The sequence below is a fragment of the Bombina bombina genome, chromosome 9, assembly GCF_027579735.1.
Source record: "Bombina bombina isolate aBomBom1 chromosome 9, aBomBom1.pri, whole genome shotgun sequence".
Taxonomy (NCBI): domain Eukaryota; kingdom Metazoa; phylum Chordata; class Amphibia; order Anura; family Bombinatoridae; genus Bombina; species Bombina bombina.
In genome coordinates, this window is record NC_069507.1 from 13,946,444 (window position 1) to 14,018,532 (window position 72,089).

At 40.1% G+C, this 72,089-nt stretch overlaps 1 protein-coding gene across 1 annotated transcript; it reads left to right on the top strand.

The window, feature by feature from the left end:
* The first annotated feature begins 26,764 nt into the window (after positions 1-26,764).
* On the top strand, positions 26,765-59,721 carry LOC128639459 (beta-microseminoprotein). Its single transcript, XM_053691601.1, has 4 exons — positions 26,765-26,911; positions 32,148-32,247; positions 49,702-49,807; positions 59,454-59,721. The coding sequence occupies exons 1-4, from the start codon at positions 26,909-26,911 to the stop codon at positions 59,578-59,580; spliced, it is 336 nt and encodes a 111-aa protein (XP_053547576.1). The 5' UTR covers positions 26,765-26,908; the 3' UTR covers positions 59,581-59,721.
* Positions 59,722-72,089: the final 12,368 nt, after the last annotated feature.

The window sequence follows — 72,089 nt, forward strand, 5'->3', positions numbered from 1 at the left end:
AGTAGGGGATACACCCTTGTGTAGGCCGGACCTACATTTCTGTTGTATATGCTACCTATCACATTTATATACCACATCCCCCCTCCATAATATACCTCCTAAGTTGGGAGGGTTAACTATGTGGCTTCTCTAGCCTATGCCGCACTTCCACAACTCTCAATATCATCTATAAATTGAGTTAAATATCTTAAATCCAATGCTACTAGATATCATATTCCCTCTAAAGATAATTAAAGCATATTGGGGTCCTTGGGTGGCCCAAGGTGGCATGAGAGGGACTTACATTATACCAAGTACAACTCGCATCTACCATAATATTATCTTTATTTTTCCTACCTAGCTTAGCAGGATTGTTTAACATTCTTTACAAGCTAAATCTTAACTTTTGCAGTAAACACTGCATACCTACAGTTACCATATATATTTACCCTATATACATATGTACATACCTTCATAGTTTTGATTCCCTGCTACCGGTTTTATTTTTATTCTTTGTAAATGGAAAAGATTAGAACATGTGAGGTATACTTTTTCTTTATGGTAATAACTCTGTGATATAACAGACTAAAATGTATAATGGTTCATTTTTATTTGATGACTTTGGAAGTATTATCTATTTGTATTGTACTATTTTATACCTCAATAAAAAAAAAGGCAAAGCTGCTGGCCCAGACGGCTTTCTTGGGGAATATCACAAATTATTTAAATCCATATTGATCCCTCACTTAACCAAATTCTGCAACCACATCTTGGAAGGCCACAATATTCCCCCCCGAACTACTTGCAGCTAAAATTGTTGTCATCCCCAAACCAAAAATCCTAAATTTTGTTCTAACTATCGCCCAATATCCCTCATCAATCAGGATCTTAAAATCTTTACTAAAATTCTTGCCAACCGTCTCAAAACTATATTACCCTCACTCGTGCAACCCAATCAAGTTGGCTTCCTAAAGGATAGAGAGGCATTCGACAATATTAGACGTATGATAGACATTATCTACTACCTTACTGAGACTAAGACGCCTTCTCTGCTCCTATCATTGGATGCTGAGAAGGTGTTTGACAGAATCGACTGGAGATATATGCTATCAGTACTCCACACTATGGGGTTCAATGGGCCCTTTATAACAGCCATAAAGGCACTATACTCTAATCCCACTGCACAGGTGACCGCTACAGGTTACAAGTCCAAATTTTTTCCAATTCTCAATGGTACAAGACAAGGGTGTCCTCTCTTTCCTTTATTATTTGCTCTCTGCATAGAACCATTGGCGGCTCAAATTAGACTCTCCCCAGATGTTACAGGAGTTCAAATACAATCCACTTCATATAAACTAACACTATTTACGGAAGACATCTTATTGACTATAACCAAATCACTTATCTCACTCCCCAAACTATATAAATTATTAGGCGACTTCTTCACTATTTCAGGCTACAAAATCAACCGAGATAAATGCAAAGCACTCCCAATCACATTACCACCCCAAACAAAGAAACTTATAGAAGCTAACTTTGACTTAAGATGGGCCAAACATTTCATTAAGTATCTAGAGGTCTACCTGACAATTCAATATAACCAACTATATAAATATAACTACTTACCTATATTTAAGGACATACAACAAGATATTAAAAAATGGTCAACTTCCTCGTTTTCGTGGTACGGTCTCTTAGCTACTGTTAAAATGTATATATTGCCACTTATACTATACCTCTTTAGAGCTCCCTCAATCAAACTCCCACTTTCGGAATTAGCCACTATACAATCTGAATTAGTAACGTTCATAAGGGGGGAAAAATCACCCAGAATTCCGTTGTCAATTTTTACAAGATACAAAACCTTATTATATTATAGGGAATCTAGATTGGCTCAGACAACACTACTAAGTAGGCCAACAACATACACTCTATGGACTACATGGAGACAGAGATGGGGTGATGGAATTATCCAGATGACATATTATGGGAAACACAATCTCAAAGCAAACACTTGCTACATTACAGGTCTCCCACGTTGGTCTCCCACGTTAGAATCCACAATAGTCTCTTGGAACAAAACTGCAAAATACACTAAACTGATACCACACTACTCCTGGACAATGCAGATTAGATATCTTTTACCCTTAGACACACGTGGACAAATGGAGAAACAAAGGACTTTACAGGGTGGCGGATTTAATGATCAACAATAAAATAACACCATATACTCACTTACAAGATAGAATTGCGCCCCTAAAATTAAACTGGTTTCTCTATCTACAACTATCATCTTCCCTTCAAAAATTCCAAAATAATGCCAAGACCCAACCCAATAAAATACTAGAAATGCTATGTAAAGCACAAACTAGACTAAAATACACCATCTCAAGGCTATACATAGCAATACAAACAGAACATATTTGCACCAAAACCCAAATGATTACAAACTGGGAAAGAGACATAGGTATCAAAATGGATAAGCAAGAATGGGCTAAATTGTTAAGTCTGACAGATAAAGGTCTCCTAAGTGCAGAATTAAGGGAAAATGCCATTAAAACCACATTAAGATGGTATTTAAACCCACTACAGACATCCCATATGAATCCCACAAGGAGCAGACAATGCTATAGAGGCTGTAACGAAGTAGGTACATATTGCCTTATGTGGTGGGAGTGTGATAGAGTAAGGGGGACAAGGGACTCCCTGTCTTTATTACTCAGTTCTATAGAAAATATCCAACTCACCAAGTTTCAAGCTTTGTTACACAAACACATCCGCCAATTTAATAAACCAATCAACACTTTTATTAAGATATTATGTACCATTCCAAGGACATGTATAGCCAAATACTGGAAAATAGGGGCTCCACCATGGCAGGGAATACTTAACAAAATCAATCTAACTTATTTAATGTATGAATCAGCATCTTGGGTACTAGATAATAAAGAATCAGTGTACAACATCTGGTTTTATTGGATCCTGAAAGGTAACACCACTAACCCACCTATTCCAGTAAGAACAACCTCCACCACAACATAGCATTTTAGTTACCAACACCTTAATCCCCAAATCTCAGTAATTGTCACATGACAATATTACGGAACATGTGTTAATTGATACCAAATCACTCAGTGTTAATTGATACCAAATCACTCAGTGTTAATTGATACCAAATCACTCAGTGTTAATTGATACTGAATCAATCAGTGCTTTTAATTTCTTTGTTGTTCTTTGTTGTTGTTTTTCTTTGGGGGTTTTCCCCCCAATTTCTCTTGTTAATTCAAACTGTTATTATTGATATTGTATAATATTATACTGTTCTCCTTCAAGAGTACCGCCGACACTGCCATGACTTCCTGGGCGGTGCTGAGAGCTTCACTATATACCTACTATTCAAGGACATTTGAAAGGTGTATAGCAAACTTTGGTGAATCATAATAAAGACTGGAATATTATTGCAAAATCTAGTCTCTTCCGGATGAGACTCTCATCTCAACTTCCAGCTAAATGTATGAAGGAAACATGTCATGAATAATTTGACGCAATGTTTGTTTACCATAACTTTATTGTTTTAAAATGTGGTCTTAATAAAAAGATTTAAACATGAAGGAATATTTCTGCATATTTTATAAATTCAATCTGAAAGTTATTGCATCTCTATTAAAGAATCTGACACCTGTTCAGCCAATTCAAAGAATCAGTGTAAGAGAAGATCTAATATTATTGCTTATGCGCATTTCAGTGACATTTAAAGGGACAGTCAACACTAAAATTGTTATTGTTTAAAAAGATAGATAACGCCTTTACTACCCATTCCTCAGCTTTGCACAACCAACTTGTTATATTAATATACTTTATAACATTTAAACCTCTACATTTCTGCCTGTTTCTAGGTCACTACAGACAGCCTCTTATTTATCAGCTTTTTTTAAAAAAATTTGCTTTTCACAACAGGAGACTGCTAGTTCATGTGAGCCATGTAGATAACATTGTGTTCATGCCCAGGGAGTTATTTAAGAGTCAGGACAATACAGCACTAATTGGCTAACATGCAAGCCAATAGATAATAAATAAAATGTCATGTGATCAGGGGGCTGTCAGTAGAGGCTTAGATACAAGGCAATCACAGAGGTAAAACGTATATTAATATAACTGAGATAAGGAGCAGTCTGCAGAGGCATAGATACAAGGTAATCACAGAGGTAAAAAGTATATTAATATAACTGAGATAAGGAGCAGTCTGCAGAGGCATAGATACAAGGTAATCACATAGGTAAAAAGTATATTAATATAACTGAGATAAGGGGCAGTCTGCAGATGCTTAGATACAAGGCAATCACAGAGGTAAAACGTATGTTAATATAACTGAGATAAGGGGACAGTCTGCAGAGGCTTAGATACAAGGCAATCACAGAGGTAAAACGTATGTTAATATAACTGAGATAAGGGGGCAGTCTGCAGAGGCTTAGATACAGGGTAATCACAGAGGTAAAAAGTATATTAATATAACTGAGATAAGGGGCAGTCTGCAGAGGCTTAGATACAAGGTAATCACAGAGGTAAAAAGTATATTAATATAACTGAGATAAGGGGGCAGTCTGCAGAGGCTTAGATACAGGGTAATCACAGAGGTAAAAAGTATATTAATATAACTGAGATAAGGGGCAGTCTGCAGAGGCTTAGATACAGGATAATCACAGAGGTAAAAAGTATATTAATATAACTGAGATAAGGGGGCAGTCTGCAGAGGCTTAGATACAAGGCAATCACAGAGGTAAAAAAGTATATTAATATAACTAAGATAAGGAGCAGTCTGCAGAGGCTTAGATACAAGGCAATCACAGTGGTAAAACGTATATTAATATAACTGAGATAAGGGAGCAATCTGCAGAGGCTTAGATACAGGGTAATCACAGAGGTAAAAAGTATATTAATATAACTGAGATAAGGGAGCAATCTGCAGAGGCTTAGATACAGGGTAATCACAGAGGTAAAAAGTATATTAATATAACTGAGATAAGGGAGCAATCTGCAGAGGCTTAGATACAGGGTAATCACAGAGGTAAAAAGTATATTAATATAACTGAGATAAGGGAGCAACCTGCAGAGGCTTAGATACAGGGTAATCACAGAGGTAAAAAGTATATTAATATAACTGCTGGTTGGGAAAAACTGGGGAATGGATAATAAAAGGATTATCTCTTTTAAAACAATAAAAATTCTACTGTAGACTGTCCCTTTAAGGATTCTTTATAGAACTGAATATATCTCTTTCCACTAAAGAAAACAAAAACTTGGGTGTAAGAGAGGCGCTGTGTAAACAGCTGAGAGAACCAACAATAGCTAAAAGAGTTTAAATAAAAATATCTCAATATGTATAATAATACAATGTATCGTAAAATTAGATATATATCAATATGTATAATAAAAAACAAACATAGAAAGGGATAATATAAGCTAGTTTAATAAAAAGCAATAATAAATAACAATAGTAAGTTGTGGCCACAACTAAATAAAATGATGAAGAAAAATTAGCAGCATAGATTTACAATTCACAATTCAAACGCTATTAATTAACTATGACGGTTCAGCAATGTAATATCACTTAGATAAGGTGCAATACTAAGCCTCCTGTAAGTAAATAAAACTGAAATAATTGGCTTGTAATTTCTCCGATAATGTCCGTATGTGATTTAAAACTGGTGAGTTAGGGTATCCTTTGTGAATGAAATAGTCCCGTTGAAAGTGTGTAGGCAAATTCCTATTGCGTGTACTGAGTTGAGCTCCGTGAGTTGAAGTGAGTGAGAGACAGGGCAATCTGCTGTTCTGCCGTACTGTGTTAAAGTGCAAGTGATAGATAGTTCTTTGTTAAGTGAACTAGTAGATACGTGAATTTCTTTGAATTAGCTTCTTTGCAAAAAAGTGACAAGTTTTCTTATTTAAGAATATTTTATCAATGTGATAGTTATAAAATGTTCAATGTGAATCTTCAGCTGTATGACAGGCTTATTAGCTGCGCTCCCCGGCCAGCGTATGTGTGTAAATGCGTGGCGGAAGTACTCACAGCTTCCGGTAGCTGTGAGGAAGGTGTTTGGCACTTTGTTTAAAAGCAGCCAATCACAGAGAACCAGTGAGTCACGTGATCAAAATTGCTTGTTTGCAGACGCTGGAACGCCGGGAGGGATACAAGCTTCAAGCTCAATGTCTTTCAGCAAAACATACAAGCGAGGATGAAAATCAAACGGAGGTCCGTACTGGATACTCTGTAAAACACTTTGATACAATATATCTAAAGCCGAGAACCTCTAGGACCCATTACTAACATACGGGTCTTACATACGGGTTATGAGAACCATTTAAAAGGAACATTCTGACTCCACGAAAACATTCTTGATAAAGGCACTCACAGTGCTGAAACGCGTAGATAGGAAGCTGTGGAGTCTGTTTACACTTTCCATTGTCACCCATCATCTATCGATATTACCCAGGAAAGATCCAGGAGGATCCAGGAAGATCAAGGAGACCATTGTCCATTCTTTCAACGGAACAGCCGAACGGCAACTAGAAAGGATTCAGTGCTGTTACAAGACAGTGAAGCAGCTGTGAGTACTTCCGCCACGCATTTACACACATACGCTGGCCGGGGAGCGCAGCTAATAAGCCTGTCATACAGCTGAAGATTCACATTGAACATTTTATAAATATCACATTGATAAAATATTCTTAAATAAGAAAACTTGTCACTTTTTTGCAAAGAAGGTAATTCAAAGAAATTCACGTATCTACCAGTTCACTTAACAAAGAACTATCTATCACTTGCACTTTAACACAGTACGGCAGAACAGCAGATTGCCCTGTCTCTCACTCACTTCAACTCACGAAGCTCAACTCAGTACACGCAATAGGAATTTGCCTACACACTTTCAACGGGACTATTTCATTCACAAAGGATACCCTAACTCACCAGTTTTAAATCACATACGGACATTATCGGAGAAATTACAAGCCAATTATTTCAGTTTTATTTACTTACAGGAGGCTTAGTATTGCACCTTATCTAAGTGATATTACATCGCTGAACCGTCATAGTTAATTAATAGCGTTTGAATTGTGAATTGTAAATCTATGCTGCTAATTTTTCTTCATCATTTTTAGTTGTGGCCACAACTTACTATTGTTATTTATTATTGTTTTTTATTAAACTAGCTTATATTATCCCTTTCTATGTTTGTTTTTTATTATACATATTGATATATATCTAATTTTACGATACATTGTATTATTATACATATTGAGATATTTTTATTTAAACTCTTTTAGCTATTGTTGGTTCTCTCAGCTGTTTACACAGCGCCTCTCTTACACCCAAGTTTTTGTTTTCTTTAGTGGACTGAGTAGGGAGATATCAGTCTTATTTAGAGAGGCTAAGAGGGTTAGACTTAGTCCAGACTCTTGTTTTTTGAATATATCTCTTTACCACAACAGTCATGTGGCGTCTAATAAAAACAAACACACCAAGCTCAATGTGCTACACCTGTTATGAACGATATTTGTGCTTAGACTATTTTGTATGTGAAAGTAAACAAAGCTGTGATGTTACTATTTATCTTTATCTCAATAATTAACCATAGTTCTGTTGACTGTAGCGGGTGTACAAGCTTGTGACCTGTCATCATTTATTTCCAGTTACCAGTTAAAGGGATAAAAGGTCAAACGTGAAATGTGCACTGGTGGATTTCAATTTGAAAAAGAAGCATTTTTGTTACATACTTCCATCAGCAAAAAAGGCTTCTAATAAAAGTTATTGCAGTATTTCAGTGGCATACGTACATATGCTATGAGAGGCTGTGCACCGGTATTTAAACATCATGCTTGCTTAGAGCCAGAAGTGACTTGTATGACACAAGTTAAAGGGGCAGTAGAAAACGTATGTTATGTGTAGTCAAACAACTTTGTAATATATTTTAGTTATTTATGTTGCCCCCTTTTCCTAAAATGTAGCTCTGAAAATTAAGGAATTTCTAATTCTCAGAATTTAAACAATGCGCCATAGCTGACTTTTCAAGGATAACCTTGCTACATATACCCCTCATTGGCTTTATTAGATGACAACTGTAAAATAATGTACTTTATATTAAAATGATTACAGTGTCTAGCCTTGTAGTCTGCTGACTAAAGCCCACATTGGCTCCCCCAAATAAGGCAAATGCATGGAGTTTGTCTACTGAAAATGAATTGCAGTAAAAACGATGTTTATTTGTTATTCTATAGCAACACAACAGAAATGTATTGTAATTACACTTGCCTAGATTACGAGTCTTGCGTTAGCCTTAAAAAGCAGCGTTGAGGGGTCCCAGCGCTGCTTTTTAACGCCCGCTGGTATTACGAGTCTGGCAGGTACAGGTGTACCGCTCACTTTTCTTCCGCGAGTTGAGCATACCGCAAATCCCCTTACGTCAATTGTGTATCCTATCTTTTCCTAACGCCGGTATTATGAGTCTTGGATAAGTGAGCGGTAGACCCTCTCCTGTCAAGACTGTTACCGCATTTAAAAGTCAGGAGTTTTATGGGCTAACGCCGTAACATAAAACTCTTAACTAAAGTGCTAAAAAGTACACTAACACCCATAAACTACCTATTAACCCCTAAACCGAGGCCCCCCCACATCGGAAACACTTAAATAAAGTTTTTAACCCCTAATCTGCTGATCGGACATTGCCGCAACTGTAATAAATATATTAACCCCTAAACCGCCGCACTCCCGCCTCGCAAACACAAGTTAAATTTTATTAACCCCTAATCTGCCGTCCCTAACATCGCCGACACCTACCTACATTTATTAACCCCTAATCTGCCGCCCCAACATCACCGCTACTATATTAAATTTGTTAACCCCTAAACCTAAGTCTAAACCTAAGTCTAACACCCCCCCTAACTTAAATATAATTTAAATAAAACGAAATAAAATTACTACAATTAAATAAATTAATCCTATTTAAAACTAAATACTTACCTGTAAAATAAACCATAAGCTAGCTACAATATAACTAATAGTTACATTTGTATCTATCTTAGGGTTCATTTTTATTTTACAGGCAACTTTGTATTTATTTTAACTAGGTACAATAGTTATTAAATAGTTATTAACTATATAACCCCTTGAAGATCACCCTACCTTGAGCCGTCTTCACCCAGCCGGGCACAAGTGGTCCTCCAGAGGGGCAGAAGTCTTCATCCGATCCGGGCAGAAGAGGACCTCCAGATGGGCAGAAGGCTTCATCCAGGTGGCATCTCCTATCTTCATCCATCCAGAGCGGAGCGGGTCCATCTTGAAGCCAGCCGTTGCGGATTATACTCTTCTTCCGACGACTCCCGACGAATGAAGGTACCTTTAAATGACGTCATCCAAGATGGCGTCCCTTGAATTCCGATTGGCTGATAGGATTCTATCAGCCAATCGGAATTAAGGTAGGAAAAATCCTATTGGCTGATTGGATCAGCCAATAGGATTGAACTTCAATCCTATTGGCTGATCCAATCAGCCAATAGGATTGAGCTCACATTCTATTGGCTGTTCCAATCAGCCAATAGAATGCAAGCTCAATTCTATTGGCTGATTGCATCAGCCAATAGGATTTTTCCTACCTTAATTACGATTGGCTGATAGAATCCTATCGGCCAATCGGAATTCAAGGTACGTCATCTTGGATGACATCATTTATGTTAAAATATTTTTTATTAAGCAAAAAACATCACATATTGATAAGCATTAATAATTCAGCACATTATGGGATCATTAGATAATACATCACTATGGTAGTTGTACATCTGCCATCTTTTGTATCAACTTTTACCATTGATTACAAGCTAGAATATTAGTCCACAATGTCCAAACTGTTTTGTCTTATATCTCACAATAATATTTCACTGTAGGCATCAGGACCCAATCCCGGTCTGACATACTTAGCAGTACATTTTTAACATAGATGTTTTGTACATTGTTTTTCAGAAAACCAAGAAAAAACAAGAAAATAAAAATAAGGTCAAACCAAAATGAATAATAACGAACAATAAAAACAAACTAACAAGTGGTCAAGTGAAAAGCAGTTATGTGTGTCATTCAGTGGCGTCACTAGGGGGGGGCGGGCCGCACCCGGGTGACACCCTCCAGGGGGTGACACCAAAAAAAAAAAATTTTTTTTTTAATTGAAATTCAAAGAAATACAATGTTGAAATTCATAGATTTTTTTTTATTAGAGGGGCTGGCATTTGTGAACATTGGTAGGACTGGGGAAGTTGTAGACACACAATTTTTTTGCCCCTTGAGCCAGTGCTGCAATTTCAACAAATAGTTTTCCCGGCTGCTTTTGCTTGTTTGTACTTTGCTTCTCCCCTGCCCAATTTCGCTATGAATGTTGTGGGCATGCCGTGGGGCTTGCAAAGTTGCGCTGCTAGCCTAAACCTGCCTGCCTATCTGTGCTCACTGCTCAGTGACATGTGGAGCAGTGGAGTCACTCACTGGCAAATCATGAGGGGATGCCTGGCACCTGACCGCATGACTGTTTGAAAAGTGAAGGAGCCACGTATGATGCCCACCAGACCATTACGGTTATGGTACACTAAGTGCACACTGAACAGGTAGGAGGGCGGGCGGGGGTCTGGGGGTGGGCAGAGTGCAGAGGTTATTGGCCATAAGAAGCGGTAGGCACGCGGCCCGGGGCTGTGCACTGACAGGCTTGGAACAGAGTCAGAGAGCAGAATTTTCATAGTTTGCGCCTAAACCTTTTCTTTAGTGATTTATTTTTAGAGTGCTCTGTTTATCTTTCATTTGCTGCTCTGCTGAGCCAGGGAGCAGCTCTAGGCATGTGCTTTATAATTAATGCAGTGCAGTTTACATATTTTGTAAGTGTGTGTCTGAATTTGTGTGTGTGTGTGTGTGTGTGTGTGTCTCAGTGTTTTTGTGTGTGTGTTTTTGTGTGTGTGTCTGAGTGTGTTTTTAAGTGTGTCTGAGTGTTTGTATGTGTGTTTGCCTGTGTTTTTGTGTGTGTCTGCTTTCTGGGGGGGTGTGAAACCATAACTTACCGCACCGGGTGACACCAACCCTAGTGACGCCACTGGTGTCATTGCCATTTAATATATCACGAAAGCTATACTCCATATTGGGGGTAGAATATCTATAAATGAACCTTCCCTAGTATATGTTACTTGTCTTTCTATGTTTTTAATGTAGGGCCCCAAGAGAGTCAATACGCCATCTTGATTGCATTAACCAGTAAAACCATATGTATCTACATTTCCCAGGATAAAAGCTGCAGTTTCATGGAGTTTATGTCAATCTAATTTTGTCTAGGACCTCTTGCCATGTTGGTGCTCTCTCCCTCCAATACTTAGCAATGCATATTCTTGTGACTGTGCAGAGTATTCTGATAAAAATGTTAATATGATGATGATAGTTTGGAAACGGCATGTTGAGAGGTCCCTGGGACATAGTGAGTGTTATCTGTTCCCCTAATAGTGTACTGAGGTGGTTGGACAGACATGACCAGATCTCTTTAACTTTGCGGCACTCCCACCACATGTGTATATAAGTTCCTATTTCATTACATCCCCTGTAGCATTTTCTGTTTTTTACCTCTGTGAAGTGGGAAGTTTTTATGGGGGTTAAGTACCACCTGAAGATGGTTTTATAACTATTTTCTCGTAGGTCCGCGCTTATCAAACCTTCCCTGCCCATCACAAACCCAACCTGATCCGGATGGACAATATCTGGCAGTATGGACTCAAGCCTATTAGCTAGTATCTTGGTAAAGATCTTAAGATCTTGATTTATGAGAGAGATGGGTCTATAACTAGCACACCATTTGACATTTTTCCCCGGTTTGGGTATTACAGCTATCCTGGCTCTGAGAAGGTCAGGAGGTATCGTATATCCTTGCATGATATGATTTGAGAATTTAACTAAGTGGGAAACCAGTGAGGACTTGAACAATTTATAGTATCCCCGGTAGTCCGTCGGGACCCGGGGCCTTTCCTGGCTTTAAGTCTTTTACTGCCTGTTGAACTTCAATCATCGTAATCTCTTGATTTAACTTATCTCTATCTTTTTCCGTCAAGGGGGGTAGCTGTGTTTCATCAAGAAATTTATGTAGCAGAGTTTTAGTTTGTGCAGACTGAGCCACTTTATTCCCGTCATATAGATCACTGTAATAGTCAGCAAAACAGTCAACTATTTCCTGTGGATGAGTTGTGGTGGTAACGTCATGCTTCTGAATCTGTGCTATAGCCGCTACTCTCAATTTTTCACTGATTTTATTAGCCATATATCCATCCGGCTTATTGGCATATATATAGTAATTAGTCTTAAGTCGGAATGCTGCCCTAACTGACTGGTCGTTAAGAATGTTGGCTAATGTCGAACTTTTTTCCTGTAGTTGCTGATAAACTGTCTTAGATTGTGTCATTTTGTGTTGCTGTTCTAATGTGTTTATTTCGTTTTGAAGTTCTTTCCTTTGATTGCTATATTTTTTGACCAGGACAGCTTTTTCTTTTATAATAGTCCTCTTAAAAAAGTTTTGTGGGCTGCCCAAGTCGATATAGGATTCTCCGTTGTCCCCGTATTAATCTCCCAATACTCCAACATTCGTCGTGTTACAGATTTTAATGTTACCGGATCTTTGAGGCAGAAAGAGTCAAAAGTCCATGTTTTAGTTCTGTCAGTGGCTTGTAAGGTACCTAGTTTCAGTTGCGTTATTGAGTGATCTGACCACACACAGGAGTGAATGTTGGCTGACTCTAGGGAGGGCTGTAGTATTTGGCTTACGAATATGTAATCTAACTTTGTGTACGTCTTGTGAGCCGCAGAATAATATATGGTATCTACGGTGTCTCCATATAGGGTCTTCCAGGAGTCAATTAGGGTATGTGTGCTTACATGATCAAGTATCGCTTTGACCTTGCTATACTGTCTGTGTTGTTTATTGGACATTAACTGGATATTGCAAAGCAAGATCAACGTTAAAGTCTCCTGCCAATATCGTTCTAGACTTAAACCAATTTATCAGTTGATGTGATAGCAGCTTAAAGAAGGTGTATTGCTTATCATTAGAGGCATATACGTTACAAAATGTGATTTCAGTACCTTGTATCTGGCCTCTGACTATCAGAAACCTGCCTTCTTTATCTTTAATTGTTTCTGTATGTACAAAGGGTATAGATGAGTGTATGAGGATGGAGACTCCCCTTTTTTTTTAATCAGTCGTAGCATGATAGTGTAGTGGAAATTCTCTAGTCCAGTATCTAGGTATCTGCGAGTCTAAGAAATGTGTCTCCTGTAGGAAAATCACATTAGCTCGTAAAGATCTATATTGTGTGAGTGCTGTTCTACGTTTAATATCTGAGTTCAACCCCCTGACATTATGTGAAATCAGGTTAATAGCCCATGGCTCCATAGATAAAACAGGTTTTATAGCTGTTGTTGCGGATAGCTCTTGCTATTCTAAGTCTATACTGGTCTGGGTTTTCCCTGACTAGGGTCTGTCCCCCTGCTACAAAGTCTACACACAGAAAGAGGGTTCTTTTACCAACTTCAGTTTTTCCCCTAATACTTGACACTTTATGGTAACCAAAGGGTACATAGCATTTTAATGACCACATGACTATAAACATCCTAAACATATAAACTAAATATATGTATTTTGGATATATAACAATGATTAAGCTAATAATATGAAATAGAATTTGCATTAAGAAAAATATTTCAAAACTTTTAACTCGTGCTATTAGAAAAATACACTTCAACATTTTGCATGCATGATAAAACAAACTTTAGTTATCTCTAGAGTAGAAAGTGCGTGGGGACTTGCCCCAGGTCTGCTACAGGCCCACCTCCGAGCCCTAAATGTTCATTCTGATATACAATTTAAACCGTACAAAATGTTATAACAAAACTTAAAGGTTAATTATCATCTATCACCGATGTCCAATGTAGTTCTTTTAAAGAGCTCAATATGTTTTCAAAAACAACACAGTCAAAGAAATATACTTATCTCCAGTTCGGCCTCGCCTCAGTGATGTCCTTGAAATAAGTCTCTTCTTTGGCCAGATCGACTCTGGCTATTTTTCCCTCCTTTTCTTTTTCCTTCCCCTTTTTCTTTTCCTCCTTCAATGGGTTTTCTTCATAAAATTTGCAGATTCATAAACTGATCATGTTTTCTGCTTTTTTTAGGGACTTTCGACCATTTACCCCTAGATGTTGATCCCTGTTGTGTAGAGTTGCGGGGTGTAGTTTGCTCTTGGGATAGGGTTGGCAGCTCCGGGCATTCCAGTTTGAGATGTTTACAAATCTCTGGTATTTCTGACAGCTTATCGATTCAGGTTGATCTACCCTCATGTTGAATGTGTAGTGCAAATGGGAATCCCCACCTATAGGAAATTTGATTTTTACGCAGCAGCTGTTTGAAAGGTCGAAGTGCACTTCGTCTCTGCAATGTTCTCAGGCAGAGGTCTTGATAGAACTGGATAACTGATCCTTTAAATTTAAAGATGGGATTTTTTCTGGCCGCCGCCATTATTTCTTCCTTCTCTTGAAAGCGAAACATTTTTACAATTATGTCCCTTGGAGGATCTGCTTTTTTTGGTGGTGCTCTAAGAGCTCTATGTGCTCTTTCCATTTGAAATTTGCTGTCATCTTTATCTTCTGTTATGGCTTGGAATAGTTGTAATAGAAAGTTTGCTATTTCCGGTGCCGTCACCGTTTCAGGTATGCCCTTTAACCTTATGTTACATCTTCTTCCTCTGTTTTCCAAGTCTTCAAGTTTATTATTGATGTCAGACATTTCTTGCTGTTGGGATCAGATTTGTTGTTGTAGATTGGATATATCCTCAGTTACAGAGTCCTCCCTATCTTCCAATGTCTCAACTCTTGTGCAAAATTCCTGTAGATCCTGTTTTTAGTGATGTTGCAAACCTAAAAATTTGGGTTCGCAAATGGCGAACACGAACTTCCGCAAAAGTTCGCAAAGGGGCGATCCGGTCAAACCGCCATAGACTTCAATAGGCAGGCGAATTTTAAAACCCACAGGGACTCTTTCTGGCCACAATAGTAATGGAAAAGTTGTTTCAAGGGGACTAACACCTGGACTGTGGCATGCCGGAGGGGGATCCATGGCAAAACTCCCATGGAAAATTACATAGTTGATGCAGAGTCTGGTTTTAATCCATAAAGGGCATAAATCACCTAACATTCCTAAATTGTTTGGAATAACGTGCTTTAAAACATCAGGTATGTTGTTGTATCGATCAGGTAGTGTAAGGGTTACGCCCGCTTCACAGTGCGCAGTGTAGGTGATATACCTGCCCTGACCATGGTTTGCAGACCAGGTATCAGTGGTCAGATGGACCCTTGCCCCAACACTGTGTGCCAGACATGCCATTATAGCAGACTTATATGGCTTTGGCGTTGCTTTTTGGTAATTAGAAGGCTGCTAAATGCCACTGTGCACCACACGTGTTTTATGCCCAGCAGTGAAGGGGTTAATTAGGTAACATGTAGGTAGCTTGTAGAGTTAATTTTAGCTTAAGTATAGTGTAGTAGACAACCCAAAGTATTGATCTAGGCCCATTTTGGTATATTTAATGCCACCATTTCACCACCAAATGCGATCAAATTTAAAAAAAACTTAAATTGTTTCGCAATTTTAGGTTTCTCACTGAAATTATTTACAAACAGCTTGTGCAATTATGGCACAAATGGTTGTAAATGCTTCTCTGGGATCCCCTTTCTTCAGAAATAGCAGACATATATGACTTTGGCGTTGCTTTCTGGTAATTAGAAGGCCGCTAAATGCTGCTGCGCATCACACGTGTATTATGGCTTGCAGTGAAGGGGTTAATTAGGTAGTTTGTAGGGAGCTTGCAGGGTTAATTTTAGCTTTAGTGTAGAGATCAGCCTCCCATCTGACACATCAGACCCCCTGATCCCTCCCAAACAGCTCCCTTCCCTCCCCCACCCCACAATTGTCCCTGCCATCTTAAGTACTGGCAGAAAGTCTGCCAGTACTAAAATAAAAGTTTTTTTTTTAAAAAAATATTTTTTAGCATATTTACATATGCTGTGGTGTAGCATCCCCCCATAGCCCCCAACCTCCCTGATCCCCCCCCCCCCAAAACAGCTCTCTAACCTTCCCCATCTACCTTATTGGCGGCCATCTTGGGTACTGGCAGCTGTCTGCTATTATTTCACAGTCAAAAAAGTGTTGTTTTTTTTAAATGTACACTACTGTTACACCAGATATGAGTGGTGGCACTGGGCAAGTGGGCACAGTATACGCTGTGTGCCTGACACACACGCTGGCAGGCAGGCAACTGCAATTAGATTACACAGGGGAAAAAAAAGCAGACTGATGTTCTAGCCCTAAAAAGGGCTTTTGGGGTGCTGTCCTTACAGCAGAGATCAGATGAGTCCTTCAGGACTGTAGTGGACACTGAATACACTAGCCTAGCTATATATTTCCCTATTAAATCAGCAGCAGCTGAGCTACACTGTCCCTCCTCTCACTAAGAATGCAGCTTCTGAATGAATCTAAAATGGATGCTGTCTAGAAGGTGGGAGGGTCTGGGAGGGAGTGTCTGCTGCTGATTGGCAGGGCCGGATTTACATCTCAGGTGGCTGTAGGCACAAAAACCTGAAGCGCTCCCCCCCCCCCAGAAAAAAAGTGGAAAAAATGAGGACTTATGTGTGTGTGTGTGTGTATGTGTATATATATATATATGTGTGTGTGTGATGTGTGTGTATGTATATAAATATATATATATATATATATATATGTGTGTGTGATGTGTATGTGTGTGTGTGTATATATATATATATATATATATATATATACACATACATATACATACATACAAACAAATATGCCATGGGAGTGGTTTACACACATACACATTTTACAGCCTTACAGTCTACAAACTTTGTTGTCAAAGTGCCCTAAAGGCTGTAAATCACAATTGGCAGCTTGTAATAAAGAGCAGAGCAGCTAGTCCCACATAACCTTCACACCTCCAAGGCCTTTATAGAACAAAAACATTCATCCTGAAGCAGAATTTAAACTCCTGGCTATAAAAAAGGAATACAGCACATAACAAGTGAATACACTGCAACCCTCTCTGGTAGCCAAGGGGTTAAAGTGCTCTGCTTGCTATGTTTTCATTCTAGGCAGCATTAGAAGCCTTGTACAGTCCTAACCTGCTCTGAAGCTTTCATTCCTCAACAAAAAGTTTCTGCACCACATCAGCATGGAGCTTGGCTGTGTGAGGCAACAGAAGTACATAAAATAAAAGTGAAACTAAACATCCCTGGCGAAAATGGGAGGAGTTTAGTTTTAATCTTTGCCCCTCTCTCCTTCACGGCTCCCTCAACTGCTGTAACATATTCCCAATGAAACACTCGACTTTGTAGGCACCTGGCAGCACAATTCTTACTAAAATAAATGCCCCTCACTGCAAGGCGCCTGTAGGCACATGCCTACTGTGCCTAATGGGAAATCCGGCCCTGCTGATTGGCTGTAATGTGTCTTCTGACTGTGAGGTACAGGGTCAAAGTTTACTCAATGATGACGAATAGGGGGTGGATCGAACACCGGCTATGTTCGCCGGGAACTATTCGCGACATCACTACCTGATTTATATCCGCCAAGCTGTTAGTGACAGTATTTTGTAACATATCCATTTTCTCTAGCATTTTGTCAAAGATGTTGTTAATATCTTGTTTTGAGACTAGGTTTTGGAGATCAGCTTTTGTGACAGAGATCATATCAGTATTGTCAGATTGGGGTTCTGAATCTGAGTCCATTTCTTCTTCTGGAGGTGATGTCTCTCTGGAGTTTTCCCTCCCTTAGTTGGTTTAAAGAAGGGGTGCTGTGTGGTGGTTTTAGAACCAGTATGTGGCTTATTTTCTTTTCTAACCGACATAGTTCAGGTACATAGGAGCAGTTAACCCCCTACTGCTGTAGTTTATGTTTTATCTCCACCCACAGTGCGCAGATTGAATTGGTAATCAGAGAGATTTATCTCTTTCTATTATCCTGCAGCTCCCTGCAGCGTGTTGCAGCTCTTCTGTAGCTAGTACTGCCCCCCTAGAAGTTATGCATAACTGAGTATAAATGTTTCTTGACAGCAAGCCTGGATAGATTTCAGCACATATTAAATGTTAACTACACAGTAAATACCAATCCAGATGAAACACAGATAGAGTAAAGTATCTCTTCCCTAAAGGTGACAGATAAGATGATGTGTGCAGCTGAGGACATAACCTTTATATCTTCTCCTATATTGCTGGGTCGCATCCCACGTTATTTATATCACATACAGTAAATACCAATCCCAATGAAAAATAAACACAGTAGAGCACCGCATCTTTAATGGTGACAGATAAGGCTGTGTGAGCAACTGTGCGTATGTTTGTTTCTTTTTAATGTCTCTCTTATAAATGCCGCGTGGCCATTAACAGCATATCCTCTCAACTATCTTCAACCCTCCTTTTAGTATAATTTGCTGTTACGGATCGTATTTACAACTGACATAAAGAATTTTTCCAGATGCACCTTTTAGTTGTATCCCACGTGTGCGTGTAGGCGTATGGCCCTGCAACACTACATTCGTCTGTACCTTTTTATGTTTTTGCCCATCGACATGTATAACATTGATCCGGCTTACCGGATGCCTTGATACTTCTCACATTATGTCCTCCTGGCTTCATTAACTCCACACAGCCGCTGCGAGTGCTGAATTGCTCCCTGTGTACAATCCTTAATCCCCAAGATGGCGGATCCGTTTCTCTCTCCACGATATATCTCTTCCTCCTTGTGACTCTTTAAAGGCGAGCCCAGTAAAATTATTATCAGTGGACTCCCGCAGCATATTACTAGTAATCAGGTTGCCATGTTTAAAGTTTAACACACTTTCACTGTTTTCTATGCACGGAGCTCAGTGATTATGCTGCCATCATTGAGCTCTTCCAGGCTCCGCCCCCTCTGGATGACATCATTTAAAGGAACCTTCATTTGTCGGGAGTCGTCGGAAGAAGAGGATGCTCCACGTCGGCTGGCTTCAAGATGGACCCGCTCCGCTCCGGATGGATGAAGATAGAAGATGCCACCTGTCAGGGTTTTTTCCCTGTTGTGTTTGCCATGTGCTGCTGGCAGCCATTTTACTCACCTCTCTTCCTGACTATGGTGCATTGTGGGGGATGCTGCTCAATTCCTGCACTTCCTTTTATGGCCAGACTGGTGTGCATCATCCATATGAGACAGGATGCAGTCTCAGAATTGTGATGTCATTATTTAAAGGGCCTCTGTTCAGTGTGCTTTGCCTTTGCTTTGTCTCAGACTTGTTTGTGAGAGTTCCTGTGTATTACCTGGCTGCCTGACATCCTTCCTGGTTCCTGATCCCTGGCTTGTTCCTGACTCTGCTGTTTTCCTTGTTCCTGATTCCGGCTTGTCTGACTATTCGCTTTGGCTCCTGACTCGGCTCGTCTGACTACAAGCTCTGGTTTTGATTCCTGGCTTGTTATTTGATTTGTGGACTTTTTAAATTATTTTTTGCTATTAATAAAGGTGTGATTATTTTTGCACTTCTCGTCTCAGTCTGATTACTGGCACCCTGACATTACGCAAAGGCCATGAATCCTGATGGTGCTAATAATCCACCTTTACCTGCCATCATTTCCAGGATGGATGTACAGGATCACCGCTTGGATCAATTTGCACTAGCCCTGCAAACCCTGCTGACTCGCACTGCACATTTGGACCAAAGTGTCCCGCAAGTTATGGCTGCTCCTGTTTCCGCTGCTGCACCTAGTCCTACCAGGAGCATGTCCGGTTCTGCACCTCTACCTCAGCGATATGGAGGCGATCCTATTCAGTGCAGAGGGTTTTTGAACCAGGTGGGCATTTACTTTGAGATGTTACCTCAGGCGTTTCCCTCTGATAGAGCTAAGGTGGGATTTCTCATCTTGTTACTCTCTGACACAGCTCTTGCCTGGGCTAATCCCTTGTGGGAGACTAATAAACCTGTGATTTCAAATTACCCTGAATTTGTGGCCTCTTTTCGAAAGGTATTTGATGTTCCCGGCTCGCTCCTCCTCTGCTGCTAAACGACTCATGTCCATTCAGCAAGGTACAAGATCTGTTGCTCAGTATGCTATTGATTTCCGTACGCTTGCCGCAGAGGTAGGTTGGAACAATGAAGTCTTTGTTGCCGCCTTCTTTCATGGGATCTCTGATGCGATTAAAGACGAAGTTGCTGCCAGATATTTTCCTGAGGATCTCGAGGCATTGGTGTCTATTTTGATCCTAATTGACATCAGACTCAGAGAGAGGCCCTCTTTCAAGGAGCGCTTGCGGAAGCCTCCTGTTCCATTGTCTCCTACGTGTTCGTTCCCACCCATGCCTCCCTCTCCTCCCATGCCTCCTGGTCCCGAGTCACCAGGTACTGCTGAGCCGATGCAGCTGGGATTTACGCACCTCTCCATGGCAGAGAGGGCCTTTAGGAGGAGGGAGGGGCTCTGCCTCTATTGTGGGTTACAGGGCCACCTTTTGAAGTCTTGTCCTACATGGCCGGGAAATGCTTACACCTAAGGTCCTGTTGGGGGCAGACCTTGGGTGGTTTATCCTTGTCCCCGGAACCGCTTAAGGAGAAACCTTTAGTCACGGTTGTCCTTTCCTGGGTGGACTCCTCTATAGTCACCCAGGCTCTTGTTGACTCCGGTGCTGCAGACTATTTCATTGACAGTGCTTTTGTATCAAAGCACTCCATTCCTGTTTTGCCTCGGTCCGTTCCACTTGCTATTGAGGCCATTGATGGCAGGCCCCTTCAGCCCGCACTCGTTACTCACGAAACTGCTCCGTTGTCCATGGCTGTTGGGGCTCTCCATTTTGAAACCCTCCAGTTTCAGGTGATAAACTCTCCACATTTTCTGGTTGTTCTGGGTTATCCCTGGATCCAAAAGCACAATCCCAGTCTCAACTGGCGCAGGTCCGAAATTTTGTCGTGGTCCCCGCAATGTATTTCAACTTGTCTTCGGAAACCAGTTAAAGTCTTGTGCACTTCTTCAGTTTCTCAATTGCCAGAGGAGTACCGAGAGTTCCTAGACGTGTTTGACAAGGTGCGTGCCGGTACGTTGCCTCCTCACAGGTCTTACGATTGTGCCATAGATCTGCAACCCAGAGCCATTCCTCCTCGGGGCCGGGTGTACCCTCTGTCTGTTGCAGAGAATTGTGTTATGGAGTAGTATGTTGCTGATGCTCTGTCACGGGGGATCATCCGCAAATCCTGCTCTCCTGCAGGGGCTGGCTTCTTCTTTGTGAAGAAAAAGGGTGGCGAGTTAAGACCATGTATCGATTATAGGGGTCTTAATCGTCTTACCATTAAGAATGCTTACCCTATTCCGCTTATTACGGAACTCTTTGACCGCCTCAAGGGAGCTACGGTCTTTACTAAACTTGATTTGAGAGGAGCATACAATCTTGTTAGGATTAAGGAGGGCCATGAATAGAAAACAGCATTTAACACCAGGAGCGGGCATTATGAGTATCTTGTAATGCCCTTTGGCCTATGTAATGCTCCTGCTGTTTTTCAGGAATTTATTAATGATGTCCTACGAGATATGTTGCAACAGTGTGTTGTGGTGTACTTAGACAACATCCTCATACACTCACCCACACTTAAGGCTCATCGTTCTGATGTTACACGGGTTCTTCAGAGACTACGTGAGTTTTGTAAACTCGAGAAATGTGAGTTCCATCAGACTCAAGTAACCTTCCTAGGTTATGTTATCTCCTTTGCAGGGTTCTCCATGGATCCTGACAAGTTATCTGCAGTTCTGCATTGGCCTCGCCCAGTTGGTCTTCGGTTTATTCAACATTTTTTGGGGTTAGCCAATTACTATAGAAAGTTTATTAAAAACTTTTCTTCCTTGGTCAAACCTATCACAGACATGACCCGTAAAGAGAATGATCCACTCCATTTGTCACCTACTGCCATTAAGGCCTTTGATAGTCTTAAGACTACCTTTGCTGCTGCTCCAGTTCTGGCTCATCCTAACCCTGTCCTGCCTTTCGTTCTTGAGGTTGATGCGTCTGAGACTGGAGTAGGTGCCCTCTTGTCTCAACGTCCTATGCCTGACGGTTCCTTGCATCCGTGTGGTTTCTTCTCTAAGAAATTGTCTCCAGCGGAGTGCAATTATGAAATTGGCAACAGGGAATTACTTGCCATAATTTTGGCACTTAAGGAATTGAGGCATCTTCTCGAGGGTACTAGCGTGCCAGTGCTCTTTCTTACTGACCACAAGAATTTAACTTATCTATCTGAAGCAAAACGTTTGTCGCCCCGAGAGGCCAGATGGGCGCTATTTTTGTCTTGGTTTAATTATGTGGTCTCCTACCTGCCTGGTAGTAAGAATTTTAGGGCTGATGCCCTCTCTCAACAATTTTCGCCTCTGTCCAAGGAGGAATCTGTACCTACTCCTGTTATACCTCCTGACCATATTTTGGCTACCATACGTACTAATTTGACTTCTCTCTTGGTTTTTTTTCCCTGTTGTGTTTGCCATGTGCTGCTGGCAGCCATTTTACTCACCTCTCTTCCTGACTATGGTGCATTGTGGGGGATGCTGCTCAATTCCTGCACTTCCTTTTATGGCCAGACTGGTGTGCATCATCCATGTGAGACAGGATGCAGTCACTTATTATTTAAAGGGCCTCTGTTCAGTATGCTTTGCCTTTGCGTTGTCTCAGACTTGTTTGTGAGAGTTCCTGTGTATTACCTGGCTGCCTGACGTCCTTCCTGGTTCCTGATCCCTGGCTTGTTCCTGACTCTGCTGTTTTCCTTGTTCCTGATTCCGGCTCGTCTGACTATTCGCTTTGGCTCCTGACTCGGCTCGTCTGACTACCAGCTCTGGTTTTGATTCCTGGCTTGTTATTTGTTTTGTGGACTTTTTTATTATTTGTTGCTATTAATAAAGGTGTGATTATTTTTGCACTTCTCATCTCAGTCTGATTCCTGGCACCCTGACACCACCTGGATGTAGCCTTCTGCCCGTCTGGAGGTCCTCTTCTGCCCGGATCGGATGAAGACTTCTGCCTGTCTGGAGGTCCTCTTCTGCCCGGATCGGATGAAGACTTCTACCCCTCTGGAGGATCACTTGTGCCCGGCTGGGTGAAGATGGCTCAAGGTAGGGTGATCTTCAAGGGGTTAGTGTTAGGTTTTATTAAAGGGGTATTGGGTGGGTTTTAGAGTAGGGTTGGGTGTGTGGGTGGTGGGTTTTAATGTTGGGGGGGTATTCTAATTTATTTTACAGGTAAAGGAGCTGATTACGTTGGTGCAATGCCCTGCAAAAAGCCCTTTGAAGGGCTATTTGTAATTTAGTATAGGGTAGGGAATTTTATTATTTTGGGGGGCTTTTTTATTTTATTAGGGGGATTAGATTAGGTGTAAGTTTAAAAAAATTTTAATTATTTTTTTATTTTCTGTAATTTAGTGGAGGGTTTTTTGTACTTTAGTTTATTTAATTTAATTGTATTTAATTGTAGTTAGTTTAGGTAATTAATTTAATGATAGTGTAGTGTAAGGTGTAATTGTAATTTAGGTTAGGATTTATTTTACAGGTAAATTTGTACTTATTTTAACTAGGAAGATATTAAATAGTTAATAACTATTTAATAACTATTGTAGCTAGTTAAAATAAATACAAACTTGCCTGTAAAATAAAAATAAACCCTAAGATAGATACAATGTAACTATTAGTTATATTGTAGCTATCTTAGGGTTTATTTTATAGGTAAGTATTTAGTTTTAAATAGGATTAATTTATTTAATTGTAGTAATTTTATTTTGTTTTATTTAAATTATATTTAAGTTAGGGGGGTATTAGGGTTAGACTTAAGTTTAGACTTAGGTTTAGGGGTTAATAAATTTAATATAGTAGCGGTCGATGATGGGGACGGCAGATTAGGGGTTAATAAATGTAGGTAGGTTGCGGCGACATTGGGGGCGGCAGATTAGGGGTTCATAAGTATAATGTAGGTGGCGGCGGTGTCCGGAGCGGCAGATTAGGGGTTAAAAATATAATGCAGGTGTTGGCGATGTCGGGGGCAGCAGATTAGGGGTTAATAAGTGTAATATTAGGGGTGTTTAGACTCGGGGTTCATGTTAGTGTGTAAGGTGTAGACATAAATTTTATTTCTCCATAGGAATCAATGGGGCTGCGTTAGGAGCTGAACGCTAGAAATGTGCGATTCATTTCGGATCGATTCGGAAATTCGGCCGAAGTCGGTAAATTCTGAGATTCAGATCGATTTGAATTTCCGAATTAAAATAGTGCAGAATCTAGGAATAAATCCGAATTAGTTCGGATTTATTCGGTACATTCGGATGGCCATGGATTATACTAGTATTGTACAGTATATTAGGTTATATCACTCTGCTATGGGTTACACCTAATATACAGTACATAATACTAGTCTAATACACAGCATATCCCACCTAACACATACCGAAATTCCGAATTTCCGAATCGAACCGAATCCAGCCGAATTTATTAGAATCCGAATGAATACGAAACGAATCCGAAACAAATGAATTCAAATTTTTCCGAACCGAAATTCAAAAAAATCCGAATCGATCCGAACCAAACCGAAACAAATTTTTCAATCATGCACAAGTCTACTGAACGCTGCTTTTTTGCAGGTGTTAGGTTTTTTTCCAGCTGAATCTGCCCCATTGTTTCCTATGGGGAAATCGTGCATGAGCACGTTCAGCCAGCTCACCCCTACCGTAAGCAACGCTGGTATTGAGGTGAGATGTGGAGCTAAATTTTGCTCTACGCTCACTTTTTAGAGGCTAACGCCGGGTTTAAAAAAACCTGTAATACCAGCGTTGTTTTAAGTGAGACGTGAGAAAAAAAGGAGCGCTAGCACCGCAAGCCTTACTGACAAAAACTCGTAATCTAGCCGATAGTGTTTACCGTCCCTTTAAGTCGTTACAGAAATAATGCGCACCACTGCAAGCTTTTTGAGCATACAATACTGGTGCACTGCCCTTGCAGCATATGTGCATTTGCCACTGTAAAACAGTAGTAACTATTGCTAGAAGCATTTTTACTAAAGGGAAATGTATTGCAAAAATGTTTATAAACATCAAACTGAAATGTACCCATGCAGATTTAAAGGGACAGTCAAGTCCCAAAAAGACTTTCATGTTTAAAATAGGGCATGTAATTTTAAATTACTTTCCAATGTAATTTTATCACCAATTTTGCTTTGCTATCTTGGAATTCTTAGTTGAAAGCTAAACCTAGGCCCTTGAAGGCCGCCTCTTATCACATGATTTTTTATTTGCTTTTCACAACAGGGGAGAGCTAGTTTGTGTGAGCCATACAGATAACATTGTGATCACGCCTGTGGATTGTGGCAGACACTGCACTTATTGGCTAAAATTAAAGTTAATAGATAATAAATATAAAGTCATGTGATCAGGAGGCAGTCAGCGGAAGCTTAGATACAGGGTAATCACAGAGGTAAAAAGTATATTAATATAACTGAGATAAGGAGCAGTCTGCAGAGGCTTAGATACAAGGTAATCACAGAGGTAAAAAGTATATTAATATAACTGAGATACGGAGCAGTCTGCAGAGGCTTAGCTACAGGGTAATCACAGAGGTAAAAAGTATATTAATATAACTGAGATAAGGGGCAGTCTGCAGAGGCTTAGATACAAGGTAATCACAGAGGTAAAAAGTATATTAATATAACTGAAATAAGGGGCAGTCTGCAGAGGCTTAGATACAAGGTAATCACAGAGGTAAAAAGTATATTAATATAACTGAGATAAGGAGCAGTCTGCAGAGGCTTAGATACAAGGTAATCACAGAGGTAAAAAGTATATTAATATAACTGAAATAAGGAGCAGTCTGCAGAGGTTTAGATACAGGGTAATCACAGAGGTAAAAAGTATATTAATATAACTGAGATAAGGGGCAGTCTGCAGAGGCTTAGATACAAGGTAATCACAGAGGTAAAAAGTATATTAATATAACTGAAATAAGGGGCAGTCTGCAGAGGCTTAGATACAAGGTAATCACAGAGGTAAAAAGTATATTAATATAACTGAGATAAGGGGCAGTCTGCAGAGGCTTAGATACAAGGTAATCAGAGAGGTAAAAAGTATATTAATATAACTGAGATAAGGAGCAGTCTGCAGAGGCTTAGATACAAGGTAATCAGAGAGGTAAAAAGTATATTAATATAACTGAGATAAGGGGCAGTCTGCAGAGGCTTAGATACAAGGTAATCAGAGAGGTAAAAAGTATATTAATATAACTGAGATGAGCAGTCTGCAGAGGCTTAGATACAAGGTAATCACAGAGGTAAAAAGTATATTAATATAACTGAGATAAGAAGCAGTCTGCAGAGGCTTAGATACAGGGTAATCACAGAGGTAAAAAGTATATTAATATAACTGAGATAAGAAGCAGTCTGCAGAGGCTTAGATACAAGGTAATCACAGAGGTAAAAAGTATATTAATATAACAGAGATGGTTATGCAAAACTGGGTAATAAAGGGATTATCTATCTTTTAAACAATAACAATTCTGGTGTTGACTGTCCCTGCGACCTTTCTATCCCTATACGTCCTCTAAGTTGTTTTTGCACATTTCCTGTGAGATAAATCTATGTTCCATGTGACTGATATTTACCAATGGTTTAACTCAGAGTCCCACTATGGACAAATACAAGTAGGATAGAAATGTAGCAATAATGTAATCCCGAGTGTTTGCACTGTTTGTGAGCCAAAGGCTTTGCTAGATTTCCCTAGTTTAAATAGCCTATTCCAGGTTGGTTAAACCACTTGCTGAGACCAAGAGTATCTCAACATGGTAAGTTTATTTCTCTCTGTCTCTCTTCCCTTTGTCTCCGTCTGTCCTTGTGTTTACATTTGTCACTCTCCCTTTTTCTTTCTTCTTGTAGTACTTTTCACCACTTCTGGGCATTTACATGTTACTTAGAGCAGTGTTTTTCAACCAGTCTGCCGTGGCACACTAGTGTGCCGTGAGAGATCCTCAGGTGTGCTGTGAGAGATCCTCAGGTGTGCTGTGAGAGATCCTCAGGTGTGCTGTGAGAGATCCTCAGGTGTGCCGTGAGAGATCCTCAGGTGTGCTGTGAGAGATCCTCAGGTGTGCTGTGAGAGATCCTCAGGTGTGCAGTGAGAGATCCTCAGGTGTGCCGTGAGAGATCCTCAGGTGTGCTGTGAGAGATCCTCAGGTGTGCTGTGAGATATCCTCAGGTGTGCTGTGAGAGATCCTCAGGTGTGCCGTGAGAGATCCTCAGGTGTGCTGTGAGAGATCCTCAGGTGTGCCGTGAGAGATCCTCAGGTGTGCTGTGAGAGATCCTCAGGTGTGCTGTGAGAGATCCTCAGGTGTGCTGTGAGAGATCCTCAGGTGTGCTGTGAGAGATCCTCAGGTGTGCAGTGAGAGATCCTCAGGTGTGCCGTGAGAGATCCTCAGGTGTGCTGTGAGAGATCCTCAGGTGTGCTGTGAGAGATCCTCGGGTGTGCTGTGAGAGATCCTCAGGTGTGCTGTGAGAGATCCTCAGGTGTGCAGTGAGAGATCCTCAGGTGTGCCGTGAGAGATCCTCAGGTGTGCTGTGAGAGATCCTCAGGTGTGCTGTGAGAGATCCTCAGGTGTGCTGTGAGAGATCCTCAGGTGTGCCGTGAGAGATCCTCAGGTGTGCTGTGAGAGATCCTCAGGTGTGCTGTGAGAGATCCTCAGGTGTGCCGTGAGAGATCCTCAGGTGTGCTGTGAGAGATCCTCAGGTGTGCTGTGAGAGATCCTCAGGTGTGCTGTGAGAGTTCCTCAGGTGTGCCGTGAGAGATCCTCAGGTGTGCTGTGAGAGATCCTCAGGTGTGCTGTGAGAGATCCTCAGGTGTGCCGTGAGAGATCCTCAGGTGTGCAGTGAGAGATCCTCAGGTGTGCCGTGAGAGATCCTCAGGTGTGCTGTGAGAGATCCTCAGGTGTGCCGTGAGAGATCCTCAGGTGTGCAGTGAGAGATCCTCAGGTGTGCCGTGAGAGATCCTCAGGTGTGCAGTGAGAGATCCTCAGGTGTGCTGTGAGAGATCCTCAGGTGTGCTGTGAGAGATTCTCAGGTGTGCCATGAGAGATCCTCAGGTGTGCCGTGAGAGATCCTCAGGTGTGCCGTGAGAGATCCTCAGGTGTGCCACGGCAGACTGACAACAGTGTGACATATTTTTTACTCCCAGTGCAGGGGTAGTTTGTAGGAGGCATGGCATAACAGCACAATACATACAGTATGTGTGTGTTTGTGTGTATGTGTATATATATATATACATACAGTAGGTGTGTGTTTGTGTGTATGTGTATATATATGTGCTGTATTAGGCTACTACATACAGTATGTGTGTGTTTGTGTGTATGTGTATATATATATGTGCTGTATTAGGCTACTACATACAGTAGGTGTGTGTTTGTGTGTATGTGTATATATATATATATATATATATACATACAGTAGGTGTGTGTTTGTGTGTATGTGTATATATATATGTGCTGTATTAGGCTACTACATACAGTATGTGTGTGTTTGTGTGTATGTGTATATATATGTGTGCTGTATTAGGCTACTACATACAGTATGTGTGTGTATGTGTATATATATATGCTGTATTAGGCTACTACATACAGTATGTGTGTGTTTGTGCGTATGTGTATATATATATGCTGTATTAGGCTACTACATACAGTATGTGTGTGTTTGTGTGTATGTGTATATATATATGCTGTATTAGGCTACTACATACAGTATGTGTGTGTTTGTGTGTATGTGTATATATATATGCTGTATTAGGCTACTACATACAGTATGTGTGTGTTTGTGTGTATGTGTATATATATATGCTGTATTAGGCTACTACATACAGTATGTGTCTGTTTGTGTGTATGTGTATATATATATGCTGTATTAGGCTACTACATACAGTATGTGTGTGTTTGTGTGTATGTGTATATATATGTGCTGTATTAGGCTACTACATACAGTAGGTGTGTGTTTGTGTGTATGTGTATATATATATATACATACAGTAGGTGTGTGTTTGTGTGTATGTGTATATATGTGCTGTATTAGGCTACTACATACAGTATGTGTGTGTTTGTGTGTATGTGTATATATATATGTGCTGTATTAGGCTACTACATACAGTATGTGTGTGTATGTGTATATATATATATGCTGTATTAGGCTACTACATACAGTATGTGTGTGTTTGTGTGTATGTGTATATATATATGCTGTATTAGGCTACTACATACAGTATGTGTGTGTTTGTGTGTATGTGTATATATATATGCTGTATTAGGCTACTACATACAGTATGTGTGTGTTTGTGTGTATGTGTATATATATATATGCTGTATTAGGCTACTACATACAGTATGTGTCTGTTTGTGTGTATGTGTATATATATATGCTGTATTAGGCTACTACATACAGTATGTGTGTGTTTGTGTGTATGTGTATATATATATGCTGTATTAGGCTACTACATACAGTATGTGTGTGTTTGTGTGTATGTGTATATATATATATGCTGTATTAGGCTACTACATACAGTATGTGTGTGTGTGTTTGTGTGTATGTGTATATATATGTGCTGTATTAGGCTACTACATACAGTATGTGTGTGTTTGTGTGTATGTGTATGTGTATATATATGTGCTGTATTAGGCTACTACATACAGTATGTGTGTGTTTGTGTGTATGTATGTGTATATATACTGTATTAGGCTACTACATACAGTATGTGTGTGTTTGTGTGTATGTATGTGTATATATACTGTATTAGGCTACTACATACAGTATGTGTGTGTTTGTGTGTATGTGTATATATATGTGCTGTATTAGGCTACTACATACAGTATGTGTGTGTTTGTGTGTATGTATGTGTATATATACTGTATTAGGCTACTACATACAGTATGTGTGTGTGTGTATGTGTATATATATATGCTGTATTAGGCTACTACATACAGTATGTGTGTGTTTGTGTGTATGTGTATATATATATGCTGTATTAGGCTACTACATACAGTATGTGTCTGTTTGTGTGTATGTGTATATATATGTGCTGTAATAGGCTACAATGTGTGATTTTTTTTAAATTTTGGGATGGTGGTGTGCCACAGGATTTGTTAATGTAAATAAGTGTGCCACGGCAAAAAAAGGTTAATAATCACTGACTTAGAGCACTCTATACAGTAGTCGTATGCTAATAAAAAGCAATTAGGTATGCTTTCATTTTCAGATCAGTGATTCAAAGAACAATTTTCTTTTGTTATGCAGAGTTTTCATTGGTAAATTAATATAACTGTCACTTTAATTAATAAATCATTTAAGTAAGCAACAAACATTAGTCCATTTGTTTATTAATTAAAGTGATAATCAAATATAATTTTTAAAAAAACGTTATTCGCTATTTGGGTCATTCATGCAAAAACAAAGCAAATATCTATTAAAGAAACATTTGCACAGAAATATTTACAACTCAAATGGTTGAAATTGGGATAAAACCATACTACAACTTCACTTCTCAGTGGTGTCAATAAAGCAAAATACACTGAGACTGGGGGGCTGCTGAGACCTTTCTATCCACAGCATCTCTCAAACTGAAATTAAAAAAACTATTCACAATAATTATCCAAACTTTAGCCTCAATGATAAATTGTACAAAAGTTACCATTCTGCTCCAGACCGGAAGCTAGTGAGTAGATCTATGGGACTAGTGGTACACAGTAATACAGGTGGCCCTCGTTTTACAACGGTACACCGTTTCAGAATAACAACCTTTTTTCCCAGTCATGTGACTGCTATTGAAAAGCAGTGCATTTGTTAAAATAGCCAGTAGGTGGAGCTGTCCGCTTGTGTTGCAGCAATCCAAGCAAGCTGAAATTAATCAGTTTAACCAGACCTGAGCTATTGAGCAGATTTCAAAGGAACAAGATCTTCCTGTCTATAAATCATTCCAAATTAGAAAGCATAGAAAGAACTGTTTGCAGAAAAATGCAAGTGAAGTCTGTGTTGTGTTATTTTTTTTATTAGGTTTATAATGCGGTTTTAGCATTTAAAGTCTTCATTTCAAAGCTTTAAAAATAATGTATTAGGAGGGTCCTGGAACCCAACTCCCTCACTTCCCATTGACTTGCATTATAAACTGGGTTTCAATTTACAACGGTTTTGATTTACAACCATTCCTTCTGGAACCTAACCCCGGCGTAAATTGAGGGCTACCTGTATTGTATTGTTTTATAAAACCAAATAAAGTGTGTTTTTATCTACTTAGTAACAGCACATGGTCTGTGATTAGATAAGATGAACTTGTAGTTATTAGCTGTTTAAACAGATTCAGGAATGGAGCAGAACAGTTACTTTTGAGATATATATATATACAGGCACACACACATATGTACACACACTTATTACATACACACACACACACATATGTACACACACTTATTACATACACACACACACACAAATACACACATACATACACACGCACGCACATACACACAAATACACATACACGTGCACACTCAAATACACATGCACACATACATACTCATGCACACTCAACTACACACACATACACACCTAAACACACACATAGATGCGCGCACACATACTCACATAAATACATACACACACATGAACACACTCATAAGCACACACATACATACATACATACATACACACACACAAATACACACATACATACACACGCATGCATATACACACAAATACACATGCACACATACATACATACACACACACAAATACGCACATACATACACACGCATGCATATACACACAAATACACATGCACACATACATACATAGATACATACACATGCACACTTAAATACACATGCACACATAAATACATACTCATGCACACTCTAATACAAATGCACACCTAAACACACACACATGAACACACGCATAAACTCACACATACATACATACGCACACACACATACACACATAAAAACACACATACATAGGCCTTAACAAACTCACATTGTCCTCTCCATATACTTTCAGAAGTATTTGTTTGCTGTTCTATTTGCTGTTGGTGTTCTGGTTACCAGTTGCTGGTCAGCGTGCTTTTTTGATCAGCCACAACGAGGACAAAATATAGATGGTAAGTTACAGATAATCACCTGCAGATCCATAAAAGTGCTGGCATATCCCATCCTTAAAAATTCCATCCCAAGGTATTGTTTACTGAATTTTCTGTATCTCAGGCAATGAGCAGTCATTAGCAAAACATTCTATAACAATTGTGCATACTTCTCCTTCTGAGAGTCTTATTGATTGTGCATAGCTCGCCTTCTGAGAGTCTAATTGATTGTGCATAGCTCGCCTTCTGAGACTTTTATTGATTGTGCATAGCTCGCCTTCTGAGAGTCTTATTGATCGTGCATAGCTCTCCTTCTGAGAGTTTTATTGATTGTGCATAGCTCGCCTTCTGAGAGTCTTATTGATCGTGCATAGCTCTCCTTCTGAGAGTTTTATTGATTGTGCATAGCTCGCCTTCTGAGAGTCTTATTGATTGTGCATAACTCACCTTCTGAGAGTTTTATTGATTGTGCATAGCTCGCCTTCTGAGAGTCTTATTGATTGTGCATAGCTCCCCTTCTGAGACTCTTATTGATTGTGGATAGCTCGCCTTCTGAGAGTTTTATTGATTGTGCATAGCTCGCCTTCTGAGAGTCTTATTGATTGTGCATAGCTCGCCTTCTGAGTGTTATTGATTGTGCATAGCTCCCCTTCTGAGAGTTTTATTGATTGTGCATAGCTCGCCTTCTGAGAGTTTTATTGATTGCGCATAGCTCGCCTTCTGAGAGTTTTATTGATTGTGCATACTTCTCCTTCTGAGAGTCTTATTGATTGTGCATAGCTCGCCTTCTGAGAGTTTTATTGATCATGCATAGCTCGCCTTCTGAGAGTCTTATTGATTGTGCATAGCTCCCCTTCTGAGAGTCTTATTGATTGTGCATAGCTCCCCTTCTGAGAGTTTTATTGATCGTGCATAGCTCGCCTTCTGAGAGTCTTATTGATCGTGCATAGCTCGCCTTCTGAGAGTCTTATTGATTGGGTATAGCTCGCCTTCTGAGAGATTTATTGATCGTGCATAGCTCGCCTTCTGAGAGTCTTATTGATCGTGCATAGCTCGCCTTTTGGGAGTCTTATTGATCGTGCATAGCTCGCCTTCTGAGAGTTTTATTGATTGTGCATAGCTCGCCTTCTGAGAGTTTTATTGATTGTGCATAGCTCCCCTTCTGAGAATCTTATTGATAGCGCATAGCTCCCCTTCTGAGAGTTTTATTGATTGTGCATAGTTAGCCTTCTGAGAGTTTTATTAATCGTGCATAGCTCGCCTTCTGAGAGTCTTATTGATTGTGCATAGCTCGGCTTCTGAGAGTTTTATTGATTGTGCATAGCTCCCTTCTGAGAGTTTTATTGATTGTGCATAGCTCCCTTCTGAGAGTTTTATTGATTGTGCATAGCTCCCCTGCTGAGAGTTTTATTGATTGTGCATAGCTCACCTTCTGAGAGTTTTATTGATTGTGCATAGCTCCCCTTCTGAGAGTTTTATTGATCGTGCATACTTCTCCTTCTGAGAGTCTTATTGATTGTGCATAGCTCGGCTTCTGATAGTTTTATTGATTGTGCATAGCTCCCCTTCTGAGAGTTTTATTGATTGTGCATAGCTCAGCTTCTGAGAGTTTTATTGATCGTGCATAGCTCGCCTTCTGAGAGATTTATTGATCGTGCATAGCTCGCCTTCTGAGAGTCTTATTGATTGTGCATAACTCCCCTTCTGAGAGTTTTATTGATCGTGCATAGCTCACCTTCTGAGAGATTTATTGATTGTGCATAGCTCGCCTTCTGAGAGTTTTATTGATCATGCATAGCTCGCTTTCTGAGAGTCTTATTGATTGTGCATAACTCCCCTTCTGAGAGTTTTATTGATCGTGCATAGCTCACCTTCTGAGAGATTTATTGATTGTGCATAGCTCGCCTTCTGAGAGTTTTATTGATTGTGCATAGCTCTCCTTCTGAGAGTTTTATTGATTGTGCATAGCTCGCCTTCTGAGAGTCTTATTGATTGTGCATAGCTCGCTTTCTGAGAGTCTTATTGATTGTGCATAGCTCGCCTTCTGAGAGTTTTATTGATTGTGCATAGCTCGCCTTCTGAGAGTTTTATTGATTGTGCATAGCTCCCCTTCTGAGAGTTTTATTGATCGTGCATAGCTCCCCTTCTGAGAGTTTTATTGATTGTGCATAGCTCGCCTTCTGAGAGTCTTATTGATTGTGCATAGCTCGCCTTCTGAGAGTCTTATTGATTGTGCATAGCTCGCCTTCTGAGAGTTTTATTGATTGTGCATAGCTCGCCTTCTGAGAGTTTTATTGATTGTGCATAGCTCTCCTTCTGAGAGTTTTATTGATCGTGCATAGCTCCCCTTCTGAGAGTTTTATTGATTGTGCATAGCTCGCTTTCTGAGAGTCTTATTGATTGTGCATAACTCCCCTTCTGAGAGTTTTATTGATTGTGCATAGCTCGCCTTCTGAGAGTTTTATTGATTGTGCATAGCTCTCCTTCTGAGAGTTTTATTGATTGTGCATAGCTCGCCTTCTGAGAGTCTTATTGATTGTGCATAGCTCGCTTTCTGAGAGTCTTATTGATTGTGCATAACTCACCTTCTGAGAGTTTTATTGATTGTGCATAGCTCGCCTTCTGAGAGTCTTATTGATTGTGCATAGCTAGCCTTCTGAGAGTCTTATTGATTGTGCATAGCTCGCCTTCTGAGAGTCTTATTGATTGTGCATAGCTCGCCTTCTGAGTGTTATTGATTGTGCATAGCTCCCCTTCTGAGAGTTTTATTGATTGTGCATAGCTCGCCTTCTGAGAGTTTTATTGATTGTGCATAGCTCGCCTTCTGAGAGTTTTATTGATTGTGCATACTTCTCCTTCTGAGAGTCTTATTGATTGTGCATAGCTCGCCTTCTGAGAGTTTTATTGATCATGCATAGCTCGCCTTCTGAGAGTCTTATTGATTGTGCATAGCTCCCCTTCTGAGAGTCTTATTGATTGTGCATAGCTCCCCTTCTGAGAGTTTTATTGATCGTGCATAGCTCGCCTTCTGAGAGTCTTATTGATCGTGCATAGCTCGCCTTCTGAGAGTCTTATTGATTGGGCATAGCTCGCCTTCTGAGAGATTTATTGATCGTGCATAGCTCGCCTTCTGAGATTCTTATTGATCGTGCCTAGCTCGCCTTTTGGGAGTTTATTGATCGTGCATAGCTCGCCTTCTGAGAGTTTTATTGATTGTGCATAGCTCGCCTTCTGAGAGTTTTATTGATTGTGCATAGCTCCCCTTCTGAGAATCTTATTGATAGCGCATAGCTCCCCTTCTGAGAGTTTTATTGATTGTGCATAGTTAGCCTTCTGAGAGTTTTATTGATCGTGCATAGCTCGCCTTCTGAGAGTCTTATTGATTGTTCATAGCTCGGCTTCTGAGAGTTTTATTGATTGTGCATAGCTCCCTTCTGAGAGTTTTATTGATTGTGCATAGCTCCCTTCTGAGAGTTTTATTGATTGTGCATAGCTCCCCTGCTGAGAGTTTTATTGATTGTGCATAGCTCACCTTCTGAGAGTTTTATTGATTGTGCATAGCTCCCCTGCTGAGAGTTTTATTGATTGTGCATAGCTCACCTTCTGAGAGTTTTATTGATTGTGCATAGCTCGCCTTCTGAGAGTTTTATTGATTGTGCATAGCTCGGCTTCTGAGAGTTTTATTGATCGTGCATAGCTCGGCTTCTGAGAGTTTTATTGATCGTGCATAGCTCCCCTTCTGAGAGTTTTACTGATCGAGCATAGCTCGCCTTCTGAGAGTTTTATTGATAGTGCATAGCTCGCGTTCTGAGAGTTTTATTGATTGTGCATAGCTCCCCTGCTGAGAGTTTTATTGATTGTGCATAGCTCCCCTTCTGAAAGTTTTATTGATCGTGCATAGCTCCCCTTCTGATAGTTTTATTGATTGTGCATAGCTCAGCTTCTGAGAGATTTATTGATCGTGCATACTTCTCCTTATGAGAGTTTTATTGATCGTGCATAGCTCGCCTTCGGAGAATCTTATTGATAGTGCATAGCTCGCCTTCTGAGAGTTTTATTGATTGTGCATAGCTCGCCTTCTGAGACTTTTATTGATTGTGCATAGCTCACCTTCTGAGAGTTTTGTTGATCGTGCATAGCTCGCCGTCTGAGAGTTTTATTAATCGTGCATAGCTCGCCTTCGGAGAATCTTATTGATAGTGCATAGCTCGCCTTCTGAGAGTCTTATTGATTGTGCATAGCTCGGCTTCTGATAGTTTTATTGATTGTGCATAGCTCCCCTTCTGAGAGTTTTATTGATTGTGCATAGCTCAGCTTCTGCGAGTTTTATTGATCGTGCATAGCTCGCCTTCTGAGAGATTTATTGATCGTGCATAGCTCGCCTTCTGAGAGTCTTATTGATTGTGCATAACTCCCCTTCTGAGAGTTTTATTGATCGTGCATAGCTCACCTTCTGAGAGATTTATTGATTGTGCATAGCTCGCCTTCTGAGAGTTTTATTGATCATGCATAGCTCGCTTTCTGAGAGTCTTATTGATTGTGCATAACTCCCCTTCTGAGAGTTTTATTGATCGTGCATAGCTCACCTTCTGAGAGATTTATTGATTGTGCATAGCTCGCCTTCTGAGAGTTTTATTGATTGTGCATAGCTCTCCTTCTGAGAGTTTTATTGATTGTGCATAGCTCGCCTTCTGAGAGTCTTATTGATTGTGCATAGCTCGCTTTCTGAGAGTCTTATTGATTGTGCATAGCTCGCCTTCTGAGAGTTTTATTGATTGTGCATAGCTCGCCTTCTGAGAGTTTTATTGATTGTGCATAGCTCCCCTTCTGAGAGTTTTATTGATCGTGCATAGCTCCCCTTCTGAGAGTTTTATTGATTGTGCATAGCTCGCCTTCTGAGAGTCTTATTGATTGTGCATAGCTCGCTTTCTGAGAGTCTTATTGATTGTGCATAGCTCGCCTTCTGAGAGTTTTATTGATTGTGCATAGCTCGCCTTCTGAGAGTTTTATTGATTGTGCATAGCTCTCCTTCTGAGAGTTTTATTGATCGTGCATAGCTCCCCTTCTGAGAGTTTTATTGATTGTGCATAGCTCGCTTTCTGAGAGTCTTATTGATTGTGCATAACTCCCCTTCTGAGAGTTTTATTGATTGTGCATAGCTCGCCTTCTGAGAGTTTTATTGATTGTGCATAGCTCTCCTTCTGAGAGTTTTATTGATTGTGCATAGCTCGCCTTCTGAGAGTCTTATTGATTGTGCATAGCTCGCTTTCTGAGAGTCTTATTGATTGTGCATAACTCACCTTCTGAGAGTTTTATTGATTGTGCATAGCTCGCCTTCTGAGAGTCTTATTGATTGTGCATAGCTAGCCTTCTGAGAGTCTTATTGATTGTGCATAGCTCGCCTTCTGAGAGTCTTATTGATTGTGCATAGCTCGCCTTCTGAGTGTTATTGATTGTGCATAGCTCCCCTTCTGAGAGTTTTATTGATTGTGCATAGCTCGCCTTCTGAGAGTTTTATTGATTGCGCATAGCTCGCCTTCTGAGAGTTTTATTGATTGTGCATACTTCTCCTTCTGAGAGTCTTATTGATTGTGCATAGCTCGCCTTCTGAGAGTTTTATTGATCATGCATAGCTCGCCTTCTGAGAGTCTTATTGATTGTGCATAGCTCCCCTTCTGAGAGTCTTATTGATTGTGCATAGCTCCCCTTCTGAGAGTTTTATTGATCGTGCATAGCTCGCCTTCTGAGAGTCTTATTGATCGTGCATAGCTCGCCTTATGAGAGTCTTATTGATTGGGCATAGCTCGCCTTCTGAGAGATTTATTGATCGTGCATAGCTCGCCTTCTGAGATTCTTATTGATCGTGCCTAGCTCGCCTTTTGGGAGTTTATTGATCGTGCATAGCTCGCCTTCTGAGAGTTTTATTGATTGTGCATAGCTCGCCTTCTGAGAGTTTTATTGATTGTGCATAGCTCCCCTTCTGAGAATCTTATTGATAGCGCATAGCTCCCCTTCTGAGAGTTTTATTGATTGTGCATAGTTAGCCTTCTGAGAGTTTTATTGATCGTGCATAGCTCGCCTTCTGAGAGTCTTATTGATTGTTCATAGCTCGGCTTCTGAGAGTTTTATTGATTGTGCATAGCTCCCTTCTGAGAGTTTTATTGATTGTGCATAGCTCCCTTCTGAGAGTTTTATTGATTGTGCATAGCTCCCCTGCTGAGAGTTTTATTGATTGTGCATAGCTCACCTTCTGAGAGTTTTATTGATTGTGCATAGCTCCCCTGCTGAGAGTTTTATTGATTGTGCATAGCTCACCTTCTGAGAGTTTTATTGATTGTGCATAGCTCGCCTTCTGAGAGTTTTATTGATTGTGCATAGCTCGGCTTCTGAGAGTTTTATTGATCGTGCATAGCTCGGCTTCTGAGAGTTTTATTGATCGTGCATAGCTCCCCTTCTGAGAGTTTTACTGATCGAGCATAGCTCGCCTTCTGAGAGTTTTATTGATAGTGCATAGCTCGCGTTCTGAGAGTTTTATTGATTGTGCATAGCTCCCCTGCTGAGAGTTTTATTGATTGTGCATAGCTCCCCTTCTGAAAGTTTTATTGATCGTGCATAGCTCCCCTTCTGATAGTTTTATTGATTGTGCATAGCTCAGCTTCTGAGAGATTTATTGATCGTGCATACTTCTCCTTATGAGAGTTTTATTGATCGTGCATAGCTCGCCTTCGGAGAATCTTATTGATAGTGCATAGCTCGCCTTCTGAGAGTTTTATTGATTGTGCATAGCTCGCCTTCTGAGACTTTTATTGATTGTGCATAGCTCACCTTCTGAGAGTTTTGTTGATCGTGCATAGCTCGCCGTCTGAGAGTTTTATTAATCGTGCATAGCTCGCCTTATGAGAATCTTATTGATAGCGCATAGGTCGCCTTCTGAGAGTTTTATTGATCGTGCATAGCTCACCGTCGGAGAGTTTTATTGATCGTGCATAGCTCGCCTTCTGAGAGTTTTATTGATCGTTCATAGCTCGTCTTCTGAGAGTTTTATTGATCGTGCATAGCTCGCCTTCTGAGAGTTTTATTGATCGTGCATAGCTCGCCTTCTGAGAGTTTTTTATTGATTGTGCATAGCTCGCCTTCTGAGAGCCTTATTGATCGTGCATAGCCTTTCCTTCTGAGAGTTTTATTGATCGTGCATAGCTCACATTTTCAGAGTCTTGTTGATTGTGCATAGCTCACCTTTTAAGAGTCTTATTGATAGTGCATAGTTAGCCTTCTAAGAGTCTTATTGATTGTGCATAGCTTGCCTTCTGAGAGTTTTATTCATCGTGCATAGCTCGCGTTCTGAGAGCCTTGTTGATTGTGCATAGCTCCCCTTCTGAGAGTCTTATTGATTGTTCATAGCTCCCTTCTGAGAGTTTTATTGATCGTGCATAGCTCCCTTCTGAGAGTTTTATTGATCGTGCATAGCTCGCCTTCTGAGAGTTTTATTGATCGTGCATAGCTCCCTTCTGAGAGTTTTATTGATCGTGCATAGCTCCCTTCTGAGAGTTTTATTGATCGTTCATAGCTCGCCTTCTGAGAGTTTTATTGATCGTGCATAGCTCCCTTCTGAGAGTTTTATTGATCGTGCATAGCTCCCTTCTGAGAGTTTTATTGATCGTGCATAGCTCCCTTCTGAGAGTTTTATTGATTGTTCATAGCTCCCTTCTGAGAGTTTTATTGATCGTGCATAGCTCCCTTCTGAGAGTTTTATTGATCGTGCATAGCTCGCCTTCTGAGAGTTTTATTGATCGTGCATAGCTCGCCTTTTGAGAGTTTTATTGATCTTGCATAGCTCGTCTTCTGAGAGTTTTATTGATTGTGCATAGCTCGTCTTCTGAGAGTTTTATTGATAGTGCATAGCTCCCTTCTGAGAGTTTTATTGATAGTGCATAGCTCGCGTTCTGAGAGTTTTTTTATTGATTGTGCATAGCTTGCATTCTGAGAGTTTTATTGATCGTTCATAGCTCGCCTTTTGAGAGTTTTATTGATCTTGCATAGCTCGTCTTCTGAGAGTTTCATTGATTGTGCATAGCTCGTCTTCTGAGAGTTTTTTATTGATCGTGCATAGCTCGCCTTCTGAGAGTTTTTTTATTGATTGTGCATAGCTCGCCATTTGAGAGTCTTATTGATCGTGCATAGCTCGCCTTCTGAGAGTTTTATTGATTGTGCATAGCTTGCCTTCTGAGAGTCTTATTGATAGTGCATAGCTCGCAATCTGGGAGTTGTCTTATTGATTGTGCATAGCTCACCTTCTGAGAGTTTTATTGATCGTGCATAGCTCGTCTTCTGAGAGTTTTATTGATTGTGCATAGCTCGCCTTCTGAGAGTCTTATTGATAGTGCATAGCTCACCTGAGAGTTTTATTGATTGTGCATAGCTCGCCTTCTGGGAGTTTTATTGATTGTGCATAGCTAGCCTTCTGAGAGTTTTTTATTGATTGTGCATAGCTCGTCTTCTGAGAGTTTTATTGATCGTGCATAGCTCGCCTTTTGAGAGTTTTATTGATCTTGCATAGCTCGTCTTCTGAGAGTTTTATTGATTGTGCATAGCTCGCCTTCTGAGAGTTTTATTGATCTTGCATAGCTCGTCTTCTGAGAGTTTTATTGATTGTGCATAGCTCGCCTTCTGAGAGTTTTATTGATAGTGCATAGCTCGCCTGAGAGTTTTATTGATTGTGCATAGCTCGCCTTCTTTGGGTTTTATTGATTGTGCATAGCTCGCCTTCTGAGAGTCTTATTGATCATGCATAGCTCCCCTTCTGAGAGATTTATTGATCGTGCATAGCTCGCCTTCTGAGAGATTTATTGATCGTGCATAGCTCGCCTTCTGAGAATCTTATTGATTGTGCATAGCTTGTCTTCTGAGAGTCTTATTGATCGTGCATAGCTCGCCTTCTGAGAGTTTTATTGATAGTGCATAGCTTGTCTTCTGAGAGTCTTATTGATCGTGCATAGCTTGCCTTTTGAGAGTTTTATTGATCTTGCATAGCTCGTCTTCTGAGAGTTTTATTGATTGTGCTAAGCTCGCCTTCTGAGAGTTTTATTGATAGTGCATAGCTTGCCTGAGAGTTTTATTGATTGTGCTAAGCTCGCCTTCTGAGAGTTTTATTGATTGTGCATAGCTCGCCTTCTGAGAGTTTTATTGATAGTGCATAGCTCGCCTGAGAGTTTTATTGATTGTGCATAGCTCGCCTTCTTTGGGTTTTATTGATTGTGCCTAGCTCGCCTTCTGAGAGTCTTATTGATCATGCATAGCTCCCCTTCTGAGAGATTTATTGATCGTGCATAGCTCGGCTTTTGAGAATCTTATTGATAGTGCATAGCTCCCTTCTGAGAGTTTTATTGATAGCGCATAGCCTTGCCTTCTGAGAGTTTTATTGATTGTGCATAGCTGACCTTTTAAGAGTCTTATTGATAGTGCAAAATTAGCCTTCTGAGAGTCTTATTGATAGTGCATAGTTAGCCTTCTAAGAGTCTTATTGATTGTGCATAGCTCACCTTCTGAGAGTTTTATTGATCGTGCATAGCTCGCCTTCTGAGAGTTTTATTGATTGTGCATAGCTCACCTTCTGAGAGTTTTATTGATTGTGCATAGCTCGCCTTCTGAGAGTTTTATTGATCGTGCATAGCTCGCCTTCTGAGGGTCTTGTTGATTGTGCATAGCTCGCCTTCTGAGAGTCTTATTGATCGTGCATAGCTCCCTTCTGAGAGTTTTATTGATAGTGCATAGCTCGCGTTCTGAGAGTATTTTTATTGATTGTGCATAGCTCCCCTTCTGAGAGTTTTATTGATTGTGCATAGCTCGCCTTCTGAGAGTTTTATTGATTGTGCATAGCTCGCCTTCTGAGAGTCTTATTGATCATGCATAGCTCGCCTTCTGAGAGTCTTATTGATCATGCATAGCTCGTCTTCTGAGAGTCTTATTGATCATGCATAGCTCGCCTTCTGAGAGTCTTATTGATCATGCATAGCTCGTCTTCTGAGAGTCTTATTGATCATGCATAGCTCGCCTTCTGAGAGTCTTATTGATCATGCATAGCTCGTCTTCTGAGAGTCTTATTGATCATGCATAGCTCCCTTCTGAGAGTTTTATTGATCGTGCATAGCTCCCCTTCTGAGAGTTTTATTGATCGTGCATAGCTCCCCTTCCAAGAGTTTTATTGATCGTGCATAGCTCGCCTTCTGAGACTTTTATTGATTGTGCATAGCTTACCTTCTGAGAGTTTTGTTGATCGTGCATAGCTCGCCGTCTGAGAGTTTTATTGATCGTGCATAGCTCGCCTTATGAGAATCTTATTGATAGCGCATAGGTCGCCTTCTGAGAGTTTTATTGATCGTGCATAGCTCGCCTTATGAGAATCTTATTGATAGCGCATAGGTCGCCTTATGAGAGTTTTATTGATCTGCATAGCTCGCCTTCTGAGAGTTTTATTGATCGTGCATAGCTCGCCTTCTGAGAGTTTTATTGATCGTGCATAGCTCGCCTTCTGAGAGTTTTTATTGATTGTGCATAGCTCGCCTTCTGAGAGTCTTATTGATCGTGAATAGTTAGCCTTCTGAGAGTCTTATTGATCGTGCATAGCTCCCTTCTGAGAGTCTTATTGATAGTGCATAGCTCGCCTTCTGTGAGTTTTATTGATTGTGCATAGCTCACCTCTTAAGAGTGTTATTGATAGTGCATAGTTAGCCTTCTAAGAGTTTTATTGATCGTGCATAGCTCGCCTTTTGAGAGTTTTATTGATCGTGCATAGCTCGCCTTTTGAGAGTTTTATTGATCGTGCATAGCTCACCTTTTGAGAGTTTTATTGATCTTGCATAGCTCGTCTTCTGAGAGTTTTATTGATCGTGCATAGCTCACCTTTTGAGAGTTTTATTGATCTTGCATAGCTCGTCTTCTGAGAATTTCATTGATTGTGCATAGCTCGTCTTCTGAGAGTTTTTTTTGATTGTGCATAGCTCGCCTTCTGAGAGTTTTATTGATCGTGCATAGCTCACCTTCTGAGAGTCTTATTGATCATGCATAGTTAGCCTTCTGAGAGTTTTTTTATTGATTGTGCATAGCTCGCCATTTGAGAGTCTTATTGATCGTGCATAGCTCTCCTTCTGAGAGTTTTATTGATTGTGCATAGCTTGCCTTCTGAGAGTCTTATTGATAGTGCATAGCTCGCAATCTGGGAGTTGTCTTATTGATTGTGCATAGCTCACCTTCTGAGAGTTTTATTGATCGTGCATAGCTCGTCTTCTGAGAGTTTTATTGATATTGCATAGCTCGCCTTCTGAGAGTCTTATTGATAGTGCATAGCTCACCTGAGAGTTTTATTGATTGTGCATAGCTCGCCTTCTGGGAGTTTTATTGATTGTGCATAGCTAGCCTTCTGAGAGTTTTTTATTGATTGTGCATAGCTCGTCTTCTGAGAGTTTTATTGATCGTGCATAGCTCGCCTTTTGAGAGTTTTATTGATCTTGCATAGCTCGTCTTCTGAGAGTTTTATTGATTGTGCATAGCTCGCCTTCTGAGAGTTTTATTGATCTTGCATAGCTCGTCTTCTGAGAGTTTTATTGATTGTGCATAGCTCGCCTTCTGAGAGTTTTATTGATAGTGCATAGCTCGCCTGAGAGTTTTATTGATTGTGCATAGCTCGCCTTCTTTGGGTTTTATTGATTGTGCATAGCTCGCCTTCTGAGAGTCTTATTGATCATGCATAGCTCCCCTTCTGAGAGATTTATTGATCGTGCATAGCTCGCCTTCTGAGAGATTTATTGATCGTGCATAGCTCGCCTTCTGAGAATCTTATTGATTGTGCATAGCTTGTCTTCTGAGAGTCTTATTGATCGTGCATAGCTCGCCTTCTGAGAGTTTTATTGATAGTGCATAGCTTGTCTTCTGAGAGTCTTATTGATCGTGCATAGCTTGCCTTTTGAGAGTTTTATTGATCTTGCATAGCTCGTCTTCTGAGAGTTTTATTGATTGTGCTAAGCTCGCCTTCTGAGAGTTTTATTGATAGTGCATAGCTTGCCTGAGAGTTTTATTGATTGTGCTAAGCTCGCCTTCTGAGAGTTTTATTGATTGTGCATAGCTCGCCTTCTGAGAGTTTTATTGATAGTGCATAGCTCGTCTGAGAGTTTTATTGATTGTGCATAGCTCGCCTTCTTTGGGTTTTATTGATTGTGCCTAGCTCGCCTTCTGAGAGTCTTATTGATCATGCATAGCTCCCCTTCTGAGAGATTTATTGATCGTGCATAGCTCGGCTTTTGAGAATCTTATTGATAGTGCATAGCTCCCTTCTGAGAGTTTTATTGATAGCGCATAGCCTTGCCTTCTGAGAGTTTTATTGATTGTGCATAGCTGACCTTTTAAGAGTCTTATTGATAGTGCAAAATTAGCCTTCTGAGAGTCTTATTGATAGTGCATAGTTAGCCTTCTAAGAGTCTTATTGATTGTGCATAGCTCACCTTCTGAGAGTTTTATTGATCGTGCATAGCTCGCCTTCTGAGAGTTTTATTGATTGTGCATAGCTCACCTTCTGAGAGTTTTATTGATTGTGCATAGCTCGCCTTCTGAGAGTTTTATTGATCGTGCATAGCTCGCCTTCTGAGGGTCTTGTTGATTGTGCATAGCTCGCCTTCTGAGAGTCTTATTGATCGTGCATAGCTCCCTTCTGAGAGTTTTATTGATAGTGCATAGCTCGCGTTCTGAGAGTATTTTTATTGATTGTGCATAGCTCCCCTTCTGAGAGTTTTATTGATTGTGCATAGCTCGCCTTCTGAGAGTTTTATTGATTGTGCATAGCTCGCCTTCTGAGAGTCTTATTGATCATGCATAGCTCGCCTTCTGAGAGTCTTATTGATCATGCATAGCTCGTCTTCTGAGAGTCTTATTGATCATGCATAGCTCGCCTTCTGAGAGTCTTATTGATCATGCATAGCTCGTCTTCTGAGAGTCTTATTGATCATGCATAGCTCGCCTTCTGAGAGTCTTATTGATCATGCATAGCTCGTCTTCTGAGAGTCTTATTGATCATGCATAGCTCCCTTCTGAGAGTTTTATTGATCGTGCATAGCTCCCCTTCTGAGAGTCTTATTGATCATGCATAGCTCGCCTTCTGAGAGTCTTATTGATCATGCATAGCTCGTCTTCTGAGAGTCTTATTGATCATGCATAGCTCCCTTCTGAGAGTTTTATTGATCGTGCATAGCTCGCCTTCTGAGACTTTTATTGATTGTGCATAGCTTACCTTCTGAGAGTTTTGTTGATCGTGCATAGCTCGCCGTCTGAGAGTTTTATTGATCGTGCATAGCTCGCCTTATGAGAATCTTATTGATAGCGCATAGGTCGCCTTCTGAGAGTTTTATTGATCGTGCATAGCTCGCCTTATGAGAATCTTATTGATAGCGCATAGGTCGCCTTCTGAGAGTTTTATTGATCTGCATAGCTCGCCTTCTGAGAGTTTTATTGATCGTGCATAGCTCGCCTTCTGAGAGTTTTATTGATCGTGCATAGCTCGCCTTCTGAGAGTTTTTATTGATTGTGCATAGCTCGCCTTCTGAGAGTCTTATTGATAGTGCATAGCTCGCCTTCTGTGAGTTTTATTGATTGTGCATAGCTCACCTCTTAAGAGTGTTATTGATAGTGCATAGTTAGCCTTCTAAGAGTTTTATTGATCGTGCATAGCTCGCCTTTTGAGAGTTTTATTGATCGTGCATAGCTCGCCTTTTGAGAGTTTTATTGATCGTGCATAGCTCACCTTTTGAGAGTTTTATTGATCTTGCATAGCTCGTCTTCTGAGAGTTTTATTGATCGTGCATAGCTCACCTTTTGAGAGTTTTATTGATCTTGCATAGCTCGTCTTCTGAGAATTTCATTGATTGTGCATAGCTCGTCTTCTGAGAGTTTTTTTTGATTGTGCATAGCTCGCCTTCTGAGAGTTTTATTGATCGTGCATAGCTCACCTTCTGAGAGTCTTATTGATCATGCATAGTTAGCCTTCTGAGAGTTTTTTTATTGATTGTGCATAGATCGCCATTTGAGAGTCTTATTGATAGTGCATAGCTCGCCTTCTGAGAGATTTATTGATCATGCATAGCTCGCCTTCGGAGAATCTTATTGATAGTGCATAGCTCGCCTTCGGAGAATGTTATTGATAGTGCATAGTTAGCCTTCTAAGAGTCTTATTGATTGTGCATAGCTCGCCTTCTGAGAGTCTTATTGATCGTGCATAGCTCCCTTCTGAGAGTTTTATTGATAGTGCATAGCTCGCGTTCTGAGACTATTTTTATTGATTGTGCATAGCTCGCCTTCTGAGAGTTTTATTGATCATGCATAGCTCGCCTTTTGAGAGTTTTATTGATCTTGCATAGCTCGTCTTCTGAGAGTTTTATTGATCGTGCTAGCTCACCTTTTGAGAGTTTTATTGATCTTGCATAGCTCGTCTTCTGAGAATTTCATTGATTGTGCATAGCTCGTCTTCTGAGAGTTTTTTATTGATTGTGCATAGCTTGCCTTCTGAGAGTTTTATTGATCGTGCATAGCTCACCTTCTGAGAGTCTTATTGATCATGCATAGTTAGCCTTCTGAGAGTTTTTTTATTGATTGTGCATAGCTCGCCATTTGAGAGTCTTATTGATAGTGCATAGCTCGCCTTCTGAGAGATTTATTGATCATGCATAGCTCGCCTTCGGAGAATCTTATTGATAGTGCATATCTCGCCTTCTGAGAGATTTATTGATCGTGCATAGCTCGCCTTTGGATAATCTTATTGATAGTACATAGCTCGCCTTCTGAGAGTTTTATTGATTGTGCATAGCTTGCCTTCTGAGAGTTTTATTGATAGTGCATAGCTCGCCTTCTGAGAGTTTTATTGATAGTGCATAGCTCGCCTTCTGAGAGTTTTATTGATAGTGCATAGCTCGCCTTCTGAGAGTTTTATTGATAGTGCATAGCTCGTCTTCTGAGAGTTTTATTGATAGTGCATACATAGCTCGCCTTCTGAGAGACTTATTGATAGTGCATAGCTCGCGTTCTGAGAGTTGTTTTATTGATTGTGCATAGCTCACCTTCTGAGAGTTTTATTGATCGTGCATAGCTTGCCTTTTGAGAGTTGTATTGATCGTGCATAGCTCGCCTTCTGAGAGTCTTATTGATCGTGCATAGTTTGCCTTCTGAGAGTCTTATTGATCGTGCATAGCTCGTCTTCTGAGAGTTTTTTAATTGATTGTGCATAGCTCGCCATCTGAGAGTTTTATTGATTGCGCATAGCTCGCCCTTCTGAGAGTTTTATTGATAGTGCATAGCTCGCCTTCTGAGAGTCCTATTGATTGTGCATTACTCACCTTCTGAGAGTTTTATTGATCGTGCATAGCTCGCCTTCTGAGAGTCTTATTGATTGTGCATAACTCACCTTCTGAGAGTCTTACTAATCGTGCATAACTCACCTTCTGAGAGTTTTATTGATCGTGCATAGCTCACCTTCTGAGAGTTTTATTGATCGTGCATAGCTCACCTTCTGAGAGTTTTATTGATTGTACATAGCTCGCCTTCTGAGAGTTTTATTGATCGTTCATAGCTCGCCTTCTGAGAGTTTTATTGATTGTGCATAGCTCGCCTTCTGAGAGTCTTATTGATCGTGCATAGCTCCCCTTCTTAGAGTTTTATTGATCGTGCATCGCTCGGCTTCTGAGAGTTTTATTGATTGTGCATAGCTCGCCTTCTGAGAGTTTTATTGATCGTGCATAGCTCCCTTCTGAGAGTTTTATTGATTGTGCATAGCTCGCCTTCTGAGAGTTTTATTGATCTTGCATAGCTCACCTTCTGAGAGTTTTATTGATCGTGCATAGCTCACCTTCTGAGAATCTTATTGATAGTGCATAGCTCGCCTTCTGAGAATCTTATTGATAGCGCATAGCTCGCCTTCTGAGAATTTTATTGATCGTGCATAGCTCGCCTTCTGAGAATTTTATTGATCGTGCATAGCTCGCCTTCTGAGAGTTTTATTGATCGTGCATAGCTCGCCTTCTGAGAGTTTTATTGATCATGCATTGCTCGCCTTCTGAGATTTTTTTATTGATTGTGCATAGCTCGCCCTCTGAGAGTCTTATTGATCGTGAATAGTTAGCCTTCTGAGAGTCTTATTGATTGTGCATAGCTCGCCCTCTGAGAGTCTTATTGATCGTGAATAGTAAGCCTTCTGAGAGTCTTATTGATTGTGCATAGCTCGCCCTCTGAGAGTCTTATTGATCGTGAATAGTAAGCCTTCTGAGAGTCTTATTGATTGTGCATAGCTCGCCTTCTGAGAGTCTTATTGATTGTGCATAGCTCGCCTTCTGAGAGTCTTATTGATAGTGCATAGCCTTGCCTTCTGAGAGTTTTATTTATCGTGCATAGCTCACCTTCTGAGAGTCTTATGGATAGTGTATAGCTCGCCTTCTGAGAGTCTTATTTATAGTGTATAGTTAGCCTTCTAAGAGTCTTATTGATTGTGCATAGCTCGCCTTCTGAGAGTTTTATTGATCGTGCATAGCTCGCCTTCTGAGAGTCTTATTGATCGTGCATAGCTCCCTTCTGAGAGTCTTATTGATAGTGCATAGCTCGACATGAATAAGGGGCTGGTTATAGGGGAGTGACCAGGACTTATCACATATACTAATGAGAAGCATGTGGTATTCACTAACACTCTACTGACATGAATAAGGGTCTGGTTATGGGGGAGTGACCAGGACTTATCACCTATACTAATGACAAGCATGTGGTATTTATAAACACTCTACTGGCATGAATAAGGGTCTGGTTATGGGGAAGTGACCAGGACTTATCACCTATACTAATGACAAGCATGTGGTATTCATAAACACTCTACTGGCATGAATAAGGATCTGGTTATGGGGGGGGGGGAGTGACCAGGACCTATCACCTATACTAATGACAAGCATGTGGTATTTATAAACACTCTACTGACATGAATAAGGGTCTGGTTATGGGGGAGTGACCAGGACTTATCACCTATACTAATGAGAAGCATGTGGTATTCACTAACACTCTACTGGCATGAATAAGGGTCTGGTTATGGGGGAGTGACCAGGCTTTATCACCTATACTAATGACAAGCATGTGGTATTCATAAACACTCTACTGGCATGAATAAGGGTCTGGTTATGGGGGGGGGGGTGACCAGGACCTATCACCTATACTAATGACAATCATGTGGTATTTATAAACACTCTACTGACATGAATAAGGGACTGGTTATGGGGGAGTGACCAGGACTTATCACCTATACTAATGACAAGCATGTGGTATTCATAAACAATCTACTGGCATGAATAAGGGTCTGGTTATGGGGGGGGGTGACCAGGAGTTATCGCCTATACTAATGACAAGCATGGGGTATTTATAAACATTCTGGGAGTGTGATATAACTAGCGGTTACTTTATTTGCAGGGTGTGCTTATGAGGGAGAGCTGCATTTGTTTGGTAGTTCCTGGCGAACTGAGAACTGCTTATCCTGTTCTTGTTACTCTGATGGTTCCATAAAATGCTGCTCCCTGTAAGTTTTTCATTACAAATATTTTTTACTTTACAAGTAGTGAGTGTCTGTAATCACCTCATAGCTCACTTGTGCACGCTCATCTCCCTGATTCATATACCGCCTCCATGTAAAACAACCTCCTTATTTATAGATTCCCTCCATGTTCTGTAAACAAAACTGTTGTCTGATAATCAGTATTCATGTCACATATTCATCAGTTTAAATACAGTTCAATAAACTGCACAATGTGTTTTCAATTATATTTGCATATGAGAGAGACAATTTGATATAATGTCTGGGTAATTTTTTTTAGAATAATTTATTTTCCTGCAGTGCCTCTGTCAGCAACATAACCATAACATGACTAAGATTATACCCCAACCCTGCAGCATTTTGTCAGCCTCATAACCATAACATGACTAAGATTATACCCCAACCTTGCAGCATTTTGTCAGCCTCATAACCATAACATGACTAAGAGTATACCCCGACCCTGCAGCATTATTTGTCAGCCTCATAACCATAACATGACTAAGATTATACCCGACCCTGCAGCATCTTTGTCAGCCTCATAACCATAACATGACTAAGATTATACCCGACCCTGCAGCATCTTTGTCAGCCTCATAACCATAACATGACTAAGATTATACCCGACCCTGCAGCATCTTTGTCAGCCTCATAACCATAACATGACTAAGATTATACCCGACCCTGCAGCATCTTTGCCAGCCTCATAACCATAACATGACTAAGATTATACCCGACCCTGCAGCATTATTTGTCAGCCTCATAACCATAACATGACTAAGATTATACCCGACCCTGCAGCATTATTTGTCAGCCCCATAACCATAACATGACTAAGATTATACCCGACCCTGCAGCATCTTTGCCAGCCTCATAACCATAACATGACTAAGATTATACCCGACCCTGCAGCATTATTTGTCAGCCTCATAACCATAACATGACTAAGATTATACCCGACCCTGCAGCATTATTTGTCAGCCTCATAACCATAACATGACTAAGATTATACCCGACCCCGCAGCATCTTTGTCAGCCTCATAACCATAACATGACTAAGATTATACCCGACCCCGCAGCATCTTTGTCAGCCTCATAACCATAACATGACTAAGATTATACCTGACCCTGCAGCATTTTGTCAGCCTCATAACCATAACATGACTAAGATTATACCCCAACCCTGCAGCATTTTGTCAGCCTCATAACCATAACATGACTAAGATTATACCCAACCCTGCAGCATCTTTGTCAGCCTCATAACCATAACATGACTAAGATTATACCCCAACCCTGCAGCATTTTGTCAGCATCATAACCACAACATGACTAAGATTATACCCCAACTCTGCAGCATCTTTGTCAACCTCATAACCATAACAAGACTAACACCTAGATTTAGAGTTCTGCGTTAGCCTTAAAAAGCAGTGTCCTAACGCAGCTTTTTAACGCTCACTGGTATTACGAGTCAGGCAGGTACAGGTGTACCGCTCACTTTTCTTCCGCGACTTTTGGCTCCCCTTACGTCCCCTTACGTCAATTGCGTATCCTATCTTTTCTATGGGATTTGCCTAACGCCGGTATTACGAGTCTTTGAAGAAGTGAGCGGTACAGTCTCTACCTCCAAGACTCCTACTGCCTAAAAAAGTCAGTAGTTAAGAGTTTTATGGGCTAACGCCGGAACATAAAGCTCTTAACTACTGTGCTATAAAGTACACTAACACCCATAAACTACCTATGAACCCCTAAACCAAGGCCCCCCCACATCGCAAACCCTATAATAACAATTTTTAACCCCTAATCTTCCGACCGGACATCGCCGCCATCTACATTATCCCTGTGAGCCCCTAATCTGCTGCCCCTAACATCGCCGACACCTATATTATATTTATTATATATTTAATCTGCCCCCCCAACATTGCCGCCACCTACCTACACTTATTAACCCCTAATCTGCCGACCGGACATTGCGCCACTATAATAAATGTATTAACCCTTAAACCGCCGCACTCCCGCCTCACAAACACTATAATAAATTTTATTAACCCCTAATCTGCCCTCCCTAACATCGCTGCCACCTACCTACAATTATTAACCCCTAATCTCCTGCCCCCAACGTCGCCGCTACTATAATAAAGTTATTAACCCCTAAACCTAAGTCTAACCCTAACACCCCCCTAACTTAAATATAATTTAAATAAAACGAACTACATTTACTATCATTAAATAAATTATTCCTACTTAAAACTAAATACTTACCTATAAAATAAACCCTAATATAGCTACACTATAACTAATAGTTACATTGTAGCTATTTTAGGATTTATATTTATTTTACAGGCAACATTGTATTTATTTTAACTAGGTACAATAGCTATTAAATAGTTAATAACTATTTAATAGCTACCTAGTTAAAAATTTACAAAATTACCAGTAAAATAAATCCTAACCTAAGTTACAAATACACCTAACACTACACTATCAATAAATTAATTAAATAAATTGCCTACAATTATCTAAACTAAAATACAATTAAATAAACTAATCTATAATACAAACCCCCCCACTAAATTACAGAAAATAAAAAAAAATTACAAGAAGTTTAAACTAATTACACCTAATCTAAGCCCCCTAATGAAATAAAAAAGCCCCCCAAAATAATAAAATGCCCTACCCTATCCTAAATTAGGGTCAGCTCTTTTACCAGCCCTTAAAAGGGCTTTTTGCGGGGCATTGCCCCAAAGTAATCAGCTCTTTTACCTGTAAATAAAAATACAATACCCCCCAACATAACATACCCCTACTCTAAAACCCACCCAAACCCCCCTTAAAAAAAACCTAACACTAACTCCCTGAAGATCTTCCTACCTTGAGTTGTCTTCACTCAGCCGAGCCAAATTCTTAATCCAAGCGGGGCAGAAGAGGTCCTCCATCCGGTTGAAGTCTTCATCCAAGCGGGGCAGAAGAGGTCTTCCATCTGATTGAAGTCTTCATCCAAGCGGCATCTTCTATCTTCATCCATCCGGAGCGGAGCGGCAGCATCCTGAAGACCTCCGACGCGGAACATCCATCCTGGCCGACGACTTCCCAAAGAATGACGGTTCCTTTAAATGACGTCATCCAAGATGGCGTCCCTCGAATTCCGATTGGCTGATAGGATTCTATCAGCCAATCGGAATTAAGGTAGGAAAATTCTGATTGGCTGATTCAATCAGCCAATCAGATTGAAGTTCAATCCGATTGTCTGATCCAATCAGCCAATCGGATTGACCTTGCATTCTAGTGGCTGATCGGGATGCTGCCGCTCCGCTCCGGATGGATGAAGATAGAAGATGCCGCTTGGATGAAGACTTCAATCAGATGGAAGACCTCTTCTGCCCCGCTTGGATGAAGACTTCAACAGGATGGAGGACCTCTTCTGCAACTGCACACTTACAAAGTTCAGAAAAGACCTCAAAACCTGGCTCTTCGACTGAACGCCCATCCCCTCCCTCCCTCCTCCTATCCGCTTCCCTTAGCGCCTTGAGACCCTCACGGGGGATTAGTTTGTGCTCTATAAGTACTCAATAGATAGATAGAAAGATAGATAGCTAGATAGATATATATATATAGATAGGGATCTGATCTGAGTCATGTTGTGGTTATGGGGCTGACAAAGAATCTGCAGCATCAGGGATCTGACCTGCGTAATGCTGTGGTTAAGTGGCTGACAAAAAAACCTGCAGCATGAGGGAGCTGATCTGAGTCATGTTGTGGTTGTGTGGCTTATTAAAGGGTTAAAGATAATGGACTCTGATCTGAATTATATTGACATTATGTGGCTGACAAAGAGCCTGCAAATCAAGGGGTCTTAACATAATCATGTTATGGTTATGTAACTAACAAAGGAGCTGCAGGGCAGAGGATTTGATCTGAGTCGTGATGAGGTTATGTGTCTGAGAGAGGGGCTACAGATTCATTAAGTTATGCTATGGCTATGAGACTGATAAATATTCTGCAGGGTCAGGGTAGAATCTTACCGCTAGATTTAGAGTTTTGTCGGTAAAAACCTGCGGCTCTAACGCTCCTTTTTTTTCCAGCGCTCCCTTAAGACAACGCTGGTATTACGAGTTTTTTGAATGGCTGCGTTAGCCTCAGAAAAGTGAGCATTGGGCATAATTTAGCTCCACTTCTACTCTCAATACCAGCGTTGCTTATGGTAGCGGTAAGCTGGAAAAACGTGCTTGTGCACGATATCCCCATAGGAAACAATGGGGCTGAGCTGGCTGAAAAAAAACCTAACACCTGCAAAAAAGCAGCGTTCAGCTCCTAACGCAGCCCCATTGTTTCCTATGGGGAAACACTCTCTAAGTCTACACCTAACACCCTAACATGAACCCCGAGTCTAAACACCCCTAACCTTACACTTATTAACCCCTAATCTGCCGCCCCATAGCCACAGCATTACGCAGATCAGACCGCTGTATCCGCAGCCCCTTTGTCAGCCACATAATGGCAACATGATTCAGATCAGACTCCATGATCTTCAGCCCCTTTGGCATCCACATAATCAGAACATGACTCAGATCAGACCCCTGGCCCTAAAGGCACACAGACCCCTGGATCTGCAGCCCCTCTGTAAACTTAATCTTTAAATGACTCATATTATACCCCTGGATCTGCAGCCCCTCTGTAAACCTCATAGTCATAAAATAACTCAGATTATACCCTTGGATATGCAGCCTGTCTGTCAACATCATCATCATCATCATAATAATAATAATAATAACATAACTCAGATTATACCCCTACATCTACAGCCCCTCTGTCAGCTCATAATAATAACATAATTCAGATTATACCCCTACATCTACAGCCCCTCTGTCACCCTCATAATAATAATAACATAATTCAGATTATACCCCTACATCTACAGCCCCTCTACACCCTCATAATAATAACATAATTCAGATTATACCCCTACATCTGCAGCCCCTCTGTCACCCTCATAATAATAACATAATTCAGATTATACCCCTACATCTGCAGCCCCTCTGTCACCCTCATAATAATAACATAATTCAGATTATACCCCTACATCTGCAGCCCCTCTGTCACCCTCATAATAATAACATAATTCAGATTATACCCTACATCTACAGCCCCTCTGTCACCCTCATAATAATAACATAATTCAGATTATACCCCTATATCTACAGCCCCTCTACACCCTCATAATAATAACATAACTCAGATTATACCCCTACATCTACAGCCCCTCTACTCCCTCATAATAATAACATAACTCAGATTATACCCCTACATCTACAGCCCCTCTGCACCCTCATAATAATAACATAACTCAGATTATACCCCTACATCTACAGCCCCTCTGTTACCCTCATAATAATAACATAATTCAGATTATACCCCTAGACCTGCAGCCCCTCTGTCACCCTCATAATAATAACATAATTCAGATTATGCCCCTACATCTACAGCCCCTCTGCACCCTCATAATAATAATAACATAACTCAGATTAAACCCCTACATCTACAGCCCCTCTGCACCCTCATAATAATAATAACATAACTCAGATTATACCCCTACATCTACAGCCCCTCTGTTACCCTCATAATAATAATAACATAACTCAGATTATACCCCTACATCTGCAGCCCCTCTGTTACCCTCATAATAATAATAACATAACTCAAATTATACCCCTACATCTGCAGCCCCTCTGCACCCTCATAATAATAATAATAATAATAATAACATAATTCAGATTATACCCCTACATCTACAGCCCCTCTATACCCTCATAATAATAACATAATTCAGATTATACCCCTACATCTACAGCCCCTCTGTCACCCTCATAATAATAACATAATTCAGATTATACCCCTACATCTGCAGCCCCTCTGTCACCCTCATAATAATAATAACATAACTCAGATTATACCCCATACATCTACAGCTCCTCTGTCACCCTCATAATAATAACATAATTCAGATTATACCCCTACATCTACAGCCCCTCTGTCACCCTCATAATAATAACATAATTCAGATTATACCCCTACATCTACAGCCCCTCTGCACTCTCATAATAATAACATAACTCAGATTATACCATACATCTGCAGCCCCTCTGTTACCCTCATAATAATAATATCATAACTCAAATTATACCCCTACATCTGCAGCCCCTCTGTTACCCTCATAATAATAATATCATAACTCAGATTATACCCTTACATCTGCAGCCCCTCTGTTACCCTCATAATAATAATAACATAACTCAGATTATACCCCTACATCTGCTGCCCCTCTGTTACCCTCATAATAATAATAATAACATAACTCAGATTATACCCCTACATCTGCAGCCCCTCTGTTACCCTCATAATAATAATATCATAACTCAGATTATACCCCTACATCTACAGCCCCTCTGCACCCTCATAATAATAACATAATTCAGATTATACCCCTACATCTACAGCCCCTCTGCACCCTCATAATAATAACATAACTCAGATTATACCCCTACATCTACAGCCCCTCTGTTACCCTCATAATAATAACATAATTCAGATTATACCCCTAGACCTGCAGCCCCTCTGTCACCCTCATAATAATAACATAATTCAGATTATGCCCCTACATCTACAGCCCCTCTGCACCCTCATAATAATAATAACATAACTCAGATTATACCCCTACATCTACAGCCCCTCTGCACCCTCATAATAATAATAACATAACTCAGATTATACCCCTACATCTACAGCCCCTCTGTTACCCTCATAATAATAATAACATAACTCAGATTATACCCCTACATCTGCAGCCCCTCTGTTACCCTCATAATAATAATATCATAACTCAGATTATACCCCTACATCTACAGCCCCTCTGCACCCTCATAATAATAACATAACTCAGATTATACCCCTACATCTACAGCCCCTCTGCACCCTCATAATAATAACATAACTCAGATTATACCCCTACATCTGCTGCCCCTCTGTTGCCCTCATAATAATAATAATAACATAACTCAGATTATACCCCTACATCTGCAGCCCCTCTGTTACCCTCATAATAATAATATCATAACTCAGATTATACCCCTACATCTACAGCCCCTCTGCACCCTCATAATAATAACATAACTCAGATTATACCCCTACATCTACAGCCCCTCTGCACCCTCATAATAATAACATAACTCAGATTATACCCCTACATCTACAGCCCCTCTGTTACCCTCATAATAATAACATAATTCAGATTATACCCCTAGACCTGCAGCCCCTCTGTCACCCTCATAATAATAACATAATTCAGATTATGCCCCTACATCTACAGCCCCTCTGCACCCTCATAATAATAATAACATAACTCAGATTATACCCCTACATCTGCTGCCCCTCTGTTACCCTCATAATAATAATAATAACATAACTCAGATTATACCCCTACATCTGCAGCCCCTCTGTTACCCTCATAATAATAACATAATTCAGATTATACCCCTAGACCTGCAGCCCCTCTGTCACCCTCATAATAATAACATAATTCAGATTATGCCCCTACATCTGCAGCCCCTCTGTTACCCTCATAATAATAATAACATAACTCAGATTATACCCCTACATCTGCTGCCCCTCTGTTACCCTCATAATAATAATAATAACATAACTCAGATTATACCCCTACATCTGCAGCCCCTCTGTTACCCTCATAATAATAATATCATAACTCAGATTATACCCCTACATCTACAGCCCCTCTGCACCCTCATAATAATAACATAACTCAGATTATACCCCTACATCTACAGCCCCTCTGCACCCTCATAATAATAACATAACTCAGATTATACCCCTACATCTACAGCCCCTCTGTTACCCTCATAATAATAACATAATTCAGATTATACCCCTAGACCTGCAGCCCCTCTGTCACCCTCATAATAATAACATAATTCAGATTATGCCCCTACATCTACAGCCCCTCTGCACCCTCATAATAATAATAACATAACTCAGATTATACCCCTACATCTACAGCCCCTCTGCACCCTCATAATAATAATAACATAACTCAGATTATACCCCTACATCTACAGCCCCTCTGTTACCCTCATAATAATAATAACATAACTCAGATTATACCCCTACATCTGCAGCCCCTCTGTTACCCTCATAATAATAATAACATAACTCAAATTATACCCCTACATCTGCAGCCCCTCTGCACCCTCATAATAATAATAATAATAATAATAACATAATTCAGATTATACCCCTACATCTACAGCCCCTCTATACCCTCATAATAATAACATAATTCAGATTATACCCCTACATCTACAGCCCCTCTGTCACCCTCATAATAATAACATAATTCAGATTATACCCCTACATCTGCAGCCCCTCTGTCACCCTCATAATAATAATAACATAACTCAGATTATACCCCATACATCTACAGCTCCTCTGTCACCCTCATAATAATAACATAATTCAGATTATACCCCTACATCTACAGCCCCTCTGTCACCCTCATAATAATAACATAATTCAGATTATACCCCTACATCTACAGCCCCTCTGCACCCTCATAATAATAACATAACTCAGATTATACCATACATCTGCAGCCCCTCTGTTACCCTCATAATAATAATATCATAACTCAGATTATACCCCTACATCTGCAGCCCCTCTGTTACCCTCATAATAATAATAATAACATAACTCAGATTACACCCCTACGTCTCCAGCCCCTCTGTTACCTCATAATAATAATATCACAACTCAGATTATACCCCTAGCTCTGCAGCCCCCTCTGTCACCCTTATAATAATAATAACATAACTCAGATTATACCTCTAGACCTGCAGCCCCTCTGTCACCATCATAATAATATCATAACTCAGATTATACCCCTACATCTGCAGCCCCTCTGTTACCTCATAATAATAATAATAACATAACTCAGATTATACCCCTACATCTGCAGCCCCTCTGTTACCCTCGTAATAATAACATAACTCCGATTATACCCTACATCTGTAGCCCCTCTGTTACCTCATAATAATAATAACATAACTCAAATTATACCCCTACATCTGCAGCCCCTCTGTTACCTTTATAATAATATAACTCAGATTATAACCCTACATCTGCAGCCCCTCTGTTACCCTTAAAATAATAATAACATAACTCAGATTATGCCCCTACATCTGCAGCCCCTCTGTTACCCTCATAATAATAATATTGTAACTCAGATTATACCCCTACATCTGCAGCCCCTCTGTTACCCTCATAATAATAATATCGTAACTCAGATTACACCCCTAGATGTGCAGCCCCTCTGTTACCCTTATAATAATACTAACATAATTTAGATTATACCCCCTACTTCTGCAGCCCCTCTGTAAACCTCATAATTATAAAATATCTCACCTGAGATACAAATAATGTTTTTGCACATCTTTGATTGGGTTAAACAGCATTCGTCTGTAGCATATGTACGTACACCCCAATAATGCATTATATGATATTAAACAGTTATGTGATGACATTGAGCGCAGAGTACATACACATTGTGCTTATCATCTGATATTTATTACAGGACATTTAGACCAGTCTACGACAAGAAGAAATGTAAAGCTGTGTTTAACAAGGAGACATGCAAGTTCACTGTGATGCAGAATCCAGCCAGCACACAGCCCTGTGACTCATACGCTATGGTGGGATAATGGTGCATTCTCCGTGCTGGCATCATGTGAGGCTTCTGGCCATATCTCTTCCTTTCCAAGCAATGAACAACCTCAGTATATGATAAATCAGTAATCATGTCACATCCGATTTAATCCAGTTCAATAAAACTGCACAATGTGTTTCCAATGTTATTTCTCTAATGTGAGAGGCAATTTGATATAATGTCTGGGTAATAGTAAAACTTTTTTTTTTTCTCCAGCCCTTCTGTCTGCCACATAACCACAATTTGACTCAGATCAGATCCCTAATCCTGCAGCTCCTCGGTCAGCCCATAATGACAACATGATTTATATCAGACTCCTTGATCTTCAGACCCTTTTAGATGTCTGGATTTGCAGCTGCACTGTGAGCTTCATAATCATAACATACCTCAAATGACACCCCTAGATCTGCCACCGTTCTGTCAGCCACATAACCACATCTTGACTTAGAACAGATCCCTGAGTCTGCAGCCCCTCTCCCAGCCATATAACCACATCATTATTCAGTACAAACCCCTGTATCTGCAGCTTCTCTCTCAGTTACATTATGATAACATGACTCTGATCAGATGCCTTTGTCACCTCATAATAATAACTCAGTTTATACCCCTACATCTGCAGCCCCTCTCCCAGCCATATAACCACAACATTATTCAGTACAAACCCCTGGCGCTGCAGATTCTCTGTTACCCTCATAATAATAATATCATAAATCAGATTATACCCCTAGATCTGCAGCCCCTCTGTTACTCTCATAATAATAATAATAGCATAACTCAGATTATACCCCTAGATCTGCAGCCCCTCTGTTACTCTCATAATAATAATAGCATAACTCAGATTATACCCCTAGACCTGCAGCCCCTCTGTTACTCTCATAATAATAATTATAACATAACTCAGATTTTACGCCTAGATCTGAAGCCCCTCTGTCACCCTCTTAATAATAATAATAATAATAATAATATAACTCAGATTATACACGGAAGGTGAGCACTGTGTAGCAGCGTCCGGAACCGGAACCGGCAAGTGAAACTGAAATCCTCCAATGAAAACTGCTGGCAGAGTGCCGTAGCCAGCGATAAACTCCAAATCGCTTACAGTTAACAGGAACAAGAAGGTGAGTGGCAGGCTCTACAATAACCAGACTAGCGCTCCAAAAATAGAATAAAATGAACAAAATTTATTGATAGAAAAAATATATTAAAAATACATATAAGGCTGTACACAGAAACAGGGGGGGAACAAAACAAACAATCCTGACGCGTTTCACGACCCCTAGTGGCGCTTATTCATAGGCTAGAGCACCAGGTGAGTGATACCTATTTAAAGGGAAAAGACGTTAACCCTTCATGTCGAAAACTTACTTAAAAACAAATAAATGTTAAAAACATTCACAGATTACATTGGAATCGCTTATACAGAAAATATATACAGGATCAGATTAACCAACACTAGAGGAAAAGATCTAAGACTGCCTAAAGTTCATGATCAATAAATAGGATACCACACAGTAGCAACAAAAGTATTTTATGCATATCCTAAAAAGGTATAACAGGGGTACTAGATAGAATATTATAATGAGCAAGAACACTGATTTGTCCTATGTGCAATTTAAGAGAGTAAATGGGGATGTTTGTACAATCACCTATTCTCTATAATGAGATAGAAAGATAATAATAAAATGCTTATATATTGTCAAACACTTGCTCAATTGTCTATGAGGTAGTTTATATCGCATGCTTTATTCATTCCATGGGGATGGCATGTATTTAATTTAATTATCCAAAATATTTCTTTCTTGTCTAATATTTGTTGTCTATTGCCCCCCCTAATTGGGACTCTAGCAATGTCAATAATTTGAACAGAAATGTCTGCCAGATGAGTAAAGTGCAAACCATTGAAATGACTGGCTACTGCTGAGTCCTTGGAATAACATCTGACATCTCTTACATGTTCTCCATACCTGGTTCTAACTTCACGTGAGGTTTTGCCTACATATTGACATTTACAAATATTGCAAGTCAAAAGATAGACAGCAAATTTGGTTTTACAATTAGCATAAAAGTCTATGGCATATTGTTTGTTATCTACACTAGAAGAGAAATGTTTACCTCTAATAAGATTAGGGCAAGTCATACAGTCCCTGCTCCCACATTTAAAAAGGCCCTTCTTAGATAGCCAATCCCCTGAGGGGACACTCTTAATATCAGAGACCAAGCTGGGAGCAAGAACCTTCCCTAATGTCATAGGTTTTTTAGAAACATACCTAAAATGTTTCACATATGGTTTAGGACTTCATCCCCCAATAAAACATGTAAATGTTTTTTTTAAATTTTCACTACCGCATCATAATGCATAGAATATTCAGTAGTAAAAACAATAGCATCATTACTAGTTTGTTTAGGTTTGTTCTCAGTATTAGCTAGTTTGTTATAAGATTTCACTGCAAGCCTACATTGTTCTAGTCTGTTTGGATTGTAACCTCTCTTGATTAGCCTTTCTTTTAACTCTAGAGACTGCTTCTCATAGATAGAATCACTTTTCGTGTTCCTGCGTAATGTGATAAACTGCCCTCTTGGTATGACTTTTTTAACATGTTCTGGATGCTGAGATGCCGCATGCAGTATAGTGTTACCTGCCACTGGTTTTCTATAGGTTTGACTGACAATTTGATTGTCAAGTATTCTCAAAGTTAAATCCAAGTAATTGATCTCCTGGGTGTTTCGTTCACCTGTAAACTGCAAACCCATCGGGTTGTCACTGAGGTAAGACAAAAAAATCATCCAAGATGACATCTTCCTTGTCATTTTTGACAATTAACAACAGGTACCAAACAAAAAGTACTACTTCATCGACCCAGGGGTTATTAGCTGTAAACATGTATGTCAGCTCCCACCATGAGACATAAATATTTGCAAATGCTGGGGTCAAATTTTGCCCCATGGCGGTCCCTCTGATCTGTAAGTAGCAGGGACGTGCATTCATTAGAGGCAGGTGAGGCAGTGCCTCCCCTGGCCAATGTGGGAATTACATCTAATTTTTAATTAAAAAAAAAAAAAAAAATTTTTTTTTTTTTTTTTTTTAAACATATGAAAGGTGACCCCCTCTACCCCCCCACCCCTCCACCAAATTATGCTTATTATTGCAATTTTTATTGTTTCCTAACTTTACTACATTGCATTCATAATAACATAACATAACAGACTAATCCATTCATATTGCACAAGAAGGTAAGAGGCCAGCTGTCCTTCCATTGCGCAATATGAATGTATTAGTCTGTTATGTTATGGGCTGCTTTAGAGACTGCCACCCAGTGGGGAATAATACTAATGCAGCAGTCTCTAATGCAGCCCATAACTGCTCCCACCGGAGGCTAGCCTCGGGAGCCCTGAGTCCTGCCTGCCCGGCCGCTCAGCCAATCAGGCATCAGTATGTCTGAGTCTCTCTAGGCTGAGTTGCCGGGCGGGAAATTGTTGCGCAGCCGCATTGGTGGTCAGGTTGTGTCACGAGTCGCGAGTCCGGCGTCAGAGCAGAGATTGAAGACGACGGACCGGACGTGCTGCTGCAGTTCTCCCAGTCTCTGTTGTCAGGAGTCTCAGTGCCTTATAGGTTAGTAATAATAGCAGCTGGTGCAATGTTAACTGTAAAACGAACTTGTTACTGTAAAACGAACAGTTATTGTCTCCTATCCTTTTTATTACAATTTTTGTGGCCTTTCTGCAACAAAACACCTCAAACTTGTAATTTGGATGAATTTCCTCAATGTAACCAGCAAGTTGGAACAAGTTAATAGCGAAATCGCCATTTTAAGTATGACAGTGATTTAAAAGCTGATCTTTTGTTACCTCATAGTCTGCATCAGAATCATATTTATTTTATCTTTTTATTTGTAGACAGAAAAACAACAAAATAATAATTTTGGATTTGTGGGAATAATTTGGCTAGTTGCTCTAAAGAAGACATGACTTTACTTGCCCAACTCCTCATTACATATTACAAATATTTGTCCGTTACCTGCTGTAAATGCAGGCATAGATTTTTTTTCCTATGCTTATTACTGCCTGAAGACATGATGGTGTTCATTTACTGTTCAACTAATTAATGAGTAATTGTACTACTAGCAGAATGTAATCTATTTTTTATAGTACTGAAATTTAAAATACACTACTATTATCCAGAATAGAGTACTACTACTTAGGCGCAGTAGGCAACTGTATATGGGCATCTGGACAGATAGGACCACCTGTCTAGCCTGTCTAGTAGTAATGTATTTATGTAATCTGTTATCTGATATTTGAGTTGTAGCCAATTGGACAATTTCTGTGCTGCATTAGAGCCTTTTTGGCCTTCTGTTAAAAATATACTTAAAAACAAATAAGTGGGGATGTTAGTGGCATAATTCACCTGAAGTGGTATGAGGCCCCTAAATAATCTGTGCCTAGGGGTGCACAATATGTAATTATGCCCATTAACTGTAATTGAGAATTTTTTTTTATTCTAGATTTTTACCTTTTAAAATGGTATTATAAAATCCTAAAATATATCTCTCATTTGAGTCAGTTATATAATACATGCTTAAAATAATTTATTCTACATTGTGTATTGATGCATCACACAGCCATCTGTCAGGCATTGGGCTAAGCATTCCTTATAAACCATACTTCAGCTGTCAAAATTTAGTAGGATGACTAAGATGTATGTTTATTAAATGTTTTCTGAAAAAGTCTGAACAGTTCTGCTTCATTAGACACCAAACCTCTCATTCACCAGTAGAGCATTACAGTGAGGCCTGACTCAGGAATGTCCCTGAAGTGACACACTTATTGCGCAGACTCTGCATACTTGGATGTGTTTTTTTATTTACTTATACTATTTATCAATGTGCACTACTACAGAAGAGAACCTGCACGCAGTATTTAACAAGCAGTGGTAATCAGACCGCTGTTTTCCTAACCTTTCACCACCTCTAAAGTGGCGAATTTCAATCTCCCCGGTATAGTCTGACCGGGGAGATTAACAGCTCCTGCCCGCTGTGCGCAGGCAGGGGCAGGATTGCACGCAAGCGCAAAATAACGCTCGTGATCAGTGCTGAATTCAGGAGAATTCAGCCCGCCAGAGGCGAGCTGCGGTGGACAGGGGTGCGTATTGCACCCCTGTCCGCCTCAGCTTGATAAGTCGCCCCCTATATATCCCCTTATATATCTTCTGTTGAAGTCTAAAAAAAACTTCTTTTTAAAGGGACAGTCAAAATCATATTTATTTTCTGAATTATGAACCTTTATTTTTGACTAGACTGTTCCTTTAAATATGTGTATTAAAAGTATGTTGTGGCATTATATATATATATATATATATATATATATATATATATATATATATATATATATATATAAAATTTTGTTTGGAAATCTCCAGTAGTTTACATTGTGTTTAATGGAATTAATAAAGGTGAAGATAACACATTTAATAACAGGGTTAAAGGGACATGAAACCCAAATATTTTCGTTCATGATTCAGATAGAGCAATTGATTTTAAACAACTTTCCAATTTACTTCTATTATCTAATATGTTTTGTTCTCTTGGTATCTTTTGTTTGCTCAGGAGCTGCCGATTGGTGGCTGCACATATCTGCCTCATGTTATTTGCTCACCCAATGTGTTCAGCTAGTTCCCAGTAGTGCATTGCTTCTCCTTTAAAAAAGGGTGAAAAGAGAGTGAAGCAAATTAGATCATTAAAATAAGTCAATTGGAAAGTTATTTAAAATTGTATTCTCTATCTGAATCAGGATTTTTTTTTCATGAGTACTGACTTGCAACTGTGGTGATGATGAATGCAGAGAAATTGGACATAGAAGAAAACACAGGATCTGTCTATTTAAAGGGACAGTCAAGTCCAAAAAAAACTTGCATGTTTCAAATAGGGCATGTAATTTTAAACAACTTTCCAATTTACTTTTATCACCAATTTTGCTTTGTTCTCTTGGTATTCTTAGTTGAAAGCTAAACCTAGTAGGTTCATATGCTAATTTCTTAGACCTTGAAGGCCGCCTCTAATCTAAATGCATTTTGATTGTTTTTCACCACTAGAGGGCATTAGTTCACGTTTTTCATATAGATAACATTGAGCTCATGCACGTGAATTTACCATGGAGACAGTTCTAATTGGCTAACATGCAAGCCTGTCAAAAGAACTGAAATAAGGGGGCAGTCTGCAGAGGCTTAGATACAAGGTAATTACATTTATTCAAAATAGTAATATTTGTAGTGGTGCCAACGTATGCCCTTTGTATATCTAATTGTTATGAATTTCAACAAAGGATATCTGGTTTTCTTCATTCTTTTGATATCCTTTGTTGAAATTCATATCTAAATATGCTCAGTAGCTTCTAAGCATATTTATATATGCTTTTCAACAAAGGATATCTGATTTCCTTCATTCTTTTGATATCCTTTGTTGAAAATCATATCTAAATATGCTCATAGCTACTGAGCATATTTAGATATGCTTTTCAACAAAGGATATCAAAAGAATGAAGGAAATCAGATATCCTTTGTTGAAATTCATATCTAAATATGCTCAGTATCTACTGAGCATATTTAGATATGCTTTTCAACAAAGGATATAAAAAGAATGAAGAAAACCAGATATCCTTTGTTGAAAATCATATCTAAATATGCTCAGTAGATACTGAATGGTGGCTGCATATAGATATTGGCTCGCCCATGTGCAATTGCTATTTCTTCAACAAAGAATATCTAAAGAATGAAGGCGTATCCGATTCCTAGACACTGCCTCACCAGCCTCTGAAGTCACCGCACATCACTGGTAAGTAGTACTCCTTATTAAACATGAAGTAATTATGCGAAAGCAAGAATTGTAAAATTTCGCATATATAATTTATTTCATGATCACTCAAATCTGTGTCTCTCTTCAGAAAAAAATTGACTGCTCTTATACCTGAATGTTGAGGTATACTGGTATATAGAGAAACTATATCGGCAGTAATCCAACTGTACTTTGGCTGCCATTGAATAGTATTCAGTGTGGTTAACAGATGTGATGTGTCCCTGAGATAACTAAGTTGTCTTTGTGCTATGGGCTGTAATATTGCATCTATCCACTCTCCCAGGGGTTCTAATAGGGAGCCTATGCCCGCAACAATAGGCCTTCCCGGCGGGCAGTCAGTATTTTTGTGAATTTTAGGGACATGATGGAATAAGGGAGTAATAGGATGTTCTGGAATTAATATGTCAAAATCTTCATCTTTAAAAATACCCAGGATTATGCCATCAGCTACCAACTTGCCCATCTATTTTTTAAAGACATGTACAGGATTATATGGTAACAACCGATATACACTATTATCTGAGAGTTGTCTTAAAGCTTCTTCAAAATAATATGATTTATCCATAACAACGATGCTGCCACCCTTATCCGAACCTCTAATGACTATATCGCCATTACTTTTAAGAGTTTTGATAGCCATACGCTCCTGAAATTTCAGATTATGGGTGGCAGCATCGCTTCCTGTGCAGATCTCAGCCTCCAACTTTAATATGTCTTCTTGTACCAATCTGTGGTAGGCATTCACCATGGGGCCCCTATAATTTATAGGGTAAAAGTTAGACCTGTGTTTCTTTGGTCTCTCTAATTTCTCTTTATGGTCCTCATGGTCAGTGCCTCCCATATTATACAATTCATTAAGAGTTGCCACAGAGCAAGCATCAATGAACGGTAAATGAGGGCAGACTTCATCTGCATTAGGTATAGCATTCTCAATTTGTTCCCTTTCACTGCCAGTATCTGTTAAGGCAAAAAACCTTTTCAAGGATAATTTACGAATGAATTTGTTTACATCCAAAAGAGTATTAAAACATGACAGCTTATTAGTCGGGGCGAAGCCCAAACCTTTTGATAATACTGAAACTTCACTGTCCTTTAGCTCATATTTGGAAATGTTAATGACATTAAGTCCTTCTTCCAAAGTCATCTGTGATGATGTTGAGGTTATTATTTCTGTCCTTTCTTCATTTTGTTCTTTCTTTTTTCTTCCTTTACGCCATCTCCTTCTATATTTTTTCCTTTTTCTGCATTTTTCTTTATCTACAAATGTGTCACCGGTTATCCTTCCAGTTCTTCCTCCGACTGCACCTGTAAAAAGCACATGAGGATAGAAGGGTAGGAGAAGAAGGAGGAGAAGAAGCGGGAGAGGAAGATGAAGCTGTAGAAGAGCAGAAAGATGAAATTGAGGATACTGCTGAAGTGTTTGATTCTGAATCCGTGGACTCTCCCTCTGAGGCACTGAATGCCACCTTCCTGGCATTCGTATTCTTGTTTTTAAGGATGGATTTGGAGCTTGCTTCATTTGTGCCTTTTCTTTATGCATATTTTTTGATTGTTGTTTATTTGTCCAAGACTTATTCCTTTGTTCACGTTGCTGTTGGCGCACTTCTGCCCAATTATACACTTTGTCCTGGTCATAATCTTCCTTATCACGCACAAATTTAGTTCCTTTTATTAAGGCTTGCGCCTGATCACATTTTTTCAAATTTTCATCCATTTTCTTCTTGTGCTCTAAATATTTGGAGCTAACTTCTAATGGTTTTAGATCTTCTTTTATGCTCTCCACTTTTATTTTGAGCTTCATTCTCTTTTTCTCTTTAACTCTGATCAGAATCCTGATTAGCTTTAATGAACACTCTGTAAGAGCCGAATTCCACTCAGGGGGGTCTTCAAACTCAAAAGAAGGGTATTTTTTAATTCTGAGTCCCCTTGGGATTCGATCTGCTTCCAAATATTTATTAAATGCCACAATGTCCCACATCAGGCGTACGTCAGAGATCAACATATTTTGTAAGACTTTAAAGTTGGTTTTTAAGCTTGAATCCTCTATATCACTTTCAGCTTTGGAAAAGATTTTATTAAAAAAATCCTCCCTGTTATACATATCAACAGTCTCCACCTCGTTAATATTAGTATCAGAATCCTGTATGCGATTACTAGAATCAGATCCCAAACCCTCCCTGTCAGTGTCAGACAGCTATCTAACGGCTAGATTTAGAGTTCTGCGGCCAAAGGGGTGCGTTAGCTACGCATGCTTTTTTTCCCCCGCACCTTTTAAACACCGCTGGTATTTAGAGTTCACAGAAGGGCTGCGTTAGGCTCCAAAAAAGGGAGTGTAGAGCATATTTACCGACACTGCAACTCTAAATACCAGCGTTGCTTACGGACGCGGCCAGCTTCAAAAACATGCTTGTGCACGATTCCCCCATAGAAAACAATGGGGCAGTTTGAGCTGAAAAAAACCTAACACCTGCAAAAAAGCAGCGTTCAGCTCCTAACGCAGCCCCATTGTTTCCTATGGGGAAACACTTCCTAAGTCTGCACCTAACACCCTAACATGTACCCCGAGTCTAAACACCCCTAACCTTACACTTATTAACCCCTAATCTGCCGCCCCCGCTATCGCTGACCCCTGTATATTATTATTAACCTTAATCTGCCGCTCCGTACACCGCCGCAACCTACGTTATCCCTATGTACCCCTAATCTGCTGCCCCTAACACCGCCGACCCCTATATTATATTTATTAACCCCTAATCTGCCGCCCCCAACGTCGCCTCCACCTACCTACAATAATTAACCCCTAATCTGCCGACCGGATCTCACCGCTACTCTAATAAATGTATTAACCCCTAATCTGCTGCCCCCAACGTCGCCTCCACCTACCTACAATAATTAACCCCTAATCTGCCGACCGGATCTCACCGCTACTCTAATAAATGTATTAACCCCTAAAGCTAAGTCTAACCCTAACACTAACACCCCCCTAAGTTAAATATAATTTACATCTAACGAAATAAATTAACTCTTATTAAATAAATTATTCCTATTTAAAGCTAAATACTTACCTGTAAAATAAACCCTAATATAGCTACAATATAAATTATAATTATATTATAGCTATTTTAGGATTTATATTTATTTTACAGGCAACTTTGTATTTATTTTAACCAGGTACAATAGCTATTAAATAGTTAATACAGGTTCAAGGATTAGCAGCACTCCAGGAGGTAGAGTAAAAACACAGTCTTTATTCTTGCAAATTTAAAAACGGGAAAAAATGACACACAAATAGTGCAATACAGCACAGCACATCAGCAAAAAGGTTCACAAGGAAGGGGAGCGGAGTCCTGACATGTTTCGTGCTATTCAGCACTTAATCATCGGATGATTCTCCACCTGTGTGATGAACCATTTAACTGGTTTTCAACCAATCAAAATTTCCAGAGATATACACACCCTCAAAACAGAGAGAGCTATGATAAATGGTGCATTACAGAGGAAAACAAGAATAATGAAACAAAAGATAACATAACAATGATTAAAAGAACACCATAAAAAGGGGGGCGGAGTCGGCTGCTACCAAGATGGTCACTTAAGCCCGGAGCTCCGTTCAGAGGACACAGCATATGTGAAAATTCTACAACTTTAGATGCCTAATTATTTTTAAAACTGAACCAGAACAGATAAGGGTAATTTACACCCTCCGTTGAACTTCATGGAAGTGTTATAATCAGACCGCTTTGATCTCACACCCACCCTGGGCCCACTTCTCCTAAGACGGCAGTTATTATACTGCGCAATAACATCTGAAGGCTGCAACAGGGCACAGACCACTCCAGATCTCCTTTGGAGCCATATATCTCAATCGGATCAAGATTGCTAACAAAGGCTACATAGCCGACTGCAGACGGCTGATCTTGTGCGCACGGAAATTCCGACACACTGCGACCTGCTCCCGTAGTGGAAAACACCCAGTAACGACATGGCCTAGGTGAGTGTGCCTGATAGACACCACACTGTAACAGAGGCCTGCGGGTGTCCGGAGCGGAGACTCCATCTCCTCCTTCAGATACCACTACCCGATAAATAAGGACACAGGCCCTGACCGACTACCCTGTACTATTTGTGCCTACTTTACCGCATCTGCCTGGAAACGGACGCTGCGCTGCACTCCGTTGAGGTGCCCATAAACCACCTTAAACTGGAAGCAAGGTGAGATCGACATACAGAGGGGGTAAGAAGACTAGAAATCTATAAGAAATTGAATTAGATAACAGCCGATAGGGACCTGGAGAGTAACCTAGCAAACATAATACCGATACAATCCTCTTATATACTCTCACAGGGAGAGATCACTCAAAGAGACCTACTTAATAGTAATATAAAGGTCTGACTTCACTTAACATCAAACTTCCTATCTCAGAACTACTCCAATTAGACCCATTAACTGCATTCTCTTGGGAGATACGCTCTTCAAACAAGAATTGATAATACTTATATACTGAGGGACTATATCTTAACACTAACATTATACAAAAACCCTGCTTTATATTTTGCAACTTTTACATTATTTACCAGCACTAAAGGGGCAAATTAAACTAAGCCTGTACGGAACTTACATGGCATCTGTAATGGCGGCCAAGAGAAACATTAGAATTAATAAAAACACCAAAATTGAGTCATTTAAGAATAACCCAGTAAGCTCTTATTTCAACTCCACAGACCCGCAAACAAGAGTCTCAGTCAGTCCTACAAATAAAGGGACGAACGTCCAAGCTTCTGAAACACAAGACCCTATTGGGGAAGATATGACACAGATACCCTCCCATATTCTTTCGGCCCTTGCTCCAACTAAGGACATTGCGGATACCATTAGAGCATGTCTAAGGGAAGAACTAGCTGAGCTAAAACAGGACGTACACACCCTTGGGTTTAGGGTAGAATCACTAGCAAACCAGGGTGACTTAGTCACCGAAGAGATTTCTTCTATGCACAACACTATAGACCAACAAAGTGAACTCATATCCTCCCTTCAGGACAAAATGGAGGATATCGAAAACCGCAGCAGAAGAAAGAATATCAGGATACGTGGGGTCCTCCCTAAAGAATACCCAGTATACCTCCCTGCTCTCTTTGTCCACTTAACAGGATCTGCTAATGCTGAAAACATAAAATGGGACCGGGCACACCGAGCATTGAGACCGCGGCCTCCTGATAGTGCCCCACCAAGGGATATAATAATAAAATTTAAAAACTTTCTGGAGAAGGAGGAACTCATGACAGCTGCTAGAAGGAACCAACCTGTCAGATTTAGAGGTACAGTTCTACAATTTTATGCTGATCTATCTCTGCGAACACTCCAGAGGAGAAAGGAACTTGCTCCCTTGACGACACTTCTGAGAAACAAAAAAATCCCCTATAGATGGGGCTTCCCATTCCACCTGGCTGTCATACATGAGGATAGACGACTCCTATGGGAAAGTATTAATGAGATCAGCTATATGTGTGAAGCCCTTGGACTAGAACCACCGGATCTGCCAACTACGCTTGAAAATGCACAGACATCTACTAGGAGCAATCCGGAAAAATCCAAAAGAACCTGGGAACAGGTTCTACCAAGAAAAAGAGGGAAAACCACCACTTCAAACGAAAAAAA

Excerpts from the sequence above, each read along its gene's own strand:
- LOC128639459 (XM_053691601.1), top strand. Across the intron at positions 32,248-49,701 it reads ACGAGGACAAAATATAGATG|GGTGTGCTTATGAGGGAGAG; the intron begins GTAAGTTACAGA and ends CTTTATTTGCAG. Across the intron at positions 49,808-59,453 it reads TCCATAAAATGCTGCTCCCT|GACATTTAGACCAGTCTACG; the intron begins GTAAGTTTTTCA and ends TATTTATTACAG.